At 42.8% G+C, this 60,948-nt stretch overlaps 2 protein-coding genes across 17 annotated transcripts; both read left to right on the top strand.

Annotated features, from left to right (window-relative positions):
* The first annotated feature begins 1,187 nt into the window (after positions 1 to 1,187).
* mtm1 (myotubularin 1) lies at positions 1,188 to 28,758 on the top strand. 5 transcript variants are annotated; one of them, XM_080877748.1, is made up of 16 exons: positions 1,188 to 1,322; positions 9,189 to 9,264; positions 10,015 to 10,087; positions 10,167 to 10,261; positions 13,166 to 13,276; positions 13,483 to 13,584; positions 14,379 to 14,462; positions 14,702 to 14,851; positions 18,026 to 18,211; positions 20,528 to 20,710; positions 20,813 to 20,968; positions 21,103 to 21,150; positions 21,334 to 21,426; positions 23,043 to 23,156; positions 24,224 to 24,400; positions 24,951 to 28,758. In XM_080877748.1, exons 2-16 carry the CDS (start codon positions 9,214 to 9,216, stop codon positions 25,143 to 25,145), a joined length of 1,818 nt encoding a protein of 605 aa, XP_080733874.1. In that variant the 5' UTR covers positions 1,188 to 1,322; positions 9,189 to 9,213; the 3' UTR covers positions 25,146 to 28,758. The 5 variants fall into 5 exon arrangements, with proteins under 5 accessions (XP_080733874.1, XP_080733876.1, XP_080733873.1 ...); XM_080877750.1 differs by lacking the exon at positions 1,188 to 1,322 and adding an exon at positions 1,768 to 1,885 and having other exon boundaries at positions 24,954 to 28,758; XM_080877747.1 differs by lacking the exon at positions 1,188 to 1,322 and adding an exon at positions 1,768 to 1,885.
* A 4,224-nt stretch (positions 28,759 to 32,982) lies between these two features.
* Positions 32,983 to 45,834, top strand: LOC308393201 (phosphatidylinositol-3-phosphate phosphatase MTMR1-like). 12 transcript variants are annotated; one of them, XR_013970942.1, is made up of 21 exons: positions 32,983 to 33,387; positions 34,691 to 34,796; positions 34,874 to 34,897; positions 35,969 to 35,992; positions 37,863 to 37,931; positions 39,156 to 39,243; positions 39,328 to 39,422; positions 39,497 to 39,604; positions 39,782 to 39,880; positions 40,162 to 40,245; positions 40,454 to 40,603; positions 40,970 to 41,158; positions 41,292 to 41,477; positions 41,576 to 41,734; positions 41,816 to 41,863; positions 43,560 to 43,652; positions 43,772 to 43,885; positions 43,958 to 44,001; positions 44,089 to 44,221; positions 44,931 to 45,582; positions 45,682 to 45,834. XR_013970942.1 is itself a non-coding variant. In XM_080876772.1 (20 exons), the coding sequence occupies exons 1-20, from the start codon at positions 33,281 to 33,283 to the stop codon at positions 45,090 to 45,092; spliced, it is 2,079 nt and encodes a 692-aa protein (XP_080732898.1). In that variant the 5' UTR covers positions 32,983 to 33,280; the 3' UTR covers positions 45,093 to 45,834. The 12 variants fall into 12 exon arrangements, 11 of the variants coding, with proteins under 11 accessions (XP_080732898.1, XP_080732894.1, XP_080732901.1 ...); XM_080876772.1 differs by having other exon boundaries at positions 37,866 to 37,931; positions 44,931 to 45,834; XM_080876768.1 differs by having other exon boundaries at positions 44,931 to 45,834.
* Positions 45,835 to 60,948: the final 15,114 nt, after the last annotated feature.

The following is a 60,948-nucleotide window of genomic DNA, read 5'->3' as shown; positions in this document are numbered from 1 at the left end:
CACAATAACTACACACTACAAACACGCTAAACGTCACAAATCTCTCACATCTCAAAACTCTCTCTCTCTCTCTCTCACTCTCTCTCACCGTCACTCCTAAAACTTCCCCCTCTTCCTAAAGAACCAAATGTCATGTTGCCATATCATTTTTTATTGGTCGACACGGTGCATTTTTCCACCAACACGAAAGGGCTGAATTTTGTTTGCTTGTAAGCAGAGAGTGCTCGTTGCGCTGTCCTTAGACAGTAAACGTGACGAAACGATTGAGGAAAAACACGCGTATATATTATTTATCATGACTCTGGTTTTACGTGACACCGTTAGTAACGCCATTACTTGTAACGCCATTATTCCCATCGCTGCTGTATTCCACCCTCCCCCATCACACTCTCCACCTGCATGGATGGGTCTGGCTCCAATAGTACACCCAGAAGTTTGTGATTAACCAGCCTAACATGATGCTGGCAGTGGCTGCTTTTTATGGTTTTTCTCTTGGGGAATACAGAAGCCCAGAGGTAGTCTGCAAGTTTTCAACTTACTGGGCCTGTACAGGCTGAAACCTGCACACCACTCCTCTTATCCTTCTACACAGTTTATCAAATACAGTATCTGTTATGCAGATCAAGTCCACTTGCTATAGTTAATCAAATACTCCAATTCCAAATACTTCTAAAGTTCGCACCACACACTCCTGACACTAATCCAAACTAGTGAGACAAAGGAATCAAACTCAGCATGATACACAGGAGAGAGGAGACTATCAAAATAAAACAGGAAACAACACACACTGAGACCTGAATTCCAAAAGACTGAACCACAAAACCACAATAACCTCAAAAACTGGGCCAAAAACCCAGGACCAAGATGGTTTTCCATCATTTATATTCACTCATAGTGTGCAAGTTTGCCTCACATTTTCTTAAATCCCAGTAAATAAAAGTAACTTTTCTTTAACTTTAATTATAGTCAATAGAACTTTTAGCTCTTTTTAAGTCATAGCTAAAATTTCAGGGATGATTTATGGTTAAAAAGCTTAAGATAAGATCCCGTGTGGCAGTTACCATGGACTGTGGAGTGTTTGAGTTTTTGAAAGTAAACAGGGAATCCTGTCGTTTCTTTTTCTGCATATACAGGATTGGCTGGCTAAGCTGGAGAAGCAGGTTGGAGGCGTGCCCAGCCCGACTGAAGCAGCAATGTGACCGTTGCTGCTCATGACTAGTACTCACCTTGCAGGATCCAAGTCCGGTGTGTGGCTTCTCTGAGACAGGAGTAATTAATACATGTTTTACTAAACTGGCATATACAAGGAGACTGCTAATCACGTGCGTACTATTGCCAAAATGAATTAACACATCTAATTAATTGTATATACACTGTGATAATTTACAAGAACTGAACCATTTTCTTAACAGCTTATTTAACTCAGGGACAATTGCTCAACGTTAAGAACCACTATGTCTCTATTAAAGGGAGGAGATGGGAGCTGAAATGGCTGATTCATACCGGAAAAATTGGTAAAATAAATAAGCGATAATGTGAAATAGAGCTAATCTAGTAGAGTCCAAGAAAACAAAGCAAAGAATTAGACATCAGCACAATATTTAGCTTATAACGTTTAAAACTAACTGATTTCAGCTGGAGGAACCATATCTACGTTAGTATAAAACATGTATGTACATGTCAACATAAAAAACAGGCACACCTGCTCCGAATGAGGCGTGTAGGCCAAGCCGTCCGAAAACTACATTTCCCTCGAGACTTTGCGAGCCTTTGACAACCAGCCAATCCGTGCCATGACAGGCCGGCACGTGACCTAGAGTGAGTTCCTGTTGTAGCTTGAGGGAAACAGGCCGACTTTCAGCCACGGGAGAATCGCAATTTGCGGGTAAGTTGAGACATCTGGCCGGAACGAGGTCACCTGAGTATATATGAAGTGTTATTCGGAGGGCGTTGTCGCAGGTTTCCGCGCTCTGTTAATCAGGAACGCGTGAATCTCGGGGGGAACGAGCTGTCTTCCCGTGTAGGCCTGCTCTATTTCCTGGTGCACATCTGTGTCTGTTGGAATGGCTGAGTTAAAAAAGTTCATTTAAGGCGTTTCGGCGTAGCTTTGTCTGTTTCTCACTCCGCTTCCTGCAGTGCTCAGATTTTTCCATGGACGCTTCCCAGCTTTGACGCTGAATTGTAAAAAGACTGGAAGCCACACTTTGCCTGCGCTGGGAATATTTGAGCTGGTTTCGGGCACCGAAAGCGGCTCCTTGTGTGTTGTTCTGTTTCACAGCAGCTGACCAAGGCAGGAGTGAAAGCAGGTTTATTAACCCGTTATTACGCGACAATGCTGCTTCATGTCACCCTGCTCCCACATAAAACAAAACACTTGCAGATGCAGACTGCTTTTACTAAGTAAAATGTTTCTGTTGGTTATGTTAATCATCATTAGTTGCCGAGTGGCACTCCAATTTCGTTGTACTCTGTACAATGACAATAAAGGCTATTCTATTCTAGTTGCCGAGTTTCTTAAAAGTCAGAAGCAGCTTCAGTGTTGACCACGTTCAGGCACGTCACGCGTGGAATTAACAGCTTTGTGCACAGAAATCATTGGAGGAGAAACATGGCTGTAGATCTAAACGAGCAGCCATATTTAGACATAGAAACTTTGCTGTTATGGCTGTGGGCTCGACCTACTGCGCCGGCCTCTGTTTAGAGGGATCACTGCCCACATCAGCGAGTGGTTTAGGTTATTAAAATCTTAAAAACAACAATATCGTCATGTTTTGTTTTATAAAGTGTCATTTCTTTTGTTCTTTAAAGGAATATGAAACACTAAATGCATAAGTTTACACCCTTGAGCTCTGCTCTCAAAAACTGACACAGATATAACCATCAGTGTAGCTGGATTTAAGAAGTAAGTGCTTCAAGTTTTAAAAGCATATTTAGCGCCATCTTCTGTCAGTGCGGACCCTTAAGTCACCGGTTGGTTGGTTTCCATCAGCAGACCAAAAGGTTGCATCTGTTCATCTGGATGTTTTCAGCGGGAGAAACGTTTCGTCACTCGTCCTTCTTCAGTCTCAGCTGACTGCAGGTTTCCAACCTTATAAACAGGACATTTGCACAATGACTGAAACCAGCCCACTGAAGGAACAATGGGCTGTTCATTGAATATGCAAATTGTCACAACCATTGATCAACAACCACTGATCAAACATTTCTCCCAGTGCTAACGTCCAGATGAACAGATTTACTTACCTTGGTGACTGAGCGTGCACTTAGACCTAGACTTACATTAGCTTATGTTAGCTAACTTGTAATAGACCCAATAGCTCAGGGGATTTAAGAAGCCTGAAACTAAAAATCAGTTCAAGGAGAGCTTTTGTTCTTCCCCGGGCTGCAACAACGAGTTTTATGTTAAAACCAAGGCTACACTGTCCACTTTTACTCTCTGTCTCTTGACCAGGGGTTCCTCGTTGTTTGGCTAGCTGCACTGACACGCTGTTAGCCGTAATGTTCAGGTTTATAAATGAGGACAGTGTGGAGGAGAAGATGCTGTCTGAGTCACCAGACCCACAAGCTGCAGTCTGACACTCGAGTTTTTCCATGATAGGCCGGATGCAGCGGTCATCCACCTGTCACCTGAGTCAAACAGGCTCCTCTCTGTTCTCATTTATTCAACCAAACAGCCAACAGGTGGATTTCCTCCTGTCAGTGCAGCCAGCCGAACAACGACGAGCGAATCACTGCTAAAGAGACACAGAGTGAACGTGAACAGCATATATGTGGTTATAACAAATCATCCCAGTGAAGACGGAGCTCCACATGTTTCTAAAACAGACTTTAAGCTGTTATTTGTTAAATCCAGCTAACAAACAGTGCTATACCTGCATCAGGCTGTGAGAGCAGGGCTCCATTGTGTCAATTAGCCTCTGCATTTAGTGTTTAATGTCTCCTTTACAAGTGTTTCAATTACACAGGTGTTGATCCTAAACGACGCTGCAGAGTTTATTATTACACTGCAAAAACTCTCAGTACACAGTGATTTAGGAACTAAAGGGATTGTGTTTGTGGTTACAACTTTAAATATTGTTCATTGTCTTAATATTAGAATCATTAACACCTTAAATATGGTGCTGTTTAGTGTGTGACTGGGAAGATTCACACCCAAAATACCGACTTAAATCAGGGGCCGTCGAATCAAAGACGGACTAACCTAATATGAAATGAATGAGTAGTGTTAACACTTTCAGTCCTATGCAGAGTATTTCACATGTATTGCTATAAAACACTTGAAACATATCGTACCACAGCAGCTATTCTCATTTTCTCAAACCTACTGATGACACACTATATTTTTTCATAGGTTTTTACTTGTTACTCCACCCTGCTGTCCTGGCGTTTCACAAAATGAGGAAGCATTCACTGCTGCTGGTTTCATGTACATTTGAGTCAGAATGTTTTCGAGTCCACTTACTGTTTTGCTTTAAAACCTGGTTTAGAATGGTTTGAACACTTTGTGGTTTATTTAGTGAAGATTAAGTGTAAGTGAAACATGACTTTTCAGTTGCTGCGTCTGTGAAACGTCCTGAAAAAGTCCTAAAGGTTCTGGTATGTCCAGGAGCGCTGTGGCAGAGATCACAGACATTCCTGTATTGTTGCTGCACTTAGGCAGTGCACAGTGAAGGACCTTGTTTAGCCCTTTCATCAAACTCCATTTCACAGTCTGAGAGCAAGAGGGAAACTGTTCATTGTTTTGATGAGCTGGGCCTGCTCACTGCTCGTTAATACCAGGCAAAGCTGGGCTTGGTGGTGGCATCATCACGCTGTGAGGCTGCACACCGCAGAAAGGAGGAAGAGCATCCACAAACACACAGAGAGGAAGAATAGCTCAGCGGTGCTGAGACTCGAGTCCGCGGCACGATTTCATTTCGTCAAATAAAACAGCGACACTGAGTCCTGAGGACAAGTCTCTGTCTGTGCTAAAGTGCCCCAAACTGATAGTTTTACAAAACAAACAAACAACCCTGGACACACAGATGATGTCATCTCAATCCCCCTTACAGGAGATAGAGACGACACGTAATTCAGTATTTTATACCAAGAAGCAAACTCAATCTTTGTGACACTCTGCTCTGAAGTGTTAGTTGAAGACGTTCTTCATTTGTTGTGTTTTCTCATGTCATATGTCAGATGTAATGTGATGATTTTCAGTAGAGTTTAGTTACATTCTGTCTCTGTAACACAGCTGTCAGTGACTCAGTGTAACAGAGAAGGTGGCATGTCTCTAATAGTGGGATTTAAGATTTTAACTTCAAGTCTTGTTGTTTTCTTTGAACGCATTTGTTGAAACTTATTCACATGATTGATTTTTGAAGTCGCAGGATTAAGAAGGGAGAGTTTCTTTACTATCTTGATTCACAATCAGTGTTATTACATTTTTCATTTTGACTTTTGGTTTTGAGTTGAATTTGGTCTCAGTTGGTTTCCTGAGTCGATTTTCAGTTCAGTTTTTATCTAAAAAAAGAAAAGAAAGAAGTCTCAGTGCTAGTTTTAGTCTTTCGGGCATGATTGTATCTAGTTTGAGTTTTTTCTTTAGTTTCAGTTGTAGTAAGGATAATAACCCTGCTCACGACACACGCTCGTTATCAAATTAAGACTGTTCGCCACTCAGTTTAATTCAGTTCAGTTGTAATTATCTGGCGCCAAATCACAACAACAATGTGCTCAAGGCACTTTATATTGTAGAGTAAAGACAATAATAGAGACAATTCCAACAATTAAATGACCCCCTGTGAGCACAGGAAGGAACCTCCAGCAGGACCAGTCTGCGACCAGTGAGGGTTGAGGGCAGGGAGCTGGGACAAAAGAGACACTTATGGTCCCAGTATGCCCACTGCATCAGTCTCTTTGCCTGCAGATGCAGACTCACAGTCAGTTGTATTTATGCCTGCTGTTAAGGTGCCATTACATCATTTGTATGTGACTCAAACACATAAAACACATATGTCAGACTCAAGATAAAGGAAAGAGCCAGAGGAGGCAGCGTGTACAAGAGGAAACAGTCTGTGAGGTCGTAATCATGCTAAGACCTGAGCTCCTCAACTAGACGACACCAGTTATTTATATCTTATGCTAGTTTGCTGTAATCGTTATTTATATCATAAGTCTTGCACATAGTTTTAATGGCTGTACTGCATATTATCAGTCTGGGTGTTAAACTAAGCCTCACAGCGGTGCGATGTCACTGTTTCCACCTCCATTAATGCACGTTGTTGCATCCTTGGATGCAGCATCCTTGAGTCTTGCAGGTCTGCCGCTTGAAACCATTCGATGACGCCTGACAGCAAAAAGGTGGTTTTGATGTACTCGAGGTCAAATTTATATATGTAGCACATTTAAAACAACAAAGTTGCTGTACACTGAAATGATGTAGTTCTAAAAAGTCTGCACAAAAAATTTCAGAAAAATGTAACACAATACTTAACATTAACATAAAAAAGTAGAAAAAAACAATTTAAAAATTTATTTTTGGACAAAATGCAACCGTCTATGATGATGTCACAGCGAGAGAATAAGTGTTTTAATAAAGATTTACATGTGTGCAGTGTCTGAGCTGTGCAGCTGTGGCGTGGTATTGATTCTGTAGCTCTGGTGCTGTAGATGCAGGAGCTCGATCACCTCTCTGTTTTAATCTGGTTTCAGGATTACTTAAGAGCATCTGGTTAGATGACCTCAGACCGCGGTGATGTGTGCATGCTTTCTAACGCCTGTTAAGAGGCGAGCTGCCACATTCTGGACTAAAGATAAAGATAACTGTTCAACACCAAAGTTAAAGTAGCCCAGGCGGCAAGTGCTAGAAGCATGAAGAACTTTATTTTCAGTTCCTTCTGTAAGAGGTGAAGCTTTACTTCTTCAGTGACTCTGAGTTGATAAAAACAAACTGTCGTGATGACTGTTATTTGTTGGTCCATTTTAAGAAACCTGTTAAAAGTCATGCCCAAATTTTTTTACAGCAACATGACTGTAAGGAGCCAAAAGACTCACAAGAGTCATATTTACCAAAGCGTATGAAATCGGTCCTTCTTTCATTAAAATGTAGGAAATTTATCCTCATCCAGGACTTAAAGTCACTAAGACAATTTCAGCTGAATGGGCATAAACACCTGGATGTCACGGCAAAGAAAGCCGATCTTTTCTAAAGATAGAAATTAGAGGCAACACGTACAATGAAAAGAGAAGTGGGCCCCGAATGGACCCTTGAGGTACTCCACAAGTGAGCGATGCTCCCACCTGTACAAAACAACTTGTGTTTGTCAGGTCTGATTCAAACCAGGTCAGAACTGTGCCTCTAATCCAGTTTCATGTAGAGCTGAGGTAGAAGGACCCGGTGGTCCACAGTGTCAGAGGAGGATGTAGAAGCAGCGACTTTAGAGTTGACTTTCTTTGTTTCTGTGTTTGCAGACGATCAGTCGGATTTGACTCATTTAACAACTGAAGTTTTACTTTAGGGGAAACTTGAAATAGATTTCTTTAACAGAGGTGATAAATAATGCTCACATTTTAAATGCTGCATGTGATGCATTTATATGATTCTAGTTCTGATTTGGGAAACTGACAGACTTCAAACCTGTGAACCAGCCTATAAGTAATTTATACTTATGTAATTACAAGTATTTTACTTGTGTTTAATTAATTTCATACTATTGTTACATTTCAAGTAAAATAATAAAATCTTCCCTTGTGTGTTGTCATGCAGTGCAGTGGATAGATGGTATCTTTGCTCACGCTTTTGTTTGGCGTCCCAGAAATGTGCAACTTGTGTAGCTACCAGTCCAATGCGACTGAACACGGCACTGAGAGAAATGTTGGTAGAGAGGCTCAGTTACTTTAATCAGCTGCTTAAATCTGACATTTTTACTGTGCTTTCTGGCGTCATGTCTTCCTGCCTTTGTGGAAACATGTTTTTGACGCAGGCTGATTGTTTGTTGGAGGTAAGTGACGTAGCTCTGCAGTGCAAAGAGTTTAACAAAATGTTTTTTCTAACATTTAGATTGCATCAGTGAGTGACCTGATAACAGGAAGTGCTGCTGAGTGACAAGACCCAGCAATACAGCTAATGCACTTTAGCTCACTGCTTTGTAAATGGTACATGGACTGGTTCTTATATGGTGCTTTCTTACTCTGAGCACTCAAAGCGCTTTACACAACCATGTTTTCTGTGCTCTCTATCTTTCCATCTAACGTTCACACATTCCTACTCTGATGGATGCATCCGAGAGCACCTGGGGGTTAGAAACTCGCCCGAGGAAATGGAGCAGATAGGGGTTGAACCACCAACCTTCCAGTTCATAGGTGACCTGCTCTCCATCCTAAGCTACAGGCCTGTCTCTTAAACAACATATTATACAGGATATCACCTGAACATTAACATTTTAGTAGTCAGTGTTTACCCAATAGGTTCACTGTAATCTAGAATGCTCTCCTCATACAGTTAGGCTAAGATTTTGGATTATGCTAAGTAGAGCTGCAGCTATCGACTGTTTTAATGAGTTATTTAAATTTTCCTTATTAATGAGCAATAATAAATACTCAAAGTAAAGGCTGGTGTTTAAAAACAAACTGGGATTGGCTTCTATTTTAGAAATTGCAACGTTTGTTTCATCAAACATTTTATTTTTTTTATAAATGCAAAAATATAGAAATAATCTCAAGTAGATTCAAAGCCAAATAAAAGACAGGTGCTCTGTCTTCTTGGACGGTCTGTTTCTAGTCGCTCGCGTTGGCGTTTCCATGGTAACAGTGGCGCCACAGAGCCTTGTGTGAAAGCAAAGAATCTGTGTTGAACCGTCTCAGCCCTTCAGTGTTTGGTTTGTCCTTCACTTCACCTGCTGCCCGGTCGTGGCAGACTGCTGACCCTCTGCTGCAGATGTCTTTGTGTTTGGAGCGTTCGTCCTTTCCACTGTCACCAAGTCGAGTCTTTACCGTCCAATTACAAGTCTTGAGACGATCGTTGTTGTAAATTGGTGTTAGAAAAACAACATTTCATTTTATTGAACAGTTATTAGGATATATCAATTTTACTGCAGGAGCAGTATTTGTGAAAGTCCTGTTCAGGTCCTGGAGCTGCGATCAAGGTTGCTAGCATCTCATTTTTGGCATCATGAACAGAGAGCCCTCACAGTCCTGTCTCTCTTCCTCAGCCTGTGGAAACTCCCTCCCTCAGCAATGGCTTCACCTGTTTCAGTGTACAACATCTTAGAGTCACACACGCCCCCTGTAAGTATGCGTTTGTGTGTCTGTGTTGTGCATTTGATTGTGTCAAAGGCGCTTCTTAAAAGATGTAGAGTTCAGTGTGACACAGAAGAAGCCAAATCTCTGTTCCTGTTTTCTTTTTTTCTGATCTTCTATTACTGTGATAACTAACTGCCAGTTAGATGAATAACACATTTAACTGTAACTACCGCTGAAAAGTTTTAGAACAATTATTCCAGTTATTTGGTACAATTGAAGTCAGTCGAGTCACATGAACAGTTTAAGATGGTACAAAGGTTAGAAAAAGGTAAGTTTACACAAACAGACTGATACAAAAGGTCTTTCTCAGGGACAACATGGGCTAACAGTTTAAAGCTGCTCTGCAGCAGTGCAGAAGCTGCTGCTCCTACAGCTCCAGCCCCCTCTGTCTGCAGTAAGCAGTGCTGGACACACTGTGGTACCAAAGCCTCGTCAGCATCAGCTGAACAGTGCTGTACTGCAGAAAGTAGAGTGATGGTGCAAACATGGCGAGAAAATCTGTGAAAAATCTGAAACAATCGAAAACGTTTCACAATATTGTCAAACAGTGTTTGTATATAAACAATGAGCAGACTTACAAACTCATCAGGTGACTGACTGAATGTTAATAAATGAGGGCGGGGCTAAATTGCAATAAAAGCTAAAAATCTTTTGTTATTTTAAACATTGCTTTTGGCCGATTTGACATCGTTGCAGGTTCAAACCAGTCATGTATGTTGATATTGGTGTTTGCAGACCCGCAAAGAGTCTCTGAAGATGGAATTGTTATCTGACGTGTCCCTGCTGCCTGGAGAGGAAAGGATTACTGGTGAGTCCTGTGCAGCTGATGAATAAGACTGTTTGCTCCACAAGTTTCTCATATTCTGACTCTTCTCCTGTCTTTCCAGATAAAGACATAATCTACATCTGTCCGTTCAGTGGAGCCGTGAAAGGCAAAGTGTTGATCACCAACTTCAGACTTTACTTCAAGAGCTCAGATGCTGTAAGTGTGTGTGTGTGTGTGTGTGTGTGTGTGTGTGTGTGTGTGTGTGACAACTCGATTAGATTAGACACCGTATCTAACACCATCGCTGTGAAGCATCGCTGAGTTTTTTCTGAGTTTTCTTGTTATTGCACTTTTGCTTTGTTCAGCTGTTACAGACTAAGTTTAGCATTTACCACCTTTATTTATAAGCACCTTAAAAAAACCAGGGTTCACAAAGTGCTGCACATATACAAAGAGCATAAAGACAAAAAGAGAAGAGGCAGCTTTGGAGCAGCTACAGCGAAGCACGGTCACGGGCCAGCAGGAGGTTTAAAAACACATAAAAGAAGTTTAAAAAGGATCAAAGGTGGAGTGAAATGAAAATGGGCTGATGAGCTCAGACTTTTTTGTTCCAGTTAAAAGATGCGCTGCAGCTTTTGGAAACTACCTGCAGACGTGCCACTAACTCCATCATAAAGTGTGTGACTGTAATCCAGCCTGGATGCAGCAAAGCTGTGGGTTACTACCTGAAAAAGCTGCCTTGATAAAAGGCTTTATTTTGGCGGACCGCCTTAAATGGAAAAAAAAGCAGCAGCTGTGACGTTGCTTTCAAGTTTAACGTCTGCATCCGTTTTAACTGTGATGACATACTGTGATAGGGAACCAACATCATACTCAGAAATGCCACCAAACCCATCACTTCTGTGTTTGTCTTATTAAAATGTAAAATGTTCAAAATATAAAGGCTGGATAAAAGCGCCACAGTCTGTCGACGGTGCGGCACGAGGAAGCCTCATGAGCCTGGCAACACGCCGGGCGGCTCATGACGTCACCCTGATGTGACAGGAGCTAAGATGAAGGCTGCACAACAACCGCTGATATCTGCGGCGTTTAAGCAGCCTTTGCTGCCCAGTCTGACCGGGCTAAAGATGCAGACGTGAGGCCACGATTGGATATCCTGGCGCGCGCACACTTCAGTGACAATATCGTCCAAGCATGTATGAGCAGCAAAGTCTAAAGTTATGGCTGAGCTGTCCCGGGCGCTTCTGTAGCCCTGACTACAGGAGGGCGGACCTCCAGGGCAACAGGAAGCCATGTGACCGCGACCGCTCGTTACATCACAGCGTGAGATACGTGAGATACGCCCGACGTCGCACCTTAATTTGTTTTTATATAAATGCTTGGAATGAGTCTTGAGTTGAATGTTATTTAATGGGCAAAAATACTTAAATAAAAAAAAAATGGCAAATTAAATTTTTATTGTCTTTTTTCATTTTTTGCTGATCTGAAAATTGATCCGTGACTTAAACCGTGATCCGTGATACGAGTTTTGATTTTGGGACCAGTGTGGATGCTTTTTGTGGACGCTGTGAGTCGTTTTGCTAGTTTTACATGGTGAATTTGAATGTGTGACATGTTACCAGGTAAATATAGGCATTATTGTGTGTTGTTATTGAGTCTATATTTATAACACGAGTATCCGTTGCTAATTTTGTAATTGTGTGTTTACAGTAAATGTGTTTATTTTCCAGTTATCATTGTGAGTTTCTCCTGCTGAGCCAGTTTAGCGTCACGCTGGAGCCTCTCCCAGCTGTTGAGTAAAACACCAAATTGAAACTGAGTGATATTAAAGATGAGAGAGAGTTAATAGCTTTACAATAAGAGTCACTGGACTCATCACTGTCCTCGGTGAGTCCAGTGACCGTTATGTCGTCTGCAAACTTTACGTTTTAACAGTGAAGTTATTTGTGTAGAAGGGCAGACGATCGAGGACTGAGGGGTGCTAGTGATTTAGATGTGATTCTCCCCAGACTTCAACTTTCTGTCCGTCAAAAGTTTGTGAGGATATAACAGATGAAGCTGAAACAGGGAGCGGAGTACTTTAGGGATGAAGCGCAGTTCTGTGTCGACAGCATTGTCCCCGACCTGTCTGCACACAGCCTACAGGTGGTGTCCTGCAGGTATCACAGAGGGCTTCTTGGTTACTGGAGTGATTGTTGAATGTTTGAAACAGGAAGGAGCCAATGATGAAGATCAGTGTGAAGACTGGCCCATGATCTGAGAGTGTCCTTAGAGTAGATGGGTGAGAGTGTGGCAGGCGGAGGTGGTGAGGCAGCAACACTGTCTGCTAATCATCAGCATGAATGTTAGTAATCAACACTGTGAAAAACTACTTTATCCTTGGAGAAGATAAAGTCTTTACGCTTACAGAGATCATATGAAACTCACAGCATTAGTACCAGGAACCGTTCTGTGGTGGACAGAAAACTGAACAATTCCTACGACACCGTTAAACGATGTATGACTTCCTGCTCACGCCGTCACATCTCAGATTATTATAAAGTCCAGTTTTACAGAACAAGTCATTTATAATAAATGAGCTGTTGGCACAGCATGCATTATTCACCATTAATTTAGCAGAGCAGGCCGTCAGGGCAGGTATCATGTTTGGTGACACGATCACTCAAATTTTCATTAACGTTTCTGCTGTCGTTTTGTCTTTTATGGTAAGACTGGGAAAAACTGCGAGGCATGAATAAGATCAAAGTACTTGATACAATAAATCAGCCGAGTGGGTGACGTGTACGGGACAAGTGGGATCGTTACATTTGCATTTCCGTGGTCATACCTGAGGCGGAGCATTTTTTTACCTCTGCTAAAGGCTCGTACCTGGAGCTTGTTTTCAGGATCCTAAAATGTTCATCAGTTTGAGTGGGTGCCAGTGTTTCTCTGCCTGTCAGGTCACAGGGACGAGCTGGGAGGGTCCTAAAGTTTGGCATAAAGTTTATTCCACTGCATGCTCTTAAATAAGAGCTGTGTGTGTGTCGTGCATTGTTTTTAATACATGCTGGACCTCGCGTAACAGAACAGCTTCCTGTTGCTGAGGTCACATGACTATATTTGTCATACTTTGTGTTGCAGGATGTGACGGTGACGCTGGACGTTCCATTGGGTGCCATCAGTCGAGTGGAGAAGATGGGTGGGGCGTCAAGCAGGGGAGAAAACTCCTACGGCCTGGATATTACTTGCAAGGTGTGTGTTTAATGTTCAGAAGTCATTTGCTTTTTTACAGTTACTGGATTTTTATTTAAAAAGAACACAAAGTCTCATCTCTGCCATCGCATACATGTGCTGGTAGCTTAAAGTGTCACAGCAACACTTTCTTTTAGTTGTGTCTGTTTTGCAGGTCTTACATGTTGTGTGTTGATCGTGAAGTGTTTGATCTGTTCTGTCACCAGGACATGAGGAATTTGAGGTTTGCCCTGAAGCAGGAAGGCCACAGCAGAAGAGATATTTTTGAGGTTCTCTTCAGATACGCCTTTCCTCTGTCACACGGTCTGGTAAGAAACCTTCTAACGTCTGCTGCTGCTTTACTTGGTGTGTGGAAAAAGAAGAACACCTTATTTTGACAGAGCCTAATAAACATTATGGGGTTTAAATAGAGCATATGGCTTCTGCTCACCCCAACCAATCATAGCAGATGGCCCCGCCCCTCCCTGAGCCTGTCGGAGGTTTCTTCCTGTTAAAAGGGAGTTTTTCCTTCCCACTGTCACCAAAGTCTTGCTCATAGGGGGTCATGTGATTGTTGGTCTACCTTACAGTATAAAGCACCTTGAGGTGACTGTTGTTGTGATTTGGTGCTGTTTTTAAAAATGCTGTTCCAGCATTTCTGAGGCTCTATTTTCAAATTGCATCATCTAGTAAAACTACAGCAGGTTCTTCTTTGGCACAAACACTTACAGTGATGACGGCTTTAGGTCTGAGCTGATTTGGAGGCTGTTGGTAACCACAGTTTGTTAGGCGTCTGATAGCTTTTATACAAGCCTGTAATATTTATTTTCACGGATATTAAAGCTTGAACGTGAAAAAGAAAGCAGAATTTTCATTCAACTTTGAACTGACCTTTCATGTTTCTGGTAAAAACTAGACCAATAAAGCCCCTTCATTCGTTCTGCTAACTGCCTGCTGTCCAAACCAAGAGTATTATAACATCGATAGGGCTTAATATTGAAAAACGCTCCCTGCTCGTGTGCTTTACTGTTACAATGGCTGTTCTAATGCATGTGCTGCTGTTTCTATAAGGCCACTGTATACAGTAACGTCTGACATGTTTCTCTCTTTTGCTTCTGTCCAGCCTCTTTTTGCGTATTTGAGTCAAGAGAAGTATGCTGAGACTGGCTGGACCATCTACAAACCCGTAGAGGAGTTCAGACGGCAGGTAAGAAAGACAAAGTGCGCAGTATCGGGGTCCCAGGACAAATGCTCAGGACAATAGGAACGGCAGTGTTTTCTATAAGGGCTGATAATCTGTTTTTATTGAACCACAGTAAGCGAACGCACCCTCAGAAGCCTTGATGTTAAAAACCTGATGACCTGTGAGGTCTGATGCTTCTGAACAGTCAGAGCTGAGTTTGAGTTTCAAAGAAATGAGTCAGTGATGATCATTATCTCTTCCAGGGTTTACCCAACAACAAGTGGCGTATATCATTCATCAATAAGAGCTATGATCTGTGTGACACCTACCCCACTGTGCTGGCCGTACCCTACAAGAGTAAAGAGGAGGACCTCCGAAAAGTGGCTGCCTTCCGGTCAAGAGGACGAATACCGGTGAGGGCAAGACTAAGCTGTCAAGTATAGGAAAGACTTTTTGAGTTAGACCAGATCTTTGAACGCATACCGTGCTGTACTTCCTCATGGTGCTGTAGATACTGTTACACACTTGTACTGTGTTTCTGAACAGGATGAGCTGATTAGTTTAAGTTTGCATTTTAAAAACATTTGCATTGTCAGTTGGTGTGTAAAATTACCAAAGCTAGTGTTAGGAGTCAAACTGGACTTGGTTCTTCACCGTGACAGGGCTGCTATCTGACATTCAGTAATAATGAAGCAGGCAGAAGACATGTATTCATGTGTGTTTCTCCTGTTTTGGCTTCCCTTCATTGGCTTCCTGTTAAATCCAGAATTCAAAATCCTGCTCCTCACATACAAGGTCTTAAATAATCAGGCCCCATCTTATCTTAATGACCTTGTAGTACCATATCACCCTATTAGAGCACTTCGCTCTCGCTCTGCAGGCCTACTTGTTGTTCCTAGAGTATTTAAAAGTAGAATGGGAGGCAGAGCCTTCAGTTTTCAGGCCCCTCTTCTGTGGAACCAGCTTCCAGTTTGGAATCAGGAGACAGACACTATCTCTACTTTCAAGATTAGGCTTCAAACTTTCCTTTTTGCTAAAGCATATAGTTAGGGCTGGACCAGGTGACCCTGAATCCTCCCTTAGTTATGCTGCAGTAGGTGTAGGCTGCCGGGGACTCCCATGATGCATGCAGTGTTTCTTTTTCCCTCACTCTGCATTTAATTATTAGTTATTCCTAATCTCTGGCTCTCTTTCACAGTCTGTCCTGTCCACGTCCTCCTTTTTTGTGGTCCTTCTGTTTTACTTCTTTTCTGCGTGTCCGAAGCTTCTTAATCTTCCCTCTTGAACTTTGTTTCCAGACCACCGAACCTCAACCTGAGCTGTCCTTCTAATATACTCATTCCTAATCCTGTCCATTGTGGTCACTCCAAAGGCATCTGTAACTCCAGCTTGTCCTCCTGTCTTTTTTCTCTTTTATGTCACAGCAGGTCTCACTACCATCTTAAATCTTCACTTTCAGTTACGCTGCCATCTTTCACTTCACTCTGACTGCATGCTAAAAGCTTTTTTGACCTTGAGGTGCAAGAAAATCCCAACAACAGCTGCTGTAGTTGGTGCTATATACAGTAAATTGAATTTGCCTGCACAGTTCATTGATGGTTGACCTCTGGTATTTAAACTTGTCGACCTTCACTAGCTCTTTTTCTTGCAGCTTCACTGTCACACCTCCCTGCTCCCACTACAAGTCACACTGTGGTCTGTAAATATCACAGTGTGTGGAACCTCCCGCCTCATCTGTCACCCCGTCTATTACCAAAGCTCTGCACATCACCATTGTTGTTTAATACTTGAATGAAAATACTTTGCAGACCCTGATGCTGTGTTTCCAGCTTGGCTGTTACTGTAGCCTCCTGCAGCTGCTGCTCTATTGGGTTGAGATTAAGGGGCGTATCGTGGCACTGAAGAATAACCCACTTCTCTGGCTTTAGCAGTCTGCTTTTACTCATTATAAATTTGCACCGTGAAGTACTTTCCTATCATTTTTGCAGCATTTGGCTCAATCTGAGCAGAAAGTATAGCTGTGTACATCCCAGAATTCATCCTGCTACTCTTGTTAGCAATCACATTATCAGTAATCACTGGTGGCCAGATTACACTGGCAGCTATAGATACCCACCACAGCATTGCTTAAGTGATGCGTGTTAGCTGATGGGCCTGACTATATTCAGTGGGCCCTGGCTATAACACGGTTCACTTTTTGCAGATTTTTTTGGGGCAGTTTTGCATACTTTTTTTTTTTTTTTTTTACTGCGTATTGTGTTCTGCATCCTGATTGGCTGTAGACCATCATGTAGCATCCAGAAGGCAGAGAACGATGCTAACCATCACACAGAAAGTTGAACTTCTGGACATGCTAAAGGAAGGTAGAATTATTGTATTTCCCGGATTATAAGGCGCATTAAGTGAAACAAAACAGTCAAACTTTACTCAACTCATTCGTCTTGCTTCCTCTGCTTCCGTACCAGTGATTCATTAATGATTCATTAATGTTGAGTTCTCTGGCAGCTGCTCTATTCACTTGTTCTGGACCTGAAAACAGGGTTTGATCTTTGGTTTCATTCTTTAATACTGGACTTATGTTTCTACCAAGGTTTGAACTTTGAGAGTGTTTAAACAAATGTTCATGCCTGTCTGAGAAAAGTCTATAAAGTGTGTAAAATGGGGTTTTACAGCCTAAAACATTTATAATAATTGTAAAAAATAAAGTTCACTACTTTGCAGATTTCACCTATCGCGGGTTGTTTTTAGAACGTAACTCCGGCGATAAACGAGGGACCGCTGTACTGTGATTTCTGCATTTTCTTGGTTGTCATTACTGACCTGTTTGAGAACTTCCATTGACTGACCATCCAATAACATTTAAAGGTTTCCCCTGGTTTCCACACGTTAGCTCCAGATTTGGTTCAGTTACAGTTTGATGCAGGAAGCAGAACCCAAGACAGCCAATACAGAAACGACCTGTTTGTGTGTTTTTGTACTGGAAGCTTGCAGGCTAAAAACATCCAGATGTGCAGTGGAAGTCCAGACGGGTATTTTGTGACATGCAGATTCTAAACACAACTAGAGCTTGAAAAAACAAAGGGATTGTTTCAGACTGAACATAATGGGTTTGACTTGTTGACATAGTTTGTGGATATTCAGATGTTTGAGGAGAAAAGCTTCTGGATTTCTTGAAGTTTCTTGAAGACGTTTCATCTGAGAAGCTTCTTCAAATGGTGGAGAGTCCCAGATTTTAAGCCCTGTGGGTGTGTCCCCAAGAGGGTCATGGACCCCCTATTGATCCTCTGCCTAATTAAACGAGCCAAGGTGTAGGTCACAATCAGCCAAGGTTTCAGGTGAACCCATCGTGAAACCTGGCCCCACCCTATCATGTGACTTATTGAGGTCAAAGGGCCCAGGATGTGAGTGGACGTTAAGGCGTCTCAGAACTGGATTATAGATGGCAGACAGTCCAGATGCTTTTCTTCCCAAGCTCCTTAGACTTCAATGACCTGGATGACTGAGAACCTTCACAGACAGATGTTCTTAACATTGACGCTGTATCACAAAGTGTTGTGTAAATCCTTGTTACTGTTGTTCTGTCTTAGGTCCTGTCATGGATCCACAGAGAGAACCAAGCAGTGATCGTCCGCTGCAGTCAGCCTCTCGTTGGCATGTCTGGTAAAAGGAACAAGGACGATGAACGCTACCTGGAGCTGATTAGGGAGGCAAATGATACCACCAAGCTCACCATATACGACGCTCGTCCCAATGTCAACGCAGTTGCCAACAAGGTCAGAAGGAAAAGAAAACATCAGCGCAATCCACGGGCATCATTTGCAACATTTATCTGTGAACTACTAATTTAATCAAATTTAAGACGGTACATCCAAAAACTATTCATAGCACTTCACCTGTGTACACCATATATACACTGCCAGTCAAAGGTTTGGACACACCTTCTCATTTAATGGTTTTTCTTTATTTTTTACTACTTTCTACATTGTAGATACAAACTGAAGACATCACCTATATGGAGCAAGATATATGGGATTATGTAGTAAAGACAAAAGTGATAAATATGTTTTATATTTTAGATTCCAGCCTTTGCTTTGTTGGCAGCGCTGCAAACCCTCGGCCTTCTCTCAGTGAGCTTCATGCTGTCGTCACCTGACGTGTTTCCCCTCACAGGTGAGCCTGTCAGGGCTCATTTGTGGAATTTCTTGCCTTCTTAATGAGGTTGGGACCATCAGGTGTGTTTGCTTTGAATGTGTCCCCAAGTGCTGTCACAAAAACCATCAAGACCACGATGAAACTGTCTCACATGAGGACGCCCCAGGAAAGGAAGAGCAGGAGTCCCCTCTGCTGCTGAGGATTCATCCGAGTCACCAGCCTCAGAAATCACAAGTTAACAGCAGCTCAGATCAGAGCCCAGATAGATGCCACACAGAGCTCCAGTAGCAGACACATCTCTACATGTTCAGAGGAGACTGTGTGGATCAGGCCTTTATGGTCAAACAGCTGCTGAGAAACACAAGGAGTGGACATTAGACCAGAGGACATCTGTGCTTTGGTCTGATGGGTCCTGGCCTCCACAGTCACCTGACCTAAACCCAGTGTGGATGGTTTGGGATGAGATGGAGCTCAGAGTGAAGGCAAAGGACCAACAAGTGCTCAGCATCTCTGGGAACTCCTTCAAGACTGTTGGAAACCGTTTCAGGAGACGACCTCATGAAGCTCATGGAGAGAACGCCAAGAGTGAGCAAAGCAGGACTCAAAGCAAAGGCTGTTTGGAAGAATCTGAAATATCAAACATGTTCTGAGTTGTTTACTACATAATTTCATGTGTTCATTCATAGTTCTGATGCCTTCAGTGAGAATCTACAGTGTAAACACTCATGAAAATAAAGAGGAACCATTAAATGTGTGTCATACAGTTTGACTGGTTGTCTATGGCAGTAAGGTGATATATTTAAAAAGTGACACAGTACAAATAAGATTCAAACCACAACATAAAACAGACAACTACTAATGGTGTCGTTAGCCTGGCTGCAGGCGCCGACACTCAGGTTTTCCTCGTTGAGTCATCACAGTCACATGTAGGATTTTCTAACTTGTTCTTTCTGACAGTTTTAGCAACAGAATCAGGGTCTGGTGGTGATGATGGGCGGATGCTTTGTTGTGCCAAAGATACTTGCTTTGAGCACTGTAGACTCTGTTATTATTCACATTATTGTGGATGCTGGAGCAGACGCTGTGAAGGTGGAGCAGTGGTGGAGAAATAGAGAAAGGTGGGCTGGGGGGATAAAAGTGGAGAAATCTCCATCTGCTGCATCTGTAACAAAAGACTCACAAAACAAACATCAGTTACAAGATTAAACAGAGGTCTGCAACAACAGACTGCCACAGGTGGACCCAGGAGACCTGGGCCAGTGCAGAGCTGCAGGGAGGAGGACCCCACACCACCACCTCACCTCTAGTCCAGCCTTCTGGTCCTGGGTGTGTCTGCCTCCCAGCGTCCTAGGTCCAAGGGCCCCAACACCAGTAAGCCATTCAGTCAGCAAACTCTCAAATACTCTTGAACCTGCAGCTGGATCTGCACAGAGGAGGTTGTAGCGAAGGCCTACACTGCACTGCTGACACGCTCACTTTTATGCTATTATGGCACACCAGCTCTGCTCTGCTCATATCTGTGAGTCCCACCTGCTCAGGTATTAGAAGAGGGATTAGCCACTGTATGTATGATGCTGGGTGATCTGTGAGTGGGGCAAAAAAAACACTCAGCCAAAATGAAACAACAATAAAACATTTAAAAAACAACCAAATGCTCTATAAAACGCCATTTTTGTGGATACTTCCATCACACTCTCTCTTAACCTTTGTCTACCTGAACCTGCTGCGACACAATGCTAATGAGTCTAATATAACCAGCGACAGGTTATTGGGATAATAAATATTTATTATGTTGGAGGATGATCCCTAAAAGAGTTAGAGCTCTGTCATCATTAGTCCCAAACATTAACAAAAGTCTCTTACCCAGTTAATTCCACTGATACTGTTATACACATCTGTGTAGAGATGCATGCCCACTGTTTGTGCCTCCTCCTCAGGCCACCGGAGGAGGCTACGAGGGTGATGAGTACCAAAACGCAGAGCTCATCTTCTTGGACATCCAGAATATCCACGTCATGAGGGAATCCCAGAAGAAACTCAAAGATATCGTCTACCCCAACGTGGAGGAATCCCACTGGCTGTCCAGCCTAGAGTCTACACACTGGTTGGAACATGTCAAGGTGAGAGGTTTCTACATGCATTTGATAACTGCGCTCAGTCCATTTACATTACCTTGTTATAATAATGTATTTTTATTGCATTGTGCCAATCCATGTACTCAGCTGGTGTTGTCAGGAGCCATCCAAGTTGCAGACAAAGTGTCCAGTGGGAACTCAGTAGTAGTTCACTGTAGTGACGGCTGGGACCGAACTGCACAGCTCACCTCTCTGGCTATGCTGATGCTGGACAGCCACTATCGCACTCTCAGAGGATTCCAGGTCAGTCGTTTCACCCTCGTGAACATGAGCTTAGACATTCACAGAGGATATGAGGAGCACAGCGGGCTTTAATTTCATCACGATGTCTGTTTGATATTTAAAAGTTGTGATTTTTTCATCTGTGTCTTTTTTAGGTTTTGATTGAAAAGGAATGGATCAGCTTCGGCCACAAATTTGCCTCCGTAAGTTTTTCACCATCTAGTTTCTGAAATATATTCAATCGCATGAGTTAAGACGACTGATCAGGAGGAAACGTTTCTGATCTGTGTGTGTGTGTGTGTGTGTGTGTGTGTGTGTGTGTGTGTGTGTGTGTGTGTGTGTGTGTGTGTGTGTGTGTGTGTGTGTGTGTGTGTGTGTGTGTTCAGAGGATAGGACATGGTGACAAAAACCATGCCGATCAGGACCGATCACCCATCTTTGTTCAGTTCATCGACTGTGTGTGGCAGATGACTAAACAGGTACGTGCAGCGCTTCAGTCGTCTCACTGCGTGAATGTAGGAACGTAACAATGTTGCACTTTGTAGTTAAACAGCAGCTAGCAGTTTGTAGATAACCCCTCGACCTGACACCCTCCGTGGCTGGTTTCCTGTGACAGTCGTAGCAACACTGAGTTTGTCAACACGTGCACAGGAGCAGGCTCCTGAATCAACATAGACTAAAGTAGGTAGGTACTCATGGAAAAGCAGAAGGGCTTGAACAGAGATGCCACAGCTTCCTCTTCCAGCTCTTCTTTTGGCATAACAGGTCTTCCAAGCTAGTCAATAATCAAGTGTGACCGGGGTTTAACTTGGGGCCTCCTCCCAGTTGGACGTGCCAAAAATAGCTCAGTTAGGAGGAGCCAGGAGTCGGTCTAATCTTCTGCCTTTTTATTTAGAATCCTGGCTCTACCCAGAGCCCGACTGAGCTCCTAAACATATCGCTGAGAGAGATCCCAGATGCCCTCCGACGGGCATTTCAGGCACTCTTATCTGCCTCATTCATCATTCTCCTTCTCATCTCAGCCCCTACCCATCGTCTGTGGCCACTGACAAGAACGGGAGAGTAAATTCACTAAACGGACCTCTTCTCTTTCCACCACTGCAGACTGGTATCGAGTGTCACCATTACTGCAGACCCAGCAGACACTTTGTTAAGCTACCACTCCCTACTTCTATCACTCATCTACTTTTGTCACTAATGAACAAGACCCACAAATACTTTAATGCCTCCATTTAGGCCGGCATGCATTCCCTTCCTCACGTGGGCACGCCACTCATTTCCAACTCCCAGTCTGCATACTGGAGCTGGAGCTGTCACCCGATGAAGCTAGCGGCACCATATTTCCAATAATATAGAGCAGACCCCTGAACCCGACACCTCGTGAAGGGCCGATAACTTGAGAACAGAGCGTGTCAGTTAACTCTGTTCATGCTTAGTTTGAAACCGGAGCCCCAGGAGGCTCGTCTGCATCAGCAGCAGAGGCAGCATTTCTTGAAGACGTTTGGACAAAACAAATATTTCGGATGAATTTCATTACAGATTGTTGTATAGTTCAAATATGAATGAGAATAAACAAATAAACAAAGAGTGCAACAAACAGCATAACAGCTCGTTACAGAAGAAGAAGATTCAAAATGAATTTTGGCTTCGTTGAGCTAAAATCATCATCGATCGTCACTGAGAGCTCGTTCCTGTTGTAAGTTGAATGTTTGTCTGCCTCTCACGTCTCAGTGGGACTGTCTGTATAGATCAAACCAACAAAGGTGGTAAACAGCACTGTGAAACCCCACGTTCACCTCCTCGGCTGTTTGGCTGCTACGCTCTGGATTTCACTTTATTTCAGCACACTGTGAACTCTTCTCAGTCCAGCTGCACAGACCAACCAGCCGCCTGCTGGTTCAGGCACACACTCCCCCACTCTGAGCTGCTCTGGTTAGGCTCAAAAATACTCAAAATGCTGTTTGACTTCATGCATTTGACAAAAGAGAGAAGGAAACATCCCAACAAAAAGACAGGAACACTGCTAAATGTTTGTATGTTCACTAACGTCTCAGATTACTGACTCAGTCTTTGAATTGTCACTCTCACCTCTTAGTTCCCTACGGCCTTCGAGTTTAACGAGCATCTCCTGCTGACGATCCTGGATCACCTCTACAGCTGTCGCTTCGGGACCTTCCTGTACAACTGCGAGAGCGTACGAGACCAGCATGTAAGAACACCTGCACATATAACATGTACATGCATGCAAAAATGCGAAAATTGTGTCCTCGTAATACAGAGTTTGGCCCAATGAGAGTTTTTACTGCCTCTCAGACTTTAAGGCTGACTGGATGCTGCCGTCAGTTTTGTCTTCAGCAGCTGAATCACATGTTTCGTTGTGTTCGGGTCAGGTGACTGACTTGGCTGTTGTAAAATACAGAATTTCTTTGCCTTGTGAAACTCTCGGGTGTCCTTTGAAGAATGCTTTGGCTCATTATCCGTTTCCATGGTGAAGCATCACCAATCAGGTTTTCAGTATTTGGCTGAATCCATCGTTGCTTCTGTCAGCATCCATGTCAGCCGTTAACAGCAGTGACTTGGTTCTCCTGGCAGCCGTACCTTCCCAGCCATCACCATGTTTGCATTTAAAATCAAGAACTTTCCTTTTCCTGTTTTCCTCTTTCATTCGTCCTACTGCAACTTCATTTTGGTTTCATTTCATTCAAAGATGTTTTCCCACAACTGACTCTTTTAGTTGTTTTCTGGCCTAATCCGGTCTTCTTGTTACATTGTACTGTGTTTATATTTATAAAGGTGCCTCTTAACTGTAGACACTGTCAGTGATACACGTGTCAGCTCAGAAGTGTTCTTGACCTGGCTAGATGTTGTGAAATAGAGAGGTCCTGCAGTCTTTCACTGTCATCCATGGTCTTCCAGGATATACAGTGCTGTTCATTTAGTAGTAGTCCATGTCCAGGTCATGGATTTGGCAACTCCTCGAGGTTTTGCTGTCTGTCTGGAAGGTTAAGTTGAAATCAAGGAACTACGTATAAAAATGTCTGCAGTTCCTGCAGTTAATGTGATAAGAAATACTTTATTTATACTCAAAGTTGGGAAGTTAGTGTATTACAAAGCATGGAAATCAATGCAACAAAATAAATACAGTGTTACAAAAGAAAATCACTAAGAAAGTTAAAATTACACAGACAAAATGATCAAAACTGTGTCACTGTCCACATACTTATGTCGTGTGCTTCAGCTGCAAGTGTTTGACACTGAAACTCTTCTGTGGTGCAGGAGGTGAGGTCCAAGACGGTGTCTCTGTGGTCTCTGGTCAACAGCAAGGTGGATATGTATTTAAACCCCTTCTACACCCCAGAATCTGGCAGGGTTCTCTACCCTGTTGCCAGCATGCGCCACCTAGAGCTCTGGGTAGCGTACTACATCCGCTGGAACCCACGCATACGACAGCAGGTAGGACTGCTCTTGTGTTTGCTATAATATGCTGCAAGCTTGCCTGGATAAACATGTGGCCGGCTGCACAGGACTCCAAATATTGTATATCTGTTATCTGGATTCACTTGCCAGATAATGGATATCTGGATATATCAACCTCAGAACTCTGAGATCACAGCACAGAAACAGCTTTAGTTACAAATGATCGTCTTATGGCCTCTGACAGTGGACTCATCTCTGTGTTAGACCTCAGCGCAGTCTCCTTCACACACTGAGGTTAATTATGGAGTTCCACAGGGTTCAGTGCTAGGACCACTTCTGTTTACAACATCATCAGAAGGCATCGTTTACATTTACAGACAGAAAGACCTGATGAATGATTCTTTTATAAATGTGGTTCATTATAGTAACTCTGTAACTGACTTTATAGAAACTCTCCTGTTCTGAGAATCAATATTCAAAGCAAATGCTGCAATATGGAGTTTCCCGTGTACAACCTGTGACTTTGCATGCGTGTGCGTGCGTTTGTGCGTGTGCGTGCATGTGTGTGTCTGTGTGTGTGTTCCAGCAGCAGAGTCCAGTGGAGCAGCGCTACAAGGAGCTGCTGGCCCTCAGAGACGAATACTTGAAGAAGCTGGAGCAGCTGCAGCTGTCCGACTCGTCCACTTCCTCTCATCTGGCTAACAGCCCCACCCCCAACACCACCTCCTCCTCCACCTCCACCCCATCACAGCAATACACACACCTACAGACTCCTCTCTGAGGGCTGGTGACGCACTCGCGCATGCACAGATATCAGAAATACTTGCTAACTTGCACTTACACCTTCTTCAGTTTGATTTGTGTCTTGCACATGCAGGGAATTAATTAGTTTTGTGCAGCCCTAACTGTTGAACAACAGAAAATTGCGAATAGGTTTTAGATTTGATGGCGCTAGTGTTGTCTAACTCTAATACCACGTGATGGTGATTTATGCAATATGTCACAGTACAGCCTTGTCTCGAGACTTTTCTAAACACACTTTTCAGACAGTGAAGCCTTAAACACACTGAGCAGCTTTCAGTCCAAGGGCTCGAACACACACACACACACACACACACACACACACACACACACACACACACACACACACACACAGGACACACACCGTTGTGTTCATTCAGGCAGATGAGCAGAGCTGAAGTTCAGTTTTATCCTGTCGTGATTACACAAGAAATTTTACCTCAGGTCTTCTTAGGAGAGTTTAATGAGCTCCAGCCACACCCAGTTTACAGAGGTCAGCATGCAGGGCAAAATAAATGAATCAAGGTAAAGACAGGTTGCAGGTTGCAGGCGTAGCCAAAGACTAAGCTGTCACGAGTCAAGGTCGGTTGAGCAAAATCAGGAGACTTCCTGTTTGTTCGATTCGGGTTTAGCGTCAGAAATAAACTGATGTGCATTTGACAGAGAGAAAGCTGCTGTCTGTCAGCTGGCTCCTGCCTGCGTCACAGCTGTTTGTGTCCTGTACCAACAAACAACAACACTTTTTACACTTCCTGCTGCTGAGTTCTCTATCCTGAAGGCGTACGGTGATCCGAAGCGCAGCAGACGTAGAGTTCTCAAGTGGACGGCGGTTTAATTTCCAGCTACATGTAAATATTGCGTCTCGTTTTGGGGCATTTGGGGTTTTTTAATAGCTAAGGAGGAAATCTGGAGCCACGTATGTTTGCCACTGCTATATGCTACATCACTGAAAGCAAATGCAGTTCTAGCCAATGACTTTGGTTGGAATTAATTAGCATTCAACACGTATGAATGCAACTTTGATACAGGATATATTTCAGGTGCTCGAGAGAGTAAAGGAAAGTCACGTGGTGCTGGCCTCTGATCCGGATCACTTCCTGTATTTAAACGTTTTCACTAAACACACACAGAGTACAGTCCTGGCCCATCGTGGTCTCAGCGTGCTAACATGCTGGTCACCAACTCGAGAGCAGGGTGAGTGATCACCTGTGCCTTTGGACGCCTGTTTCACCGTTTTGTAATTTTTTGTTTTGGTTTCTTTTCTCCAACAAAGATCAACTCATTCCAATTACATCGAATGATTAAAAAAAGGTTACTTTGCTCATCATGATCGTTTTTCGTTGTTTCAGGCGGGTTTAAAATTTCTACCTGGGATACGTATGAAAACTGTCCAAGCAGCATGTTCAGGTGCTGTCAGCGTCCAACTCGGACGTGTGGGAATGTTGGCAATGTTTTTCTTATTCGCACCAACTGATTCTAACTATTTGATATGACGTCTTTATCACAGTTAACACAAACTGTGATGAATGGTAGTTTGTTACAATCGCAGTGACTCCTCCACTTTATTCCAATCATCCAACCGCGGTGACGCATCGATTCTGGAGCGCTGTCATTCTTGTTGCCAGGAAAACGTAACACGTCAATCACGTTGTGTTACTTTGGCAGTGCCAGCTGTGGGGTTTGAAACCAGTCACTTCACTCAGCACTGGATGCAGATCTCAGCCTGGCAGTGTTGCATTGTGGGAGGGGAAACTGGTGGAAGTCTTTGAGAGTGATGCAGGAAACAGAAGTAGATGACGCCTCGCGACGATACCTTTAGCAACATAGTCCTATAAGTTCTTTCCTACAAACAGTTACATTTAACAATCACAAACATATAAATGTTACTGTTATCAGGATTCTCACTACAGTGCTCATCCATCATCGATGAAATTATGGATTCATGGAAAAACTGACTCTGTTTTCTTCCACGTCACACAGACCCACAAACCCTGCACAGGTCATGTTCTCCTTTTTGTTTCTTTACGCTCTAAAGTCGATTGTCTGATGTCTTCAAAACTGGAGTTTGAGCCCATTCTGCAGATTTCTATTACGATCGTAATTTTTAACGCGCGTCGATTCATGTCCAGATTCTGCCTTGGATCACCTTCACCTCTACAGAGAGACTTTAGCTGCGCTGTATCTTATTTGAGATGCTTTTAGAGGCAAACAGGGTCTCTGCTAGTTAACCCCAACCCTTCCTCAACTGACCAAGTTAACTTCCCCTCATGCTTAACCAGCTCATGTTGCAGCGTGTAAAATGTTTTCCTTGTTTGATTTTAAGGAATCTTTCAGCCATGTAAAAGGTAAATGGGCTGATGCTGTTTTATTCTACCTGAGCTTTATACAACAACATGTTTATGCCAGTTTACTACAAAACAGGCTGATCATCAGTCCAACAAAGACTCACACAGTTTTATTCTAAAGTCTGCAAACCTCACTGACTCTCTTTGTGTTCAGCTAACCCTGCTGCTTTTGTGCTTTGACTTCATAGCCAACCTTTAGCTTGTCAGTGCAAAGCACTTTCCTGCATCAGCTTTATTTAGCCCCTCTGTTTCCCCAGCGTGTCCAAAATATGGCAAAAAAATCAGAGTTACTGAAAGCACCTGGAGCGAATCGGTGATAAACCTTTAGAGTGTCCAGCCTGTAAATGCACATTGTGTGACAGCTGTAGGACACGGCGAGTTCGCACATCAGTTTCCTGTAATAAGCTTGGAGAACTTGTCTTGTGGTTTTACTGTTTTTCTAAAAGTAGCTCTAACGTAAGAAGGGAGATCATACAGCAACTGTCAGGATAAAAGAGAATAAACTACCTGCATGTGTGACAAATTCCAAAGTTGAACCTTTTCTGGAAAAGCGAGGCAGTGCAAGCTGATTGCTGTGTGCAAAGAGAGGTGCAACGTGACCCGAAGTATTTGGTGACCACGGAGGCAGAAAGAGACAGAAGTGTGTGTGTTGGGCTCTTGGTTGTATTTTGGGAAAAACAAATGAGAATCTATTTTTTTTTTTACTTTGTATAAGCACCATGATGTAATGTAATTACCTCAATCAAAACCTATTTTACTGTCTAAAGTTCTATTGTTGTAAAATACAAATATTTTATGTAGTGTAAAACCTTACAGTTTTATAAAAAGGAAAGTAATATTGGTTCAGAAATTGTTGGTATAAATTTTGGATTTCTGCTCCATCGGTTCAAAGTGTTTGGTTTTATCTCTGAGGGCATTTTTTGCTTTGTACGTGCGAACCCAGGAGGAGGAGGAGGAGGAGGAGGAGGAGGAGCGGCGGCGTCAGGCCACCAGCTCCGTGTGGATCCTTGACTCTGGTCTGTGAGACGTCCTCTGCCATTGTTCATTTCAGTTAGACGCTTTCATTTATGTAGGGGATTGTAGTTTGAGGGGCTTGTGTCATATTATAGCCAGCTTTGTAATGAATACACACAAAATGTGTACTAAACAAAAGGTGAAATCTGAAAACATTTCACGTGTTTCTTTTAATTGGTTTGTTGAAAGGCTCATTTTCTGTAAATAATTCTGATTAAATTAATTTAAAGTGTTCTGGCTGAGTTCTGTGTGTTCATTCAGTGACTGCAGTGTGTTCAGTTTACATCAACAAATACTAAATATTATCTATAACAGAAAAAGATTTGTAGCCATCCAGATCCTTCAGGCTGTTCTGCAGTGTTTACAGTGAGTGACAGTCTAGCATAGAAAAGCATTACGAGTAGAAATAAAGAAATGTAGGGTTGTTTGTTTCAGCTGAGCTGGACAATCACAGACGGGCTTTTTCTACAGTTTGAACCAAAGACATGCTGTGAAGTTCTTCCAGCTTGCTGTGCTAAGTTTGGATGCACAGTCAAGCCCATAATTATTCAAATTTTGACTTAAAGTTACTATTATTTAACCAGCAAGTTCTTCTTTGACTGGAAATGACACAGGTGTCTCCCAAAAGATAATAAGATGATGTACAAAAGGCATTATTGTGGGAAAAAAAAAAACATTTCTCCGCTTTTATTGACATTTGAGCAAAAAGTGTCACGTCCAGAATTATTAAACTGTCCTTCTCTGGGAAAACCCAAAGTTGTGGACCAGTCCAAATAGTCCAAGCTGTTCTAAAGCATCCTAATTACCCTGATTAACTGGGAACAGCTGTTTTGACTCACCAGGTGAAAAACATCAGCTCTCTGCAGTGGGTTTGTGGACAGTCATGGTTAAGAGAAGGAGCTCAGTGAGGACCTGCGGCTGCACATTGTGGCTGCTCACAAGTCAGGAAAGGGCTACAAAGCATTATATCTCAATGTTTTAAAGGACCAGCGGCTACAGTGCAAAGTAGTGATGGGCAGATGAAGCCTCATGAAGCACTGAAGCTTTTCATCCAATTGGTTCACCCCAACGCGAAGCTTCTTGAAGCTTCATTTGCTCTAGCAGGACACCTACTGGACGTAAAAATATTAGTTGGCATGAATTTGAAGAGTGTGGCATTTTGCACACAGCCTGTAAATGTCAACAACAAAAGGAGTGTGTAAAACATCTATATTGTAGTGATGGCAGTATACTGTGTATATTTATACTGGCAGTATGGAAAATGATTATTTGCGGCAAAGTTCAAACCGCTTCCTGAACCAGTCACGTGGTACAGCCGGGCAGCGAGGCTTCGGACGTCATCATTTTCAGCTCCTCCCATAAATGAAGCAAGCCTCGATACGCGCTTCGCGGAAACGCCCCCTCCATTACTCGACACACGCTTCGAAGCCTCGATACAGAACGCCACATCACTAGTGCAAAGTATTATTAAAAAGTACAAAATGTTCCACACTGGAAAATCTCAGAGGACGAGGTCGGAAGCCCAAAGTGACACCTGTGCTGGCCAGGAGGACAGTGAGAGAGGTGAAAAGAATCCAAGGATCACCACCGAGGCCATTCTGGTGAATCTGGGCTCTGCTAGTGGCAATTACTCAAGGCAGACAGCCTTGAGAAACGGTTAGCAGACAACATTAATGTTTTGCAGTGACCCAGCCAGAGTCCTGACTTCAATCCAACTGAGAATCTGTGGAGGGAGCGAAATCAGAATCAGAATCAGAATACTTTATTGATCCCTGGGGGAAATTATTTTTTGTTACAGTGCTCCATTTTAAACCAACATTAAGACAAGACAGACAATACGCTAACTAAGAATAGTACAATATATACATATATATATACATACATACATACATAAGTCACTTATAAATAAATAGTTGGAAAAGAAACATGTGTAGCTGTAGCAGTAACCAGTGTGTTAAGTGGATGCGTTGTACAGGGAGATGGCCACAGGCAGGAAAGATTTCCTGTGTCGTTCAGTGGTGCTTTTCGGTAATCTCAGTCTCTCACTGAACGAGCTCCTGTGACTGACCAACATGTCATGGAGTGGGTGGGAGGTGTTATCCAACATTGTCTTTATCTTGGACAGCATCCGCCTCTCCGACGGTAAAAAGACCCTCCAATCTGAAAGATGTGGAGCTCGTTGCTAAAGGTGCATGAGCAAAAATAGCTGTGGAGACGTGCAAAACACTGCTCTGTACTTATAGGAAGCGCTTGATTGCAGTAATACCCAATAAAGGCTTTTCTATTGATTATTGAGAAGGGTATGAATAATTCTGGACTTGATACTTTTTGTTCAAATGTAAGTAAAAGCTGAGATTTTTTTCCACAATGATGCCTCTTGTACATAGTCTTATCTTTTGGGAGACACCTGTGTCATTTCCAGTCAAAAAACAAAACAACATTTTGCTGGTTGAATTAAAATAACTTTAAGTCAAAATTTGCCAGGGCTATGAATAATTATGTGCTTGACTGTACAAATTGGTGTCAAAAAGAAATAACAATTCAGCAAAGCGTCACACAATGTTAATGTAACTTGAATATTTCAAAAAGAATGTAGCCTACTGGAGGAAACACTGCCCCCTGCACGACCGTCAGTCAGAACAACAACACAGCAGGCTCTCTGACTAACTGCGTACTGAGGGAAGGTCAGTGGTCTGTTTTATAGCGCTTCTCTAACCTGAGCACTCAAACACAACTTCATCTAATGTTCACACTTTGATGGATGCATCAGAGAGCAACTTGGGCTTAGTGTCTCGCTCAAGGAGATTTTGGCATGCATATTAAATCTGCCAGAGATTGAACCACCAACCTTCACTCTGATTTTTTTTTTTTTTTTTTTCAAATCCATCAGCCATCATCAAGCTGCTAAATACATTATATTTGGAGTGGCTGTAGAGCAGTAGATAGAGCAGGTCACCTACTAGCTCTATCTACTGCTCTACAGCCACTCCAAATATAATGTATTTAGCAGCTTGATGATGGCTGATGGATTTAAAAAAAAAAAAAAAAAAAAAAAGTCTTTGTAGGAGTCTATAAAGACTCTACATTGTCTACAGATACTCTGTAAAACATTGGAGTGTCACCTCTCTGGTGAGAAAGGAGCCTGAGTTAGTGCGTGAGGTTGAGAGGTACTGGTTATATATAGTCGGTCTACCTCAACGTATACCTTGGGCTCCAGAACCAGTCTCCTGGAGAGGGGCTGGACTTGCTCTTGGTAAGAGGTGGCGGGCTCAGCTGGATAGTTTAGTATCCCCTCGACTTGCTGCCTGTACATTGGAGTTTTTCCTGGTGGACAAAACTGTTTGTTCCCTGCGCCTCCGGGTCGGGAAACAGGTCCTAACTGTCGTCTGCGCCTATGTGCCGAACAACAGTTCAGAGTACCCGGCCTTCTTGGAGTCACTGAGTGGGGTGCTGGAAAGTGCTCCACCTGGGGACTCTTTCATCCTAATGGAAGACTTCAACACTCATGTGGACAACAGCAATGACACCTGGAGGGAAGTGATGTGAACAGCCTGCCAGATGTGAACCGGAGCAGTGTTCTGTTGAGCAGACTTCTGTGTAAAACGCAACAACCACCATGTTTGAACATAGAGGTGTCCATAAGTGCACGTGGCACCAGGACAGCCCAGGCTGATGATTGATTTTGATTTATGATTGCTTATGTTCCTGTTCCTCTGCACAGGTGTTTTTTAAAAAAAAAGAAAAAAAAAAAAAGAAAAAAAAATCGCGAGTTTACCAGTTACAAAAGCATGTTTTCCTCTTCCTGTAAAAAAAGGAAAAAATATCATTTCATAGATTTTTCAAGTGTGGAGAAAAAGTGAAAACCAATTAATTGTCATTTAATTTATTACCCATAAAGAAAGTTAATTTAAGACATTTACTGATAATTATCAGGGTGATGAATTTTTCAGGTTGATGTTAGGAAAGCTTGGAGTTTTTGTAAAAAAAAAAAAAAAAAAAAAAAAAAAAAATTTAACTCGAAGATATTTTCTTTATATATATATGCTGTATACATGCTATATCAGTGCATCCTATGTTTATTATTGGTCTTGAAGAATACCTGTGACAGAATTTTGTTGTAATATTTTAATTAATGATGTAGATTTTTTGCGGTTGCTCCAACTTTTCTGCATTTAAAGATTATATGAAACATCCTTTAAGCAGTTACCCCCGTTTCTACCAGCAGTCCTAAATGTGGTGAATTCAGACAGGTTAATTTAAGATAGAATATGTGGTTATTTATTTATTCGTGTGTTTTTTGTATTGTGTTATTATTTGATGAACATGTTTGACACCCACATCCTCTCGTGGCATTTTTCTTCGTTCCGTGTTGACTTCTTCTTCTTCTTCTTGCGCTGATGTGGCAGTTTTGTCTAAATGGCGACGCCTGTCGGTCAGACCGTGCAACAGCATCCTTAGCACTGGTAGAAGCCGTGGCGACGTCACTGTTTGCGAACAACAATGCTGCGGGTATAGATGCGACTAAGAGGAAGTGCAAACAACCAAAGCAGAGGAAACCACTGCATGTGAGATCCGCTGTCGAGCCTCTGATTAGTTTCTTTACACCGTTCGGAGTCCTTAAAGATCCATTACAGCCGCTGGGAGCGGACACTGGAATTACACCGAGCTTTAGTTTCATCCGCATCCCTTGTCTGTATCAGAGGAAACCATCATCTGCGCCCCCCGGTGACCCAGAAACGAAGCAGTCGTGTGACAGATGGAGAAACAGGCCGGAGGTGCCGGCGCTGGGGACGGTGCAGGGGCGAACAGAAAGCCGTGGGGCTCGCCGACTTGCGGCGCGGCAGCCGGTGATACCCTGGACAGGTAAGCAGGCTCGCTAACGAGAAAACGTGACGTCGATGCCCAGCTTGTTACTTATGCTCGTCTCGCTTTCCCACTGAACACCAGCAACATGAAATATTAGTAGTAGATCACACCTTCATCTCGGCATCGATCCACAGACCAGTGCTTGGGTCAAACTTTCCAACGTGACAAAACACTCATCACGGATGTAGTGTGTTAGCATTTCATCTCAGTGTTATTTGGAACCACAACATACAACACAGTAGCTGACAAAATAATACGGTCACGTGATTAACACAGCATATAGGAAATGCACAGGAATGAGGCGGAATATGGCCACCCAGCCTGCAGACGCCGAGTTACGCATCCGTATCTGCCGCTCAGAGGAAGCGACGTGCAGCGCAGCCACCTGAGGAAGAGATGACGTGGTGACAGAAATGTTACAATGTTGCTCCTGTTAAAACAATGCCGACACTGAAACGTGGGGTTGTGTTGTGCTGGGTAGGAACCATGTTCTTTATGTAGTCTTTATGCTGATGCCTGCTTATCATCCCCCCATTATAGTACTAAAACTGGAGGAAGCGTCACACAGTCGTAACTCCTCCCCCTCAACATTCCAAGACATTCACACCACAAAGCTGCTCCAATCCAGACTGAGTCTGTCAGAGGCACTGGCTTATCTTCTGTCACCGACAAGCTTCATATGAGCTGATATATTGTTCTCGGCTTGATATTCAGGACTGTCATGGAGACCGACCGTATGTCTCCATCACTCAGACAACCGCTGTCAAACCTCAGGGACAGGACGTTGTACTGTCTGGCTCAGGAGTGGGAGAAAAATCCATACAGCAAAGTATCATCAAATTTTGCATCCAAAAATCAACATTTTATTAAATAAATGAAAAGACTCTGTGAATACTACAAAAGTCTGACTCAGACTGACTGAAGTCACAATGCAGTTTATATCAGAGACAGATTGCATATAATTGGCAACTTCACCCTGTGTAGTTGCAGGCTGGTGTCAGTCTGATGGCCGACTCAGTCCAGCAACATTTCTGGCAGCTTTTAGTGGCAGTGTTGGTTTTCTTAGCAATCATCGTTTGCAGTTGAAATAATATTAGTTATGCATTAATAACATTGTTACTACACAGGGATTCTGCTCTTTGAGCTGGGGGAACGTTCTCATCTGTAACATGTGGTCAGCTGAACATTGTCCTCACTGACAGAGGATGTTTATCTGTTTAACACATGCATCTTACAGTGATGATGTTAAACGTGAATATAGCCGAATATACGTCAGTTCACTGTTTCACTCTGTGTTCAGTCCAACAGGTTCTCACGTAGAATGGTGTAAACAGCTAATAGCAGCCACAATCTCCAGTCAGATCTCAGGATCAGTCCAACCAGACATTGGGAGCAGGGACATCAAGGTAGATAACACACAGCACACACAGACACACACACTGCTGGCAGTGATTCTCATCCGTGTGTATTCTGTAACTAATAGGCTGGGAGAAGACCAGACTTCATGGTAAGTCTCGGAGACGTCTCCATGTGAGCTGCTTTGAGTGTGGGCGCCTAGTTTTGTCTGTTAAGTCCATATGAATGATAAAGTCTGCTGTCATTGTTTAGGGACACTACTGAGCAAGTTATCGACTGCTTCTGTCTGTCAGCGGCCTGCTCTCTGCAACCACCGCTCTGTAGCGAGGCGCATTTTGGCTCATTCATATTGAATTTTGTCTGTTAGACCTCAGATCAGGTAGAGGTGTAATGTTCTATGTATTGCACATTATATGCAATGTGCTTTATTAACTAGACGATGCTGCTCATATAGATCTGTTATTTAGCAGGGTTTAGCTGTATTGTTTGCAAGTCTAACACATCACACTAGACCTGCAGAGAGAGACCAAACTGTGGCCCCTGGTTGTATAACATTAGATCTTTGCAAACGCTGACGATAAAATATGATAACACCTCACTACATCTTCTACAGCTATTACGTTGCACCTGAGCAATAAGGCTGACCAATATTCAGAGAACTGGAGTTTTCCTTCCCGAAATCCAGATCGGAACCAAACTCTGCTTATAGCTGCTGAGAACTGTGAGCTGAACAGTGTTAGTTGTGTTATTTCTTTGAAAAGTTGCATTTCCAGGAACTTATCACAGTCTTGAGAAATGTAACCAGAGTAGCACAGACTTCACTGTCACCACTGTGGTATGTACACTGTCTGTGAAATGACAAATAGCTCCTGAATGTAAAAAGACACCACTCTGTGCACATCTAATGAAATGTGTGTAGTGAATTCACCTCCACTGTGTCAGATCAAACCCTCCGATTTAAGGCTCACTTCATTAGAACAAAGTTAGAAGCGCAGCTTTCCTGCAGCTTGTCTGAACTTGTATCGGCTGTTTGTCACTTGTTGTCTTTGCTTGAATTTTGAGGCTCATTGTTTGGAGGTTGCTTCTGCGCGCTTGTCTATTTGCATCCTTCTGTTATAAACACAGACTGATGTGCCACACATTAAAGATAACCTTTGGGTTGAACCAGAGTGTCACATTAGTGCTTTCCATTTCATGTCCATGTGGTGTGTTTAACCTCCAGGTGTCCAAGAGGCTGAATCGCAGGGTAAGAGTTGTTGTCCTTTCAACACATTTACAACACAAGTGTACTGCACACACACAGGAGTTTTGTAGCCTGGGATAAAGCAACAGCTGCCTCTTGACTGTGATTCTTGTGATACAGCAAATGTTCAAATTAGACGAATACCTGTAACGGCTCTGAATAAATATTGCATGTGATGCAAATTTGAGCAGTTTGTTACTGTGTGACAGTGTGTAACCAAATCAGCCTCCTGCTGCAGACAGACCAGAGCTGCTGCTGCTCTCTGCTCACTGTACTTCCTGTTTTATCCCTCTCTGCTTTTCTTCATCTTTCTTTTTTCATTCTTAATTAAGTATGAAACTGACTCCACTGCAACAGAGAAAGAAACCAACCAGACAAACTGTAGCGCCTCAATAAGAAAATCTAATTAAAGTGGGGTTTTTTTTGTAACTCGATGTTGTTTGATGAGTGGAGTGGCTGCAAATCAATTTCCCATTGGGGACATTAAAGTTACCAAACAGTGTTTGCATGTGAAGGCCATCACAGTGGTGGGAGCATTAAGCTGTGGGAATAATTCAGTGTTTCTGGAACTGGGAATCATGCCAGTGGGTGGAAGGAATCCTGAATGGATCTGTGAAGCTTCTGAGCAAACCTAGGTCTGGATTGTTATAATAACAATAATAATACATTTTATCTATAGGTGCCTTTAAGAGGCTCAAGGTCACCTTACAATAGCACAAGAACAATCGCAACAATATAAAAAACATGGCAAAATAACATTTAGACATAAGGTAAATAAGAAAAACCAAGCATGACAGTATAAAAGCTGAGCAAGTAAAAATGGACTAAGACAGAGCAGGTGTATGCAATTCTGAATAGATGAGTTTTGAGGTGTGATTTAAAAGTGGTTTGTGGTCAGGAAGTTCTGGTGGAAGTGCATCCAAGTGCATCCACCACACAGGCGGAGCAGAGTGGGGTCGTTAGGCCTGGGGTTCAAGCTTGACAGGAAGTGCTTCCTGGAGCTCTACCAGGGCCCAAAATGCCTGGAATTATTTAGAAAAAAAGAGATGCCCAAATACACACCACAGGTTCAAAGGTCACATACTTGTTGTTTTTCAGTGTTTAGCAGTTCATACTTTTTGGCTGTTCTAAATCTTTTATTCATGTACATTCTGAGTGCCTCATTCAATATAAATTGTCAAATATTTGTGTTTTTCTCTTATTATCCCTGATAACACTCTTATAGTTTACAGTAGAGCAACACAACTACCAGATGTTGAAAGAAATAGTCGTCCTGACAAAGGGGACAAAAACTCTCAGATGATTTTATGACACTTTTACAGCTGAAACAGCAAAATGATTCCAGGCGGCCGGCTTAACATGATCGATGTTATTAAACCCCAACTTGCTCTTTATTGCATCTGTCAGAGGTAAAACGTGATTGGTGAACGAGGGATGCTTTGAGTGCTCACGTAGACTAGAAAAGCACTAACGAACGAGTCCACATTAGCATCAGGGGAGCTAATATTTTTGACTCTGGTAGGTTTTGTGAAATTAATTTGTTTCTGTGTGAAAGGGGACATAGTGTGCACATCCATCATATAAACCTCAGATGTTTGGGAACCCTGTTAAAAACTCCCTGCTGTTTAACAACACTTGGGAAACTTGACAAACCTACTTTAAACATTTTTCATAGACGGCCCAATAATTCTGTGCTCATCTGTTTCACACGAGCTAGACTTTGTTTTGTACCGCCCTCTCAAAGGGAGTGATGCACTTGTGTCGTCACATCTTCAAACACATAACATCTTTCAGTCTATAAGCGTGTCCTTTTACTATATAATCTCTCTCTGTCTCTTTGTCTCACTGTCTTCATGCTGGCTTTTCCCTGCAGCAGGATTCACAGGATGAAGGGCTTTGTTACCATGGAGACATTGACTCTGAGCATCCTTCCAATGCTTTGGCAAGTCTGTCTCTTACTTTTCTTCAGTTTTCTTGCTCCTCGCTCTGTTGGTCTGCCTGCTTCATCCTTTCCGTTCACTCTTCTTTCCCTTAGTGCTGCTGCGCTATCCTGGCAAAATGACATGTACAACAGTCAGGGAGGGTCTTATAAAAGATGTTACTGATTCGTATTCTTGGAAATGTAGAATGTGTGTGGTAGCCAGGTCCTGATTAAGAATCAGACAAAACATTAAAACCAGTATTGTTGAACAATCATATGACGCGCTTTGGTGACAGTGGGAAGGAAAAACATCCGGCAGAACCAGGCTCAGGGAGGGGCGGGGCCATCTGCTGCGACCGGTTGGGTTGAGAGAAGGAAGACAGGATAAAGACATGCTGTGGAAGAGAGACAGAGATTAATAACAAGTATGATTCAGTGCAGAGAGGTCTGTTAATACATAAGCTGTGTCCCAAAACCTAGGATGCATCCTTTGCAGTAAGGAGGACCCGGCCTCCTTTGGAGGCCTTCTCGGCCCAAGTAGACCGAGGAGGCCGGAAGTGCAGAGCTTTGAAATTGGACGATCCAGCCTTCAGTTTTGCAACACTAGCTGTCTCGGTGGAGTTTAATAAACTCGGCCGTCTGCTCCTTGCCATCTAAAATATAACAGGACGCTGGAGCAAACTCTCGACGGTCTCTTTTGACGTTTATTCAGCTGTATAAAAACTATAACTTTAATCTCAGCCAAACCGATTTACTCACGAACAAATAAAATACTGAAAAAAGCCAAACATTAACATTTTTAAGTTATCTAAGTGACTGATATATCATGTTTAACCTCAGTAGCGAAACACGGCGGGAGTCTGAAAACAGCGTGCGGGGATTTTGCAGTTCTCGCTGGCTCGAGTGACCATTGAACCCCGGCTAGCTATCGAGCTGGTGGGTAACAGATGTCTCCGAAAACGTTGGAGCACTTTGGGACACAGCTTTAGTGAGTGAAGAAGGAACACCCAGTGCATCATGGGAATCCCCCAGCAGCCTACACCTATTGCAGCATAACTAAGGGAGGATCCAGCTCGAACTATATGCTTTAGCAAAAAGGATTATTGTTCTAACACTGATGAGTTTATTTTGCAACAGTAGCAAAATACCTCTCCATTACAGGCTTGATAACGATGTGTCTGCAAGTACTAGCTAACATAAAACAGGTGTGTAGTGGTCCCACTGAGTGATCTGTGATCTTTGCAGACCCTCCCAGGTCTGAGATACGGAGCGCAGGTCAAAATGTTCCAGAACCAGGTTCCTCTGCTCCCTGGAGAGACCATCCAAACTACAGGTACCTTCATTCTTCCTAGTCTCTATGTGTATTGTCCAGTCATACAAATACACCTGTGTAATCGGCGCTTTTCTTTTCCTACAGTCAAGGATGTGATGTACATTTGTCCATTCAGCGGTCTGGTTACTGGGACTTTGACCATCACAGACTACAAGCTGTACTTCATCAGTGTGGAAAAGGTCTGCTAGATTATTAGAAGTGCTGTAGCGCGCTCCATCTGTACCAGTGTGTTCATGTTAGTGTGTCCATTCAGGACTCTCCCTTCATTCTGGATGTGAACCTGGGAGTCATCAGCAGGATCGAATCTATCAGTGTTCCCAACCAAGGAGAGAACAACAAGGGACTGGAGCTGGTCTGCAAGGTACCGCTTTAATACACAAGCAGTCACACAAATGCATGATTATATGTGTTAAAACACGTCATCTAACATCTTATAGGCATTTTTAGTTAACAGCAATAAAAGAAAAACCCAGAAAATGTGCAAATGTCTTATTTTGGCGAGTCTGCTGATTGAGCAGTTTCCTGCTTCATGCTTCAGGACATGAGGAGTCCCAGGTTTGCCTATAAGATGGAGGAGAGCCAGCCGGACGTGGTGGAGGTGCTGACCAAACATGCCTTTCCTCTGTCCCACAGTCTGGTCAGTTTAATTCTCTTGTCCTGTATTTACTGCTTTTAACTGACGTGTCACTCAGATCTGCCTCACGACATCCAGTGACAGATAGCAGACGCAAGCACCAACATACAAAATGATAAAGAGGAGCAAAGGTTGGAGGATAGTGAGGAGTTTGACAGTTAGCTGTAGAAGGCTTTTGGTTAGTCCCATAAGGCAAACTGGTCGTGAGTGAGGGCGGTTATAGTAAAAACTACTGTTTGTCACATCTGCATGACTAATTCTGTAACTGTGACTTCCTCTGGCAGCCCTTGTTTGCCTTCCTGTACAAAGAGCAGTTTCCTGTGGACGGCTGGAAGGTGTATGACCCAGCAGCAGAATACAGACGTCAGGTAACTCCACGGGCGCCGTTACTCTACGACTGACATGTTGCCAGTTAACCTCATTTGTTGCAAAATGTTTCTCTGTTTCTTTTTTAATAGCACTTACTTTTCCAGCATCCTGAACATTTTATGTGTGAACAAGTTACGTGTGTATCAGATTTGTTTTCTACATTATCCAGACTTTGTTTCTTTTCTCTGCTTGCATGTCTTTTGTCAGGGGCTTCCTAATGAGAGCTGGACCATCAGTAAGATAAACAGCACCTACGAGCTATGTGACACGTATCCTTCCATCCTGGTCATCCCCACCAACATCACAGATGAAGACATCAAACGAGTGGCTGTGTTCAGAGCCAAGCACCGTATACCGGTCAGTCTGAGCACAGATCTGAGGCTTTGCTCTTTATCTCAGAGTAGAACGGGAGCAGCTCCCAGTTTGGATTCGAGGGACAGACAGCGTCTCTACTTTTAAGATTAAAGATATAGTTAGGGCTGGATTAGCTGACCCTAAACCTCCCTAATGTTACGCTGCAATAGGCTGCTGCAAGCTTCCCGCGATGTTCGCAGGTTCACTGGCTGATGACTTGTCAGTTAGCCATACATCTTGCTTTGTAACTTTAGTATTTATGGGAACACACAAAATGAATGTTAGTTTAGATTGTGTCCGAGCTGTTTCCTCATGCTGTGCTCAGTGTGTTTGGCTCGCTTGAACTGGTCTTGCTCTTCCTGCTTGCAGGTCTTGTCCTGGATCCACCCGGAGTCTCAGGCCACCATTGTACGCTGTAGCCAGCCGCTAGTTGGGCCGTCAGACCGTCGCTGTAAAGAAGACGAACGCTTTCTCCAAATCATCATGGACGCCAACGCTCAGTCCCACAAGCTCACCATCTTTGATGCCCGACAGAGCAGCGTGGCCATCACCAACAAGGTGCAACACAGAGCGTTTTAACCACGCTGCTATAGAGACATGCTTCTTCATCACTGCTCACCCTTACATCACTTATTAACACGGAAATCTCTCTTTTTCTTTTGGACTCCTCCGCTGCCTCCATCACATGCAGGGAAAGGATGGAGGGTATGAAAGCGAGAGTTTCTACCCCAATGTAGAGCTAAACTTCCTGGAAATTCCAAACATTCATGTGATGAGGGAGTCTCTCAGGAAGATGAAGGATGTCGTTTATCCTACCATAGACGAAGCCCACTGGCACTCCTTTATCGACCAGACGCACTGGCTGGAGTACATACGGGTAAACTACACAAACGCACGCCAGCCACATAAAAGAAGGAACAAGCCGTTTCCTTATGCAAAGAATAGATCTTAACCACACGGCCCTGCTGTGTTTAGCTGTTATTAGCAGGAGCAGCAAAGGTAGCTGATAAGCTGGAGTCTGGGAAGACGTCGGTGGTGGTTCACTGCAGCGACGGCTGGGACAGGACAGCCCAGCTTACCTCTCTGGCCATGCTGATGCTGGACAGTTACTATCGCACACTGAGAGGCTTCCAGGTTACACACACCAAGTACACACTCCAGACCTCATCTTTGCATGTAGTAACGTACTAAACATATATATGCTTGTGTTTGCAGGTTTTAGTGGAGAAGGAGTGGATTAGTTTTGGACACAAGTTTGCTGCTGTAAGAGTCTGCTACATATAATATTTGTTGCTTTGCTTTATATCCCTATTTTTTACATAACAACATAACAATCTGGCATCAACATGCAGTCATTTACATAGTTACCTGGAATGAAGTACATTCACGAGCCTTTGCTTTTCATGTACACGCTCAAGTGTCGCTGCATATGTAAACAAGTTAGAGGTGCTGTAATGCATTTGCTTCACATGCAGAGATTCCGAGTCCAGGAGGAGAAATACTTACGAGAAGATCTGTCATAAAAATCTGCACCATATTAAATATGCATGCCTTGTTATTAAGGAAGCTTTTAGTTGTATATGAGAAAGCAAATGATACGACTCAACATCAGGCATTCTTTACCTCGCCAGCTCCACAGTTAGAAGTCTGTCAGATAGTTTGCAAAATTAATTAATAATACTAATTAATAATTTGAAAATAGGGCAGGAAACTGAACGGCAAATGCAGAGCAAAGGAAAAATTGATATGTTTTATATTTTAGATTCCATCCTTTGCTTTGTTGGCAGCGCTGCAAACCCTCGGCCTTCTCTCAGTGAGCTTCATGATGGGGTCACCTGACGTGTTTCCCCTCACAGGTGAGCCTGTCAGGGCTCATTTGCTGAATTTCTTGCCTTCTTAATGAGGTTGGGACCATCAGGTGTGTTGTGCAGCAGTCAGGTTGGTGCACAGCTGGCAGCCATATTTGACAACTGTCAGAATTCATATTATGGTGAGAACCAATCAGCTGAGAGAAACAACAGCCCATCATTACTTTAAGAACTGAAGGTCAGTCAGGCTGTAAAACTGCTAAAACTTTGAATGTGTCCCCAAGTGCTGTCACAAAAACCATCAAGACCACGATGAAACTGTCTCACATGAGGACGCCCCAGGAAAGGAAGAGCAGGAGTCCCCTCTGCTGCTGAGGATTCATCCGAGTCACCAGCCTCAGAAATCACAAGTTAACAGCAGCTCAGATCAGAGCCCAGATAGATGCCACACAGAGCTCCAGTAGCAGACACATCTCTACATGTTCAGAGGAGACTGTGTGAATCAGGCTTTTATGGTCAAACAGCTGCTGAGAAACACAAGGAGTGGACATTAGACCAGAGGACATCTGTGCTTTGGTCTGATGGGTCCAAATCTGAGATCTTTGGTTCCACCTGCCGAGTCTTTGTGCGATGCAGAAATGAAGGCCTCCACAGTCACCTGACCTAAACCCAGTGTGGATGGTTTGGGATGAGATGGAGCTCAGAGTGAAGGCAAAGGACCAACAAGTGCTCAGCATCTCTGGGAACTCCTTCAAGACTGTTGGAAACCGTTTCAGGAGACGACCTCATGAAGCTCATGGCGAGAACGCCAAGAGTGAGCAAAGCAGGACTCAAAGCAAAGGCTGTTTGGAAGAACCTGAAATATCAAACATGTTCTGAGTTATTTCACACTTTTCTGTTATTACAGAATTCCACATGTGTTCATTCATAGTTCTGATGCCTTCAGTGAGAATCTACAGTGTAAACACTCATGAAAATAAAGGAACAACATCCATACTTTTGACTGGTTGTATATTTCTGTGTAAAAGCTCAGAAATGATGCAGGAGTCTAGTTTCATATTAAACATATCAGATGTAAGAAATATGAAGATTTGAAACGACGTCAGGCAGGCTGAACAAATGCTTATAACTACTTTTCCCCTGTGTTAAAGCGCGTGGGCCACGGTGATGAGAACCATGCTAACTCAGAGCGCTCGCCTCTGTTCGTCCAGTTTATCGACTGCGTCTGGCAGATGACTCGACAGGTCGGTCCTGGACTCCAGCTTCAACAGCACATCGTGTTCGTTTCTTGATTCCAGGAGTTGGCATGTATGTCTTTGTGTGTACGTATTTACATCATTTCTCTGACTCGTTCTGAACGCAGTTCCCAGCAGCCTTTGAGTTCAATGAGCTCTTCCTGATCACCGTGCTGGACCATCTGTACAGCTGTCTGTTTGGTACATTCCTCTACAGCAGTGAACAGGAGCGGGCCAACCAGGTATGTTCGTGTCCTGATGCAACAGGGTCATAGAAGCTGTTTCAGCTGAAAGTCTAACTTTGTTTTGTGCAGGAGGTTCCAGCCAAGACTGTGTCTCTCTGGTCGTACATCAACAGGTACGTTAATGACCTCGCTGGTTATGTTAAGCGTGAGTGGACAAGATTACTGAAAGGTTTTGACTGGTTGATGCTGTTACCTGACAGCCAGCCCGAGGACTTCACCAACCCCTTCTACGTGGACTATGAAAACCACGTTCTCTACCCGATGGTTTCGCCCAGACACCTGGAGCTTTGGACCAGTTACTATGCCCGCTGGAACCCACGCATGAGGCCACAGGTACGCAGGTGGTAGCTGGTGAAGGAGTCTGGTTAGGGATGAGATGTTCACCACAGATAAATGTTACCAGAAAACAACAGGTAACAGAAACAAGATCTACAAGAAAGCTCTCATGATGGATTTAGTCATCCATCCACCCGCTTCTGCTTCTCCTTGTCAGGGTCGCGGGCTGATCAATTATTGATTCATGTACTAACAGGAACCGAGCAACAGAGACCGTATGGTTACATTGTGACCTTGGTTCTCTGAGTAAGAATCTCTGGAGAGTGGAGTCTCGATATGATAGAGAACTAATGTCTAAGTTCTATATTTCACTGTTTTACTCTTTGGTGCAGTTGTGGATGTTATTTTTGTGGCTCAGCTGCAGGGGAGGGTGGAGCAGTGGGTTCAGGGGAAGCTGAGCCACACAGCTGCTCTCAGTCACCTGGTCATGCCGGGACACAGGACACGGGACCTGATGAGAGAAGGGAAGATAAAATTTTGATCAAATAATCCCAGACGAAGGAGCTTATTTTTTATAATACAGAGAAGAAAACATCTTCTTTTCTATTCAGTTCTGGCTGCTTATCTCCTGATGGTGTTGGAGTTCACTCACAAACAGCAGACACTCAGACAGAGCTCACAGTAAGAGTCTCAGCTGTGCCGAGCTGAGTCTACTGAGGACTGCTGGAGAAAGACTGTAGCTCCTCACGCTGTGATTGTGTTTCAGGTACCAGTGCACCAGACTCTGAAGGATCTGCTGATCCTGAGAGCAGAGCTCCAGAGGAGGGTGGAGGAGCTGCAAAGAGAGGCTTCATCCCACTCCCTGTCGTCCTCCTCGGACCACTCTCCGACACACACCGCAGGAACCCCGCTGCACACGGCTGTCTGACAGGGACGGCCACACATGACTGCTTTTGTGTGTTTTAACAAAGTTACACCAAAATACTAATTGACTGATATTTTTATCAACATTTCCATTTGAGAAAAATAAAATAACTCCTCGAGATATTTGTAAAATTAAAAAGCATTTAGAAAATGTTTTAAACTAGACCTAACTGAAGCGTCCTGTTAACTATATTTATATTATTTTTATTGCACTTCACAAGAGCATGGATTTTTTCTACTGTTCAACCAAAGCATGTTAGAAAACATGTTAATATAAAGTGATTTGGGTTCATTTTCTTGTTGCACTCTGTGGATGTTGCACCAGTTCAACCTTAAAACTAATTATGTGAATGCAAAGCATGAAAAATAAAAAGTTATTCTTATTCAGAGTTTGTGGTTTAAGGCTCTACGTGCAGATTTTTATATGATGTGTTGTTGTTTTAGGGCTCTGCTGCTCTGACGAGTCACATGCACTGCTGAACACGCTCCAGCTGGTAATGTTTATTGATTTGTAATGAAGACAGTTATGAACGGAAACTGTAAAATTATTGAACTCTAAAGAAGATAACAGCTACAGCTGTTTTATTTTCCAGCTCTACCACACAGTTCATGGCACAACCAACTATTCTCTGCTTACAAACACAGGGACCAACGTCTGCATGCAGAGACTGCTGTGTGTTTCCTTTTTATTTTTTACAAACACCAACTTCTTCTTTGTCTTAAATAAACTATTTTTGTCTTCTGTGTTTCTGTTGCGTCTCTGTGAAACAACACGTCCCTGGTCACATCCTTCAAAACGTGTTTTTTTTTTCCACTGTATAAAACTGTTTGCAATGCATGCCCCTCATGTATGACTGTATGCATGTTCATGCTGCTCTGTTTTCTCAGTTTGCTTCAGAATCAGTGTTAGAACCTGGCAAATAAGAATTTTTATTCATATTTCATTCTTATATGGAACACAATATGTGTCATTATGAAGGCCTTAAATGCACAGGGTGCAGTGGGTCTGCCACCCTGTGTAGCTTCACACACTCCTGACAAACTGATGTTGCAGAAACATTATACACAGCAGCTTAAGAATAAAACAAAACACGACAGACAGCAGCTGTTAATTTGATCATAATTGATTGCTTTTGTATCATTATCGTTCTTATTTACACATTTAAATACAACAGCAACGCTGACCAAAGTCCTGTACAGAAATACAAAATAGTATCAAATAATTTGTACTGTATGAAAAGCCAGTGAATACAAATGTGTTTTTAGATGAAATTTGAAAAGACTGACAGTAGGAGCCTGTCTGATGTGTAGGGGTACATTTAGGGGCTACGAACCCTTGATGGCCTCTGTGAACCAGCCTCGACCTTGGTGCGGCTAAAAGCAACAAATCATTTGATCTAAGAGATCTAGAGGGCGCATAAGGCTGCAAGAGGTCAGACAAATACCCTGGAGCGTGTCCATTTAGTGCTTTGTAAGTTGACAATAGTATTTTAAAATCAATTCTGAAGTGAACGGCGAGCATCAGGGAAATATGTTCACGTCTTTTAGTTCGTGTCAGAAGACGAGCTGCAGCATTTTCGACCAATTGGAGTCTTGCGAGGCAGGTCCGACTAACTCCAACATATAAGGAGTTATAATAGTTCAGCTGGGATGTGATAAAAGCTTGGATTGCCCGTTCAAAGACTTTAAAAGACAAAAATGAACTCGCCTTAGATATAAGCCTCAGTTTGAAAAAAAAAAAAACCCGCTGTACAACTGAGCTAATCTGTTTTTTAATTTTTGTCAACTATAACCCCCAAATATTTAACGTTCGACTTCATAAAAGGTTCAAGACTGTGCAGGTTAAAATGATAAGTGCTGCCACTTGGTCCAAACATTTCAGTTTTGTTCTCATTAAAGTTGAGGAAGTTAGAGGAAATCCAGATGTTAGTCTCCAAAAGTTTATTCTGTTCATCTGGACGTTTTCAGAAACGTTTCCTCATCATCCAGGTGACTTCTTCAGTCTCAGCTGTCTGCAGGTTTCCCCAAATCTTATAAACAGGACATTTGCATAATGACTGAAACCAGCCCACTGAAGGAACAATGGGCTGGGAGGTCACCTTCATCATAATTATTCTCATGACCATTGATCAACAACCACTGATCAAAGACCCCTGATCAATGGCCATGAGTACCATTGACAGAGAGTTGGGGAAACGTTTCTCCCACTTAAAATGTCCAGATGAACAGAATCAACTTTTGGAGATTTACTTACCTGGATGATTGAGAATGCATCAAGACATCCAGGCGTTAACTTCACGGAGACATTGAAGTAAGGGTTCTAGTGGAGCAGGACAGCCTCGCTTCACTTGACAGTAGATCTGAGTGTAATCGGTGTATGAATGGAAAAAAATGTTATATTTCCTAAAAATTAGACCTAGAGGCAGCATATAAATAGAGAATAAAATTGGCCCCAGCATAGATCCCTGAGGAGCACCACAAGTAAGGGGAGCTAAAGGGAAACATAAAATCTCAGAAGCTCACAGAGAAAGTCCTGTCAAGCAGGTATGACCTGAACCAATCTAATGCTCCAATCGCGAGATCAAGATGCTTTGGCCAACAGTATCAAGCCGGTCGAAGCCGGTTTATCTTATTGATAAAAAACTGCAAGAACCTTTTGCAAGTTCTGAGGAACTATTAATACGAAAAGCTGGAGAAATATTCAGAGCAGAGTCAGTAACTGCTCTGTTTCTCTCTTTTTTGGTACTAAAGAAAATCCTTTTATATATTTAATCTTAAACCTGTGCAAGTACAACTTAATTCCAGCTGGGTCATCACCATGACCGCGTTAAGATGTTTTAGATTAATTTGTGTTTGTAATTGAAAAAACAAACAAACCACATTTGATTTTTTTCCATCACTACAGTCCCGATAAAAGTTTAAACCACTTGAAAAATGGCAAAAAATGGTTCCACGTAGAGCTTTAACATGCAACAAGAAGAAATGAGAGTGAGACAAAACATTTTGTTGAGCATGCAATTTATTGAAAACAACGCTTAAACTGAAAACGGCTGTTTTACAGCTGATCAAAGGTTTAAGACCATGTCAATGGAAAATTGTACTTAGTAGTCAGTATAGTCTTTTAATGATATAAGTTTGCATATGGTAGAATACTGCATGTAATCATTTGTGTTAGAAGTATATAACTGGTGGCATATTGAAAGAATGTCTCATCCTAGGAGGTCTGTAACATTCCAGGGTGTTCTGGCGTTCACCCCCACATCCTAGGAGCATGGGAAAGGTTGTACCTTGTGTTATTGTTTTACGGTAAGATTAACGTAGCTATGTCAGTTTTAGTCTAAGTGCCTTCTTTACATATAGATGAAGTGTTGGATTTTCCAGACCAGCAGGTTAAGGGAAGACACACGCGCGCGCGCGCGCACACACACACACACACGCACACGCGCGCACACACACACACACACGTACACCTCCACATTCCAATGTAAGGAACAAGCACCCACTGAAGGAATAAAGACTAAAGAATAAGAATAAAGACCGGGGCAGTCTCTCATTTGTGAATCTTGGAGCTTCACTCTTGGTGTGTGAGCTCTGGAGGCTGCCCTTGCTAGCAAGAAAATCTATGTGTTTCTCCTCTCTGATTCTCTGCTGAAGAAGTGTTTTAGAATATATCTCTTAACAGTGCTATTTCCAAGCACATTGTGCGCTGTTGGTCCTGCTTGCTACACAACAACATTCAATATTCAGTATTTACTGCTGTTTACACTTAGCTAGATTAACGTGACGGTCAGTGGCGGTCCTAGCCTGTTTGGTGCCCCGGGCGAACACTCTCTCTGCCCCCCCCCCCCCCCCCCCCCCCCCACACACACACACACACACACACATAAAACATATTAAGGATTGTGCGTTAACATAAAACTGTTGTCGAAATTCACCAGGTGCAAATGATAAGACTTATTATAATGTCTGGTGTTTTCGTGTTTGTTAGTTTGTTTTATTCTTTATTTTATATTTTATTTTATAGAAAACCGATTGGTGCCTGTACCATTCCCAATATGAGCTGGCTGATGTCGGGGCAGCATGAGTACAAGCAATTTTTTTTTTTTTTTTTTTTTTGCCGATGCCCATGATGCCCGTATCAAAAACCGCTACTGGTGATGGAGTTGTGTTTAGTATGTTGCTCTCTTCTTTTTCTCTCAACAGGTGATCCAGGAGATTTTTTTTCTTTCTCTTTTTAAGTGCCCTTTCTCACTGTCCCTCTTCCCTTCTGTTTTTCTTTTCCTTCATCGTTCTTTCTCCCTTTCCTATCCCTCAGTCATGTCTGTCCCGTCTGTAACAACTGAAAATAAAATAAAATAAATAATAACAACAAAGGTCGATCAAATGGACCAATACGGCAAGGCCGTGATGATCCATTTGGGAAAGTAAATCCATTGGGTCTCCTTGTTGGTCTTCAGACAACAATTCTGAGGGCTGAAGAACCAAATGGGACAGGCAAAAAATAAAAATAAAAAATGTGAAGTTGACTAAAAGATCTCAGAAAGCAACATCGTGGACATCTAAAGAAACAGCTAAGAAACATTGAACTCTATCAGTCTGGAAAGGGTTACAAAGGCATTTCAAGCGCTTTGGGAATCGAGCCACGATGAGGGCCTTAATACAGAAAATGTGGAAAACCTGAAGGCCTCACTTGTCTCATTTAATGTGCCCTGAAGCTCAAGTGCACCAGGACAATAATGCAAAACACAGCAGCAAGATCATCTCTGAATGGCTCAAAAAACAACATGGACCTGGTCAAAGTGCAGACTGCAATCAGATTGAGATGGTTTAGCATGACCTTAAAAACTCAGCCTATGCTGGAAAACCCTCCAAAGTGGCCGAATGAAAACAATTCTTCAAAGAAGAGTGGACCAAATTTCCTCCACAGCGCTGTAACACACTCATCACCAGTTATTGCAAATGCTTGATTGCAGTTCTTGCTAGATGACAAAACCACTTATTAGGTTTAAAAGGAAATGACTTTTTCTACATGAGGTAAAGTTGGAGAGCTGTTTCCCCAAACTAAATGAAATCATCATTTAAAAAACTACAATCTGTATTTACTCTGAACATCTGTGTTAACATTTGAAATTGGAAACATGTAAGTGTAACAAACATGTTAAAACATAAGAAGTCAGGAAGGGGCATGTATAGGAATTTCTTTTACTTATGTATTAATCACATTATTTTATTTTATGATACCTTGGTGCCACTGGATTTTAACATGTCTCACACTCATACAGTAAGACAAATGGTGGGGGTCTAGTAAGGAAGTTGGGGGAAGCAGGCAACTCCACAGGAAGAGTCTTTTGTCTCTTCGAGGACTCTGGGAGGTAGCAAGGGAGTGTGAACCTTAAGGTGTGAAACAGCTGTGTACTGCCTTTTGTTCCTGGAGAAGGTATTTAACTGAGAGCCATGCTAGGCTCAGGGAGACTGCTGACCGTCTGTCCCGCGGTCATGCAGGGACTTCATCAAGCTTGCTTGTCTGTTCTTTGTGTGTTTTGATTAAAGAATGTTAGCTACCGCTCACCGCTCGTCTGCAGGCTTTATTTAAATGGAAAACTTCCACAACAGGCCCAAAAAAAAGATTTTTTTTCTAAAAAAAAAGATTTAGAGCAGAAGTTTTTTGCACTGCATTTTAAAATGAAAACATATTGCATTTATTTACAATTAAAGACACACAGAGCAGAAAGTGTGTTACTGTTTTACATCCACAGACACACAAGAAAAGAAGCAGGCAACATGAGGTCAAGTTATGGCAATTTTATTTGTGTATTTCAGTGCATGTATTTAGAATGAAAATTTAAAAAAATCTTGTTCATGACCTGTGTAGTATGTTAACACTATTGGAAGTAAAATAAATAAAAATAAAATAAATAAATGTAACTCTCTGTCTGCAAAATACAGTATATAATGTAATATACTGATAATGATGACCAATGTTGAGCAATTGAATTATATAGTTACTTCTTCAAAAAAGTAACCAAGTTATGCAAACAAAGTTTTTTGCAGCTGTTTACCTAAAAATGCAGCCAAGGCATTTGTTTTTTTTTTAAAGAAAAATTTCAAACTATTTACAGAACAATCAGCTGTTCTGCATCAAATCTGATGCCACACAAATTATTTGTGCCACTGCAAAAAATAATTTCTGTCCACTATGAGATAAAGGAGAACAACAGCCTGATACCTGCAGGCCTGACAACAGGACATGTATCACTCCTGAAACATTCAGCAGTCGCCTCATTGTTCTGACACACACAACAAAACTATTGACTACACTACACACTAACTACACAAATCTCTCACATCTCAAAACACCGCAGTCACTCCTAAAACTTCCCCCTTCCTAAACCAGTAAATGCCACGTTGCCATATCATTTTTTGATTGGTCATTGCCTGTCAACCACATTGATTAGCTGCGTATATACGAATGTGAATCGCATTATTGGGTGGACTATGGGATAAGGTGGCATCGTTCTAATCCCATACGGGAGCAGCCTGTCACGAGTTGCTTAGAGGATCCACTCGCAGGACTCCTGGGTAGCGTTCAAACAGAGATAGTTTATTACAGATCTTCACCAAGTGTATGTACAGACAGTGTGAGGTTAGTGCTATATACAAGATGTGAGGGGCAGGGGTCCAGGGCTCCAGGGAAAACGGGGAAATCACACACACGCTCAGAACAGCCTCTCTCCACTCCGCTAGCGACCTGTCACTCCTTCCACACTCCACACGGGGAAACACGGGGACGGGTCCGGGGAATCTAGGAACAAAGGAACACGTTAAGTCTCTGAGACAGAGGCATGGGAAACTTGAGCTAGGTGTCTACTGACAAGAGCCTTCACAACAATCCAGTGTTGAACAGCTGATCTCCTCCTTCTAATATACCAGCTGGTCTGATGAGGCCCAGGTGTGCACGATCCGGGAAGGCGTGGACCGAGGGCGTGAACCCGCTGTGAGTTCCGCCCCGGCAAAACAGGGGAGAGGGAGAGAGAGAGGAAAAAGAGAAGAGAAGGGGGGCTAGGAGTGAAGAGATGCTGATCAGCGCCTTGCCGATCCCGCAGGTCGTGACACAGCCAGTCACTCACTGACTAACACTGCAAAACAGAATTGTTAAAGTATTAATTTTAATGTCAATTCAGGTTAGATTTTTTTGTGCGCAACGCAGATTTTCTGTGCGCAGAGACTGTGCCAGCAGTGCACAATTGCGCACGCGCGCAGCTTAGAGGGAACATTGCCCATCTTATCTTAATGACCTTGTAGTACCATATCACCCTATTAGAGCACTTCGCTCTTGCTCTGCAGGCCTACTTGTTGTTCCTAGAGTATTTAAAAGTAGAATGGGAGGGAGAGTCTTCAGTTTTCAGGCCCCTCTTCTGTGGAACCAGCTTCCAGTTTGGATTCAGGAGACAGACACTATCTCTACTTTCAAGATTAGGCTTCAAACTTTCCTTTTTGCTAAAGCATATAGTTAGGGCTGGACCAGGTGACCCTGAATCCTCCCTTAGTTATGCTGCAATAGACGTAGGCTGCTGGTGGATTCCCATGATGCATTGAGTTTTTCCTTTCCAGTCACCTTTCTCACTCACTATGTGTTAACAGACCTCTCTGCATTGAATCATATCTGTTATTAACCTCTGTCTCTCTTCCACAGCATGTCTTTATCCTGTCTTCCTTCTCTCACCCCAACCAATCACAGCAGATGGCCCCGCCCCTCCCTGAGCCTGGTTCTGCCGGAGGTTTCTTCCTGTTAAAAGGGAGTTTTTCCTTCCCACTGTCGCCAAAGTGCTTGTTCATAGGGGGTCATATGATTGTTGGGTTTCTCTCTGTATCTATGAAGCGCCTTGAGGTAACTTTTGTTGTGATTTGGCGCTATATAAATAAAATTGAATTGAATCCTTTAAGTATCTGGGAGTTCATCTGGATCACAAGTTGGAGTGGTCTGCCAACATGGACGCTGCCTACAAAAAGGGTCTGAGCCAGCTTAACTTTCTACAAAGGCTCAGATGGTAAATGGACCGCCTGGAGGAGGTGATCTGTGACACACTGCTGTCAATCATGGACAATGACTCTCACCCCTCCATGATACACTGGACAATCTGCACAGCAGTTTCAACAACAGGTTCCTTCAACCCTGCTGTCTGAGGGAACGTTACAGGAGATCGTTCCTTCTGCTGCCTTCAGACTCTTCAATTCGTCCACTTGGGTCAGATCCACACATGTGGAACAGAAATAATCACACCTCAGTGCAGCCTGTCACTTTGTACACCACAATATATTTGCACACATACTTATCCTTTTATACTGGTATGTATATTTATACCTATATTTCTGTATTTCTCTATTTATCTGAATATTTATCTATCATAACTCTGTTTCTACACTCACTTTGAGTGCTTGTTGTTTCCTGTATATTTGCTGCTATGACAACTCAGTTTCCCTCCTGGATTAATAAAGTTTGCTGATTCTGAAATACAGTGAGCCATTATATTTGTAGTTTCTAACTAACAATATAAAGGCTCAGAAACCGATAGTGCCACAGCACGTCCCACTGGCAGCTGAAGGAACTTTGAAACAAAGGACTTTGTAATTGAAGCTTTATTTATACAGGTTGGCTCATTGAGACTCAATGTCTCATTTACACAGTGTTGGGGAGTAACGGAATACATGTACCGCCGTTACGTATTTAAAATAGAAAATATGAGTAACTGTATTCCGTTACAGTTACCGTTTAAAAAGGTGGTATTCAGAATACAGTTACTTTGTTGAAATAAATGGATTACACTGCGGTACTTTCCTGTTTCATTTTGTCGCGGGTCAGGACTGTTTGGGTTTGTTTGACAGCTACGTTCTGTTGATCCAGGCGGCAGCGTTACGGTTGCCATGGTTACAGGGCAACGCTCTCTCTCTCTCTGCGACTGTGTGTTTCCTGGGTGAGAGAGCGCCTTTTCGTTGTTGTTGTGCTAAGCTAACAGGCAGAATGCTACAAGCATAGCTCTAAATAATGTAGCATCATGGGCAGAATGGACTGCCATACACGTTATGGGTCTGTGAGGGCGAGGAGGGAGAAAAAGGGGAGTGGAAAGGTACGAGCTGTCATCGAGAAAAAACGGGAGCTGGAAGCATGTAAATATAATAATAACCACTTCAGCCAAGAAGAGTGCCTGACGAGCCCAGTTGTAAGTAAGCTATTAAGACTCGACTGTACACCGTGTTCGTGTTTTCCTCCAAAAACAATAAGTTCCGTTGGAGCAGTCTTTCAACGCCTCTCTCTGTCTCTCGCAAGAAAAGTTGACCCACACAACAAAGTAAAGCTGTTTTTCAGCTACGAGCCGACAGGGACCCCGCCGTATTAGTCAGAGGTCCCTTTACTACAGTTCGGAGTCGCGGACCTTCAGTAATAGTAATAAATCACACAGCAATAGTACATTCACGTTGTTGTAAAAAGCATGATAATATATTAAGTAATCCAAAGTATTCAGAATACGTTACTGTCATTGAGTAACGTAACGGAATACGTTACAGAATACATTTTGGGGCATGTATTCTGTATTCTGTAATGGAATACATTTTAAAAGTAACCTTCCCAACACTGCATTTACAAGAGAGACCTGTTCCAGACAAACATATTAAAATTACAACAATAAAAGAAAAGTTTGTGTAATGTACTCAGTCACATTAAAAACGAGAACAAGTTCCCAGAGATGGTTTCACAAAAACATGTGTACGTCTTTTGAAGTCTGCAAGTGAAATCAACGGAGAGCCTTAAATCCTTCGGTTATGTTTTCCATGAAGACGGAGCAGAAAAGGAGAACGCCTTCTTCCCAAGCTCTGCATGAACTGATGGAACAGTGGATGTAATGATGTCCTGAGACTGCAGGCTGTGACTAAACTGTTTGCCTAACATGTACTCTGATAAATAGGAGGCAGTAACCCAGAAACAGATTGATAGATAAAATGATACTAATGGACCATCCTGTGTAAGACCAATGAGGACCAGTTAACCAGAGAACACAGAGTACAGTGGTGTGTTAAAGGTTTACAGACAGTTATAAATCTTAATGCCCCATGATGGACAAAATCCAACAGATGAAGAGAGCGAGCAGAGTCATTCATATAAATCATGTCATTGTAATCCAGGGCAGGTAAAAAAAAGGTGGCAGCAACAAGCTTTTTCCTGTGAAACATGATCTGTTCCTGGAAGAGAAGCCCAACTTCAGCCTCAGTGTCTTTATTAGATGTTCAATGTGTGGCTTATAGGAATGACTGTCATCAACCACAATACCGAGGTCTGTGTACGAGGCCACAGTTTCAATAGAAATACTTTGAGCAGATACAGGAGAAGGAAATAAAGCCAGACCCTCTTTCTGTTTGTGAACAACATGACTTTGGTTTTTTCTACATTTAAAGCCAGTCTGAGCCAGCTGAGACTGAATACTATCAACAGCTGCTGTAATGGTTTGAAAACTATGTTGATGGTATAAAATGAACAGATGCATCTAGATTTTGTGCCACACCGTTGATATAAGTAGCCCAGGACAGAACCCTGTGCACTCGTTCAGTGACATTTAAAAAGCTGGAATAGAGACCATTGAGCTGAACGCACTGCTGATGTCCAAAAGAACATTAGAGAAGCAGCCAGCTGCTCGGTCTGAAAGGCCTATTTCCAGTAATCTATGACATAAAATGCTGTGGTCAGCAGCTCAGCTCATAAACCAAGGGACTGGGAGCAGCTGCTGCTGAGTGTTGCTGGAGTTCCTGTGCTGTTAGATCCTCATCCTCTCCACGCAGCTTGGAAGTAGGTGAAGTTGTGCCAGAAGAGTTTTTGTTGTGGTCAACAGTGTCAAAGACTTTGATAGATCAATAAAAAGAGCTGCACAGTAGTTCTTTGCATCCAGCGCTTCATAGACGTCTTTGAGAACTTTTATCGAAGCAGTTCCAGTACTGTGCAGTTTCCTAAAACCAGACTGGAAGGGAGATAAAATCATATTTTCATCCAGATAACTTTGAAGTTGATTATTTACCAGCCTTTGAAGAACCTTAGATAAGACACAGAGTTTGGAAATTGGCCTGTAATTACTAACTGTTGAAGAATCACCAGCTTTCAGTGGGGGAGTACAGAGGCACACTTCCACATCTGTGGTAAAGCCTTCTGTTGTAGAGAAACATTAAAACTATAAGACACTGGCTCAGCTATGATATTTGCAGCCAAGTGCAAGAAGGAAGGAGAACGATTGTGAGGACGAGTTTCTGGTGTTGGGGCTATTCAAAGCCTTACAAACCTCTTCTACTGTGACAGGTGTGAAGGAAAAGGTATCAGTAACCAGGAACTACGAGCAGAGTTGTGTGCAAGAGGTTTACCATCAGATACTGTGCTGAACAAAGAACAAGAAGCAACAAAGTGTTTGTTAAAGCAACATTTCAGTTTTGTCTGACACAGGAGTGGAGTCGATATTTAAGTGAGGAGGAAGCTCTGAGGAGTCACAGCTGGCAGAGACACTTTATAGTTTGCCAAAACCTCCTACGGTCGTTTGGACTGTCAGTCGTTAAAGTAAAAAATAGTTACATCTTGATGATGGAGGCAGTAATCCGATTACACAGCTAATGAAAACGTAGCCAATCAGCATCAGAGCCAGACTTCCTGCCCAGGCCTGGTTTCTCTCATGTAGGAGATCGGCCGGTACTGAACCAAACCAGGCCTGTCCCGACCTTTCACCCTGACCTGGCAAAAAGGGGCGTGTCTGTCCACAAAGTAGACACAACTCTCCTGTAAATGTTCCCAAACTGACATTGTCAGCCTGTTTAATACGACCCCAGTTCAAACTGATGCGGGCTCGGAGCGTGAGAGTGTTTCTCACAGCACCAACTACGCAGTGATCACTCAGGTCGTTGGCAAAAACTGCAGACGTGGAAAACTTACGCAGCATATTAGTTAAAAAAGGTCAATAAGAGCAGATTTATCTGGGTGTTTAGGATCAAGACGTGTGAGGCTTTAAATAATTTGAGTTAGTTTTAAAAACAAGCAGCGTGCCTTAAAATCATCAGACACAGAAGAAAGCCAGTCCCAATGAAAATCATCCATCTGAAAGACATCATTAAAATGCAGCTCAGATAAAAGTTGAACCAGAGACGGTGATGTGCTGGGGGAAGCAGATGGAGGCTGATAGCAGCCAACAACAGTCTGATTTCCAAACAGATCAATAGTTAAGGCCAAGATTTCAAATGGCTGAGGTGCAGATGGAGAGAACAAGACTTGAGCAGCAAGACAGACCTTCACATAAACTTCCAGACCTCCGCCTTTTCTGGGACAGTCTGAGTGCTAAATGTTAAATCCATCAGTTGCTACTTCCCCCCAAAACAACAGAAAGACATTTGAAGATAATGAATGACATTTATCCCTCTAAAGAAGGACTTAGACTACGATTTAATATGAATGAGAACATGTTCATAAATGGATGCAATCAAAGATTTCATCAATCCCTGATTTAGAGACAACAGAACATTTGGTTTGATTTCACAAGATAAGAATGACGACTGAGTTGGAAGATTGTTTTATGTTTAGTCAAATCTTTCATACATAAAGTCGGATTACAAAATCATCCCCTAAGTTTGTTGTTTTATTCAAGGAATTGAAATTATAGAGAAAATCTGTGAAATGACTTAAAGAAAACAAACCACAAAAACTCTATGATGCTCTAAACCCCCTGGTTTAGGTCGGCAACCTTTCTGATGTTGAGTGCATCTAAAATTTCCTCAGAAGTCAATGTGCCATATGATTGCATTAGCAATAAATTACACACTATATAGAACCACTTTATAGGATTATATTTGTGTGCAGATGTTTGCAGCTATCAGTGAATATTTATCAGCTATTTTGAAACAAAAAAAGACTTTTTATCCATAACAGCAAATGAACTGTACAACAGAAAATACAAATGCTATTTATGGTCACCTCACAACAATGATAAGAAAAATAAACTGGGCCAATATGGCATGTTTGTTAATACAGGGACACACATGTTAATGTGATCTCTGGTCTCCTCTGAGTGGGAGTTATTATAACTGACTGTAAAAAGTCAGCACAAGGAAAATAAACTGCACCTAAACTTGGTTTATATCTGACCCAGATAGACTGCAGGCCATAACTTCTTACCTGAAGTTCAGTTCACCTGACACTCGGTGAACTGAACCGGCGGCCGCCTCGGGTCTCTGCTCCTCCTGCCTCCCCTTTCCCTCATCCACCTGCTGCCTCTGTGGAAGCTCCGCCATAGCCACCACCAAACAACTGACTTATTTCTACACATCGACCAGCATCCGGCCAATCCACCACCTTCCATTGTTTATACCGTTACAAAAAAACAAAACAAAAAAAACATCATCAGCCCATAAAAATGAAAAATCACCATCAGTATGCCCGATGGCCAGTCCAGCTATGGTCGTGCCATCAGTTAACCCTTCATGTGGCAGCTGTGACACGCGTGCCCAGGGTTGCCGACCCCTGCTCTAAAGCATCTGATTTGGATTCCTGAGATCAAATATATTTTCCTTTGTGTTTGTTTTCTTCCCATTTGTGGCTTTAATGTAGTGTTACATCCTGTTTGTTTGCTTCCATCTGTATACATGTCCAGATTCACTGTTATGTTTCTATTCTTACATTGCTGTGTGATCACTGTTCCCTCTGCTGACTGATGTGACCTTTTGTATCTCACACTGATACTTGTCATATTTGTATCTGCGCCTAAAAGATAAAAAGTTTTCCATGCTAAAACACAGCTCCACCTCCTGCAGTTCTCCCTCTGAACCACTAGATGTCTCTGTTATCTAAATGAAGACGTGCAGCACAGCAACCACAGCAGCGCTCAGATCACACGTGTCCTGTTATTATGTATAAAAGCATGAAACAGGTGAGACAGGTGGGATCAATATTAATGTTGTGGAAATATATGAAAAAGCAACAGAAGAGTGAAAACATTTCGTGTTTCTAGAAAGATCTTTCAGCTCACAGCTGCTCACAGACTGTATTTACAAGTGACAAACTGCAACTCTACAGTACATCTACAGTATATATCAAATATATTCTGTATTCAAATCTACTGAGTGATGTTTGAAAGTCTTTCCAGGTGAGTTTGATCCATGAGGGTCTGAAGCCAGAGTCAGACAGAGACTGTGCAGAGACTGTAGAAGGACAGAGCAGCAGCAGAGCAGTCCAGATACACTGATGATCCTCTGTCAGATCCAGAGGGACACACAGGGATGATGCTGGACTCTACATTGTGTCTGACAGTGGAGCTGTTCTCAGAGCAGTTCACTCTGCAGCACTGACAGTCATCTGCACTTCTTCTCATTCCTCTGTCAGTCACTGCTGGATGAAGCTCTCCTCTCCACCTCCCAGTAACATGGCCCAGTCAGAGCGTCTCTACACACAAGCTGCTGCTGCTTCAACCTCTCTGGATCATCAGGACACAGCTCCTCCTCTCTCAGCACACACACCGTCCTGTTTACCATCATCACCTCCACCTGCAGAGAGAAGAAGGAAGAGCAGAGGAGATAAACGAGTGTTTCCAGAGACTCTTCATCAGCTGTCAGTCAGTGATGCAGCACATCCAGTATAAAGAGCAGCAGGGACTTCAGTGCTGGGACTGTACTAGGACTCATTGTTGCTTCACTTTTTCTAATCTTTGGATTTTTATTGAAGTTGATGAAAATGTTTTTCCCTCCTAGTTTGAGTTTGGACTTTCATTCATTAGAAGAACCTTGGTGTGTCCACTCTGAGCTCTGTAGGAACCCCAACAACAAGCCCAACAATCCAGATGGACGGTTCCAGCTGTTAACTGGAGGAATTCCATCCAAACATCTGCTCTCACTAAATTCTTCCTCACCTACAGACTGTGTTCTTCACTGCTTTAAACTTGGAAATGAATGCAGTCATTGGTCTGCGTGCTGCTTTGTTCAGAGAGCTGATTGGCTGTTGACAGTGTTTGATCAGAGCGTGTCAGCCGTTACTATGGTGACCATAAAGGTCAGAAACAGGAAGTGTTTGTGTCCAATCCTGAAGCCTGTCACCATTCTCCTCTCACAGCTTCACTGAGAAGCTGCAGCTTTACAGGAAACACTGGATCTTTGTTTCATACTGACTGTGTTTAGTACAATACTGCTGACAGCACCACCCACTCACTCCATCACTCTACTTACACCAGAGTCTCCAGTCTGTAGTCTGGACTCTGCTGAAGATCAGACAGCTGCTTCACATCTGGATCCCTCAGGTTGTTGTATCTCAGGTCCAGCTGTCTCAGATGGGAGGGGTTGGACTTCAGTGCTGCTGCCAGATAATCACAGCTGATCTCTGACAAACCACAGTCGATCAATCTGTATAAAGAATGAAAGATGTAAGTTTATTAGACAAAGTGTGAGCTTGAAATCATTCAGTGTTTCATCATCTGTTCAGAGCTGAAGAAGGTTCAGAATGTAGAAGTTTAGAAAATGGAAACTCCAAACAGCTGAAGCCAACAGGAAGCAGCTTCAAACAGGAAACTGTGCAGAGTTTCAGACTATATGTCCTGATGCAGCCAGTTGGATTTTGGAGATTTGAATCTCTGTTCTGTGACTAAGTCCTTGAATCATTTCTTCCAGTTGGTCCAACAAGACAGACTAAGTATTGGACATGTGTTGTGGCTCCATTAGGGGAGCTTCTAAATGTGATGTGATGGCCCCTCTGGGTCTGTCAGGTCACAGGACTGAAGAGAGCTCAAACTGGGCACACAGTTGTTCCAGTCTGGACCAAAGACTCTATACTGGGACTGAGGGACTGCTTTGACTGCACC

This window comes from Rhamphochromis sp. 'chilingali' (assembly GCF_963969265.1).
Source record: "Rhamphochromis sp. 'chilingali' genome assembly, chromosome: 1".
NCBI classification, from domain to species: domain Eukaryota; kingdom Metazoa; phylum Chordata; class Actinopteri; order Cichliformes; family Cichlidae; genus Rhamphochromis; species Rhamphochromis sp. 'chilingali'.
Note: the sequence above shows the minus strand (reverse complement) of the source record. Positions and strands in the feature narration are given on the sequence as shown.

What these genes read in the sequence shown, in the direction of transcription:
- mtm1 (XM_080877748.1), top strand. Translation starts at nt 9,214, where the DNA reads ATGGCTTCACCTGTTTCAGTGTACAACATCTTAGAGTCACACACGCCC. An exon ending in GGTCAAGAGGACGAATACCG is followed by an intron (nt 14,852 to 18,025) that starts GTGAGGGCAAGA and finishes GTTCTGTCTTAG; the next exon opens with GTCCTGTCATGGATCCACAG. An exon ending in ACCCACGCATACGACAGCAG is followed by an intron (nt 24,401 to 24,950) that starts GTAGGACTGCTC and finishes TGTGTGTTCCAG; the next exon opens with CAGCAGAGTCCAGTGGAGCA.
- LOC308393201 (XM_080876768.1), top strand. Translation starts at nt 33,281, where the DNA reads ATGGAGAAACAGGCCGGAGGTGCCGGCGCTGGGGACGGTGCAGGGGCG. An exon ending in CCAAGAGGCTGAATCGCAGG is followed by an intron (nt 35,993 to 37,862) that starts GTAAGAGTTGTT and finishes TTTTCCCTGCAG; the next exon opens with CAGGATTCACAGGATGAAGG. An exon ending in ACTGGCTGGAGTACATACGG is followed by an intron (nt 41,478 to 41,575) that starts GTAAACTACACA and finishes TGCTGTGTTTAG; the next exon opens with CTGTTATTAGCAGGAGCAGC.